The following is a 60,825-nucleotide window of genomic DNA, read 5'->3' as shown; positions in this document are numbered from 1 at the left end:
TCAGAGATGACGGGCGCATGGTGAGCCCGCCATCTCAGAGGCCATGGTCTTAAATACCATGAAGCCAAGCACTTACTATGGCGAGCCCCACAATCGTGCAGTGGTTATTATAGTGCGTAGAACTAAAAAAATGATTCAGCTTCGGAAACAGCACTTCTTCATTTACTGCTGGCTGTTTAGCCTATACTGAACATTTGTCACCTAGTTGGGACATTTTCGGTTAACATGAAATTATTACGCTTAAGCATTGTTCATCACTTTGACAGTGCCTACGGGATTAGGCTTCCGTGGCTCTTTCTGGGCTGGTCCGAGTAGTATGGAATGGAGGGTGTCGTTGTAGCCTCGAATCTCTTCAGAGGGCGGCATCGGAAAAGGAAGACAGGCCCTTTGGTCCGGGTCACAGTACAGGGACTCCTTGCACTCTGAAGGACCTGGACAAAGCCCAGAAGGAACACAGGGATTTCCAATACCTGAAAGGCAATTGTCGCGTTCAGGTCAGACGTCCGAATACTGTTGTAGTTTTTCAGGGGCTATCGTATACTGCACATAATAGAAACAGTGATGTAGTGTGTAAAGATGTGTTAGTAGGTATGATTTCTCATCTGAGGAAGAGAGAGCACAAGAAGAAAATGTTGAGGAGCTCTAGTCTTATCGAAAAACTAAGAGCACGGAAAGCTTCGCGCCGGCATGGCTCATACACAACTATTTTAGGTGCAACATTATAAGGTGCAACGCTTCTTAAGACCCGACCACACGCATCTGATGCAGCGTGCCAGCGCATGTCAACGCGTTCTCTCCCTATGAAGAGAGGACCCACAGCATGCCACGCGCATTGTTTGCTTTCTCTCCATGGAGAAAGTGCGTGGCGCCGCGTCACTAAGCGGCCGCCTTGATGCTTTCTTGCTGTTTCTTGTGGTTGTATGCATGGTTGCCAGATGGTGTCCGGCTGTGGTTGCGTGCTTGGCCAAGCCTGCTAGCCTGAGGGCTTGGTGGAGGCTGCAGGTTGGTGATATCTGCGCCGGCAGTTCCGAGAGCAGGTAGCGTGCGACCACCCACAGAGCTGACAATTAGATGGCACTCGCATGGTAGCGACACGTCCGGCCCCGTTTTGCCGCAGAGCGCATATCGTTCGGTTCTCGGCACGGGCTCGGGGCACACGTCCATTTGGTTTCCAGGCTTTTCGCAGATGGCACAAACTGCATTGCTTTTCCTATACTTTTGCAATAAGGCGGCTTCGTTGAGGAAGAAGAGACTTGGGAGAGCGTCACTACATTGGGGAAGCCACGCCTCCAGTCCCCGATGATTGGGTTGCTAGCCGAGGTGGTGTTCTCCAGAATGTAATCTATGGTGAATGTGTTGGCCAGCTAGATTGCGCCCTTGCCCATGTTGCCTGTTGCATTGAGGTTGACTTGCACGTTGATAGTTTGTCGGTCAATCACAGCTGTTCCAAGCTAAGGAAAATGCGCAGCACACACTCATTTCTGGAGCCCATGACGGTCAGATTCTGTTTCCAAAGAAAAGTTCTACACTTGGTGTAGGCTGCATTGATGTGTCAGGTTCGGGTCTGCTTCTGCGTTGACTCTACATTGAGAGATGGCTGCCCGTATGGCGTTGCCAATGCTGCCTTTGCCTCTATACTTATTGCCTCAAGTTGCAAGTTCGCCTGAGTTTCATTACGTGCTTATCGGAAGTCTTGTGACGCGTGTAGCGGGGTGCGCCTATATTTTTGCAGGGTCCACCCCCGCAAAGATTGCAAATAGCTCCTGTAGCACAGCTTGTGGTTGTCAACGTCTCCGCATTCGTAGGTGGTGTGAGTGCCTACAGTCATAAAGAAAGTTAGTAAAAAGGTAGTAACTGAAAGCAAATAGGTATTTACCTTTATTAAACCGTTACTAACCTTTCGCAACTTGTTGACTACCTACATTAGTAAACAGTTACTACCTGAGACAGTTTCTACGGTTTTGCTACCTGTTTACCAAAGTTAGTAAACAGTAACTAGAATGAAACAGGTAGTAACTGAAGCCGTTACTTTCTTGCACGGTTACTACCTTTTTGCTACCCGGCCATGAACTATCTAACCTAAATTAAAAACTGATATTCTAATGATTCATGAAAGATGTCCTTTTTACGTACCATCTTTAAACGAAAAAGAGACGTATTAGATATCTAGGGATAAAGAAAAACATTTATTTTAAGTTACGAAACTAGTTATGTAAGCAGTATTATACTATTATCACAACGTAAAAGTAAGGTTACGGACCATAATAAAGTGATTCACGCGTTGTAATAGGCAATTACACCAAACTTAGTAAATTACAACCCACTGACATTACAAGCTGACCAAAATTAACAAGATAGTCAAAATTAATCAGGAGTTCTCATTACCTCGTGTTTCATATTATTGTGATTTTGGCACATTCAACCCCAGAACATATTATTACCTTCTAACCAACGATATATTAGTGAAGCGAAATATTCAACTGCATTGAGACTATACTCAGATTTGGGTGTACGTTAAAAAACCCCAGGTGGTCGAAATATCCGGAGACCTCCACTACGGCGTCTCTTATAATTATATGTTGGTTTTGGGACGTTAAATCCCACAAATCAATGCATTGAGACTATGGTAATGAGTTCGGTACCTTCTTTCGACCGTTGTAGTTAATGCATTATTGTTGCACTTTCATAATGAATAGATATGGTACATCATTTTTATAAGTATGATTGATTAAATGTCATGTGCTGCGTCTTCAAAGACGCATAGTCAGGTAGTATGCTATAGTGTTCTAGGCTCGCATTTATTATGATTCATTTTGAAAAATGAGTGCTCACCTGTGCCAGAAATGCATCTTAAAGTACAGGCTATATGAACTGCGCGAGTCGATCACTCAATGTAGCAGTACAGTGTACGATATTACGGCTATGTACTGCTCCGATAGCATTAGACCCTGAGTGTTGCCTCGCCCGAAGAGGGACGGCTTTAAGCTCTCCCATAGTAGAGTACCTAGTACTCTAAATCGTTACCCACTCTTTCTAAACACATGTACTGCTCGCGTTCACATGTCATGCAAGATTACCAAAAGTTGTGTAGTAACGAGACATAATTTAACTATTGTTAACAATGGGGAAATAATGTGGCTAAATGAGTACGGTAGTATCGCGTCCAACTTTTATTTTTTGAAGACCTCTAAAGTTACTGCCCATGGGTGGTAACGGCTAGTAAAGTAACAGTTATTAAAGCTGTTAGTAACGCCAAAAGTAATGACTGTTACCACCCTCGCCGTTACTAACTGCACTTACTACCAGGGTTGCGACATATGTGACAAACCACTACTATGCCAAGGTTTGCAAGCAATACTATTTTTTAAGGAGTGTACGTGGTTGCAACGCATTTATAGAACTACACCCTTGTAATGAGGGGGAAAATTGGCCGATGATGGAGCGGCCAGCTGGATTTCTTGAACTTGCATACTTTCCAGGCCGTAGCCATGAATAATGGGCTGCAGATGTTGCGTCGACATGGCTTGAGGGGCAATCGTGCGTTCGTATACTTGCTGCTAGGCCCAAGGCCCAGCAGTGTCTCTCGCACTCATCGATATTTTTCGTAGATAAGACTCCAAAATAATTGGCCCACCTGGATGTTTTGGTAACCGTCGACTCCTGGTTATTAGTGAAATCAAAGGATCTTGGGTTTGGCGTCGCAGCCCAAAGTGGCGCACACAGCAATTCTCAAAACACTGAGTTTACGAAACACGCGTTTGCTACTACCAGCACTGCACCTACGTCTCCATGGTAACATAGAGTTTACTATGTTACTCTGTGGCGGTAATAGGAAGAAATAAAGTTTTTTAGAACAAAGAGCTTGTGGAGAAACGGGTCGGCGCCGCTTCTTCTCCTGTGCGTCGCGGCGATGCCTCCAAACACGGGCGAGGGCGATAAGAACACTCTCGCCCGAAAGAAGAAAGAAAACTGTGTGTGTGCCCCGATTCAGGGGCAGTTGTAGAACCTTCAGTGCGTAAACATTAAAGTTATGTTATCCCACATCTGGTGACCCGGAAAACGAACGTACCACACCGCCATGGCCGACGAGGAAACCCTTGCTGCCCTTCAACAACAATTACAACAACTGCAGCAGCAACTGCAGGCCCAGCAACAAGTGATCCAGAACCAAGAGCAGCAGCTTCGGCAACCGCAGCAGCGCAATGAATATTAAGCACTCTCGTCTGACGACCGTGCACCACCCCACTTGGGCCACGGCCCCCAAAACTTCGCTGCAGCAGTCGCTGCCATCTCGGGCGCCTCCATTGCTGCGGCGGCCACCGACACGGACGTCTGTCGCGTCACCGTCAAACTTCCACCGTTTTGGGCAGAGGCGCCTGACGTGTGGTTCGTTAAAGTAGAGGCGCAGTTTTCCACGGCATGCATCACCCAGTACAGGACGCGCTACGACTACGTCGTCACCCATCTTGACTCTGACTTGCGAATCCCCCGGCGATAGACTTGCGAATCCCCCGGCTGATGACCGTTACCTACACCTGAAGAGAGAACTGATCCACCGGCTTTCACCTTCACAAGACGAGAAGGTGCGTCATCTACTCCAGCACGAAGAACTCGGTGATCGCAAGCCATCGTAGCTCCTGCGTTACATGCGTGACCTCTTGGGCAGCACCCCAGTCGACGACTCCCGCCTCCGTATCATCTGGCTTCAGCGTCTACCCTCACATGCGCAGGCCATCCTCCAGGTGCAACCGAATCTGCCGCTGGACCAGCTCTCTCACATCGCCGATTAAGTCGTCGAGATTTTGTTGCCAGCATCGCCTCTCACCGTCAACGCCGTTGACACTCGACAGTTCAGCAGCGAGCTCGCGCCTCGTGTCGACGAAATCACCCGTCAGCTGGACTCAATTCAAAGGCGCCTAGATCAAAGCCCGAAGCTGCGTCCACAAAAATGCTCCCAAAGCCAAGACAACAACGCCGCTTCATTGCACGGTAATAACGGCCCCTGTTACAACCATCGCCGCTTCGGGGACAAAGCTCGGAAATGTCAACCACCTTGCGCAGCTGGACGTCAGGGAAACTTCAACGGCAGCCCGTAGAGACGGCCGCGAGCTGCGAACTTAGAGGTCGTCGCATATTTGTCACCGACCAAGTCGCAAAGCGGTGGTTCCTCGTCGACTGTGGCTCCGACATCTGTTGCTTTGCCCGAACCTTCCTGCGTGACAAGCGTCCTTGCACGTCCTTTGAGCTCAGCATGGTGAACCATTCGACCATCAAGACTTACGGCTCGCTCCGCCTCAACATCAACTTCAAAAGCCTGTGTCGAGATTATCCATGTAATTTCGTCATCGCCGACGTCGCAGAGCCGATCATCGGGTCCGACTTCTTGGCGTACTACAATCTTCTGACGGCCGATATGACCAACTTATCGACGCTACAACAGGCCTCTCCATGCCGGGCCAACGTGCGACCACCCAACAGCCTAACGTCAAGGCACTCACCATTGGGAACCAGTCGCCATACCATGACATCCTCGCAGAATTTCCCGACCTGATTTGAGCTAGCGGGTGTCCGTGAGAGGTGCGCCACTCAACCATGCACAACATTCGTACTACTCCCGGCCCCCCGGTTTCATGCCGCGCCCGTCGGCTAGCCCCAGACCACCTACGAACTGCACAGGCCGAATTCGAAGCCATGCTCCGCGAAGGTACTGCCCGCCGCTCTAAGGGACCTTACGCCTCACCGCTTCATCTGGTACCAAAGAAGACCAATGGCTGGCACCCCTGCGGAGATTATCGCGCCCTCAACGCCCGCACCGTTCCCGACAGGTACCCCATCCGTCATATACAGAAATTTGCACACCGCTTAGACGGCAGCACTATCTTATCAGTGGTGGACCTCGTAAAGGCCTACACACAAATTCCTCTGAACCCGGATGACGTCCCTAAGACCGCAATATCACGCCTTTCGGCCTATTCGAATTCCCTTTCATGATTTTTGGTCTCCGCAACGTGAGGCAAACCTTTCAGCGCTTCATCGACGACGTCGTCCGCGGCCTGAACTTTTGTTTCGTCTACCTAGACATCTTAATCTTCTCCCGCAACGAAACGGAACATCGCCAACACCTTCGTCAACTGTAACAGCGTCTCGACGAACACGGCTTACTCATAAACGTTCAGAAGAGCATGCTCGGCGCCCCCGTCGTCATGTTTCTTGGCCATGAAATCTCTTCAGAGGGAACTAGACCCTTGCCTGACCACATCCTGCCCCTGAAAAATTACGCGCCGCCTGCCACAGCGAAAACCTTAGCCGTTTTCTGGGCATGTTCAACTTTTACAGGCGCTTCGTGCCTAAAGCGGCCACATATCAGGCCCCTCTCCATGAAGCGTTGGCCGGCTAACGTGGCAACCATCCTGTCACTTGTACCCCAGCCCTGACGCAAGCGTTCGAAGACTTCAAAACTGCCCTCTGCAACGCTACGCTGCTCTCCCAGCCCAAGCCAGAGGCGCCCCTGGGTCTTTTCACAGATGCCTCTAGCACCACCGTCGGAGCCTCTTTCATGCAGCGTGTGAGAAACAACTAGCGCCCCTTGGCGTTCTTCTCGAAGAAACCCTCTTCCCCGAAGCCGCCTCCACCTTCCGGCAGCATCGGCGATGCAACTTCGCTCCCTGAGGAGACGACCTGGGCAGCCTACTACAGAGAGCTTCTTGCCATCTATGAAGCAGTCCAACACTTTCACCACATCCTCGAGGCACAGCACTGCACCATATACACTGACCATAAACATATCACTTACGCCTTCTCGCAACGCCGCGAAAAACTTCCACCGGTCCAACAGAACCAGCTGTCTTTCATCGATCAATTCACCACAAATATCCACCAGATCAGCGGAAAGAAAAACATGGTCGCCGACGCACTCTCTCGTGTCTCGGCTGTCGAGCTACCAACCGTTACAACCGACGCCCTCGCCGAAGTTCAGAAAACGGACACCGAACTCCAGCAGCTCATCGAGAATGGCCCTTTCCTTCAACTTCAAAAAGTTACCATCCCTGGGTTAATGGACGCTCTCTACTGTGACATATCAACAGGACGAGTGAGACCATACGTCCCTTGTTTGCATCGCCAAAGCCCCTTAAACCAGTTACACAACCTCAGTCATCCCGGCATCCGAGCTTCTACACGCCTCGTACGTGTGGCCCTCAATGCAATGGGACTGCCGCACCTGGGCATGCACATGCATTCAATGCCAGCGCCTCAAAATCACCCGGCACGTCACGTCGCCACTCGGAGAATTCCCCCTCCCGACGGAACGGTTCAAGCACGTCCATATCGACATCATTGGCCCCCTCTCACCAGCCGGCCCTTACCGCTATTGCATCACCACCATCGATCGTTACACTCGTTGGCCCGAGGTGTGGCTGCTCGAAAGGATCACCGCAGGAGACGTCGCATCAGCGTTCTTCTCCGGCTGGGTATCACGCTTCGGCTCTCCTCGTCGAGTCACAACCGATCAAGGAAGGCAATTCAAATCTCAACTCTTCAGGCTCCTCGGGCTCTCCACCGGGTTCGAGCGTTCATGGGCAACTAGCTACCCCCCTTGCGCCAACGGGATGATTTACGGTTTCACCGGCAGTTCAAGGCAGCCATCATGTGCCACCATCACTCAACCTGGCTCGAAGCTCTCTGCGCCGTCGCTCTTGGTCTGCGTGCAACTTTCAGGCCAGAAATTCAAGCCACGCCCGCGGAACTCGTCTACTGGAAGCCGCTTCGCCTATCTGGAGAACTCCTATCCGCTACAACCTCTCATGTAATCAGCTGGGACCCTGCAGACTTTGTCGCTAGACTCCGTCGCACAATGGGAGCGGCACGCCCTTCACCAGCGGCTCGCCACACCAAGCCGACCCCGTTCGTGTTTAAGGACCTGGCAACATGCTTGCATGCCTTCCTGCGTGACGACACCGTACGCGCACCTTTCCAACCGCCTTACTCCGGACCATACAAAGTCATTTGTCGCGACGACAAAACATTCACCCTGCAAATCAGTGGGAAGAATGTACGCGTTTCCATCGACCACCTAAAGCCATCATACATTCTTTTCCAGGAGCCTACCAACCCCCGCACGCCTCCCGTCATTCGCCGACAACAGCCCGCAACGCCTAGGCTCGCGCCCTACACCACTCGCCTTGGACGCCAGGTGCGGGTCCCCTAACGTCTTCAACCTTGACGACTCCAATTTGCGTAGGGGGGGGGGGGGGTGAAACGGGTCGGCGCCGCGTCTGCGCCTGCACGTCGCGGCGATGCCCCCAAACACGGACGCCGGCGATAAGAACACTCTCGCCCGAAAGAAGCAAGAAAACCGAGTGTGTGCCCCGATTCAGGGGCAGTTGTTGTAGAACCTTCAGTGCGGAAACATTAAAGCTATGTTATCTCACAAGCTACTGGTAGGAGGCTGCACCGTGTCGTTTTATCGAGGAAACACACGTTTTTTTGGTTCATTGATTCACATTGTCAGCGTATACGAGAAATAAACTCTTCCGCCTTTAGAATTGTGCATCTGTGCATTTTATAAACGACAAAACACAATACCTGATACTTACGTAGTGATGACGCGTTTCAAATATCGTTATGTTTGCTTTTTGATTGACAATGTTCACAAGTATGAACACCACAACTAGATCAAGATGACTGCTCGTTGAGCACCGGATTAAACTTTTGACGAGTGGCTGAATTGTAGGACAGACAGACAGACAGACAGACAGACAGACGGACGGACGGACGGACGGACGGATGGACGGACGGACAGACAGACAGACAGACAGACGGACGGACGGACGGACGGACGGATGGACGGACGGACGGACAGACAGACAGACAGACAGACAGGCGGACGGACGCACAGGCAGCCAGACAGGCGGACGGACAAATGGACGGACGCACAGGCAGCCAGACAGGCGGACGGACAAATGGACGGACGCACAGGCAGCCAGACAGGCGGACGGACAAATGGACGGACGCACAGGCAGCCAGGCAGACGGACGGACGGATGGACGGACGCACAGGCAGCCAGGCAGACGGACGGACGGATGGACGGACGCACAGGCAGCCAGGCAGACGGACGGACGGATGGACGGACGCACAGGCAGCCAGGCAGACGGACGGACGGATGGACGGACGCACAGGCAGCCAGGCAGACGGACGGACGGATGGATGGATGGACGCACAGGCAGCCAGGCAGACGGATGGACGGATGGACGGACAGATGGATGGACGTACAGACAGACAGACAGACAGACGGACGGACGGATGGATGGACAGATGGATGGACGTGCGGACAGACAGACAGACAGACAGGCCACATTTCTGCGTTCTGAGTATACCATGAAAGGCTATCATCTTTAATAAAGCGAAGACGGCTATGAACAAGCAGACACAAATACATACTCAATGCACTACCTTACAGTGTTTATTTAGAGAAAAAAACGAAAAAAACGGGTGATACACACACAGTGCTGTCTCATTTTGTCGGCGAACCGTCGTATTCGAGAAAAGAATGATATGAAAGCTCCATTGAATTGTGACAGTGCTGTCTGTACAAATAGTGCACACTTTTTTTTTTCTCTGGAATAAACATTATTTGAAGTCGATGGCACCTTGTCTGTGTCCCTCTTCATTCTTGTCCATAAACATCTTGGTACCTTTAACCTCAAATCATGCCGAACACACACACTCTGTTGTCCACCCTAGATTGAAGAAGCTGTCATGTCTTAGCCACACCCGTAAGACACACTAAACGTGGTTACAATTTGGAATAAATATAAATTCCACCTGCAGAACCTCCGCGCACTTGTCGATCTTGAGGTAAAAGAATTGTGGATGTGGTTTTCCTTTTCTATTCAGTAATGCGTATTTTTTCTGGGTTTCTTTAATGGTGACAACTTTTCTAGGCACCGAAGGGATAGCTATGGAGCGGAGCTTCTGCGCATGCAGCACTACGAAGTATACAGTTCGTCTTGCGCGTCTCGTAACGCTGTGGAAAGTGACGGGGACGCACCATCAGCGTTTTATTTAGACGCAGACGCCTCTTAGCGTTTGAGGCGCACGTAAAAAGGGGAGAATTTTCACGCGTTCAAAAACGCGAAGTGACAACGAATAAATTACAAGAATTACGAATTCCTTAATGGTGTGAGCTGCGTCCAGTCTCGAATAGCTTCACGTAGAAAATTAAAGAGAAATGTTTGTGTTTCACGTTGAAATTACGAGCGTTATTGTGAGACTACATTCACTGGCGGTAGGATTCATGCATTGCGACTTTGTAACCTTCGCTCCGATGCCAAGGATAGCTGTCGCCAAGTATATAAGTACTATTCATATAAAAAAATAAAGTTTCATTGATTCTGTACACAAAACCTTATCATTTGCTAAGCAACGATGTAAGCTTCTTTCAGGAACTTCATCAGAACGTTTAAGGACCTAAATTCAGACCAGTGAGACAAACATGCCTGCATGAGTACATCTAACACATGAATAACACGATTAGTGAATGACGTCATGAAAATTATCAGATGTGGTTGGATGAGACAGGGCTGTGTGTGGAACTTGTATTCAATCTTACGCTCTAACCAGTTACTATTTGCATCGTTCTCATGGTATGGCACTGGTCGCAAGGAGATCTTTCCGGCTACGATTACTATTATTGGATACTATGTAAATAAAGATCGTTTCAACTTTCATTTTTCCGATGAACTCACTGATCTGCTTGATGCACTGCAAGCAGCAGCCGCAGAAGCCGGCTCCGTGTGCGACGCGGCCGTTGCACCACGAAGGCAGTGGCCGACAGTTGTAGCGGAACATTTTGCACACGTAGTCCGGACAAGGACATCCCACTGCAAATGGTGCCGTGGCAAATACGATGGCTAGACACCAGGGCAACGCAGCCGCCATGGCACTTCCTCTTCTTCGTAGATTGTTCTTGTTCATGTTCGCCAAGGAGGATTCGAGGAAAATTTCAAGAGCGGAAGCTCACGGAATGCCTTGCCAGTAGAGGTGAAACCAGCTTTTGCCACTGCCAAGATGTCAGAAACATGTTCTTTTCTGGTAGTGCGCACTTACGCATCAAGTGGCTTTGATATGTTAGTGTGAATGCTACGTTAGGTCTATATTATAAGATGTTCCCGACGAAACACATGGAAACATTTATAGGTGACTAAATCTCCAAAGAACTTTGCCTCTAATCAGAGGCTTACTAGGGGAAACTAGTAACAATAGGGGATGCACTTGGAGCACTATGTGACCCGAAAAAGATTGCACATTAAACTCGTTGCGCGTGCGAGGGAAACGCTTCGTTCTTATGCGCTGCGCGGTGATACTTTATCATGCCCCTAGTAAGATGGCCACCGCAGCTGCCATTTTACCATAGGTACGGCTTCACTCCTGGGTGATGATTTTCTTTCCAGCAATTTTTTAAAACCTCCCTGTTGTGAAGTTATCACTCGTGGCGCATACCTACTGAGGGAGATTGGCCAAGAACGTAGTGGTTTTATAAAAATAGTAGGCAGTATTAGAATAATAAAGATTGTATAATAGAAAGAATAGGGAAAGACTTCATTTACGCGTAGCTTCCTTTTTTTCATCTTTTTGTGAACTCTTGCCCACTCTCCTACATCGTGGACATACCCTCTACTCTATTTTCTTCTTGCTTCGCTAGCGTTACATTTATGGTGGATAATGATCGTGATTTTTGTGTCCTGCATGTAAGCTCACCTGGTCCTGTTGTCTTGTGGTGGGTGATAGCGTCCATGACGCTTCACCTCCTTTATGATTACGAACTTCAGGAAAACGCGGAAGCATTTTTTGATGGCCAACTAGCTGGACAGACAGACAGACAGACAGACAGACAGACAGACAGACAGACAGACAGACAGACAGACAGACAGACAGACAGACAGACAGACAGACAGACAGACAGACAGGCAGACAGACAGACAGACGTGTGTGACAGGCGCCGCGTTTGAACGCCAAAGCACTTTGGTGGCGGGTTTTCGGCCACCGCCAAAATCGGTTAACTGAAATCAAGCTTCGTTTAAAAGTAAAAATACACGCCCCCAACGCCTCTCATCAGGACCACGTGTCCTTGTCAGGAATAAAAACAGACGCACTCTTCACGAATACAGCCCTAGCTTCACATCAAGTTTGGAGAGGCCGCACTCAGCTGTTGCGCGCGGAGAAAACTTGTTTCGCATCTGCAATATCTATTCATCTGTTGTATAGCTCCCAAAAGTCTTCAGTCGTGACCGCAACATCAAGCCGCCCCAACGCCGCCATATACCCAAAGAAGCGAGTAGGTGTGCATCTTGGGTGTTTGGCGCTTTGACGTTTTTTGTACTTTTCTTTTGCAAACTGTTCATGTGTATATAGCTAAACTCAAGTTCAAATTTCTCGCCCTTCATGTAACAACATCTCCAACAATGTTTCGGTTAGAAAACTTTTTCCTGGAATTTTCATGGGTTGGCCTATTTCATTTTATTCAAGTTTCGTTCAGTATGTAGTCAGGATTATCTAAAGCGACCTAAAATGTAAGCAAGCACTACAATAGGCGTCATCAGTTTCAGTACGCGGTATCGTTATAATAGTTATATATGGTTGAATCACCGATCGCTAATACTTTGGAAGAACACATCAAAATGAGCCAGATGACGATAAAGAGTATTAGCGAAGCTAACGATCGTGTTACATTGTTCATAGTCTCTTTAATCAACGTCGGCTTTGTCAGTAACGCGTTCGGTGAAGTGATTACAGCTGCAGCTTGCGTCCAGGTTTGTTGTTCTTGCAAACTACTCCATCCGTTTTTGGTGCGCTGTGGAAGAAGTATACCGAGCAATCCGACGTGAGTTTGTGGAAGAGCGACGTCAAGGGCGCTCCCGTCTGCTGATGGAGGCTATGATGCGTATAAATGGTCTTACAGTTTGGCTAGAATTCAGTCATCCAGGTGTAGCGAAAAACGGGTAAATTTACGCAATTACATACTTTTGACGATAGACACTTGTTATTCCTAATAGACATGCACAAAATGCATAATGTTTCAGATACACGTGATCAAAAGCTTAAATTTGTTCCCAACGTTTTTCCCAGGTGTTGGTGACAAATAAATAACTCGCAGTGATCATGGTTGTGTGATTTATACAGTTTCATCTCGATGACTTTATCCATCAACGTAATATCTGAACTGAATGTACCAGTGAGTGCACCTATGGTGGGCTATCAGTAAAAAGTCGGCATCATTCACGGTGATATCCGACTATTTTGAGTGTGGACCACTTTAGGGCCCTGTCCTGTCGTGAATCAATGCATATAGTGAGACGTGATCGCTTTTACAGTAAAACGCTCAATAATTGACTTTCAATGTGTTGAAATGTTGAAAGCAGGGTTAAAATGAACGAACAAAGTGTAAACACTACCTTGGATTAGGTGAGTTGGTCCATACTGCAAGAAAATTATACGACGCAAACCAGCAGTAGAATAAGCGAGAGGAAGGAGCGTCAATTTGCAGCTGACGCTTATTTGAAAGGAGAAACATGATATACATTCGCATTCATCTCGTGCATACGCACGCATCATCCAACAAGAGATTACACTGGTCAATCTTACAGCGCGTAAAAAAGAAATCAAATCGTCAACTTCCCGCCGTAAGATTGACACATGTAACCCTTTATAGGATGATGTGTGGATATGCACGAGATTGACGCGAGGGTATATTATGTCTTTCGTTTCAGATAAGCATCACTTGCAAGTTGACGTTCTCTCATGTCGTTCGATTCTTTTCCTCCGGTTTTTTTGCGTCGTCTAACTTTCTTGGAGGTGTAAAGGAACGTAATCACCAAAATATGGCAAAGAAGTAGTCGTACTAATTCACGGATTTCCACTTTAGCGGGGTGCAACTGAGGGCGCCCACGCTAGTAACAAACTCTGAGAGCAAACATCTCGAGCCAGACAAAGCGATAAGCAACAAAAGTGGGTCTCTACAAGGAACACAGAACCAGTGACGAACGAGAGTCAGACTCGGCAAGAAGTGCGAACGCAGACAGGAGAGAGTGTACTGCCATCTCCCCAAAAAATAAATTGGTTGGGTAGTGCAGTCTGAGCATTGCTCTTGAGCCTGGAAGCCTGGAAGCCATTGATCTTGAGCCTGTTCTTTTGTACGGGTACGTACAAGGTAATAAGTGCTGCAGCACGAGCACGAAGGTGCTAGAAGAAACAGACGAAAGGCGAGGCAAGAAAAGCAAAGAGGACAACACGAGCGCTGCTTGAGAATACGGGTCCAAAAAGGTAGCACTGCCCTGTGTACTAGAAATGCATTGAAAAAGAATGGATATTTGGGCTAGTTGGTTTGAATTCATGGTAATAAAGGCTGCAGCGCGAGCACGAAGGTGCTAGAAGAAACAGACGAAAGGCGAGGCAAGAAAAGCAAAGAGGACAAAAATTGTCCACGTGGTTACACATGGTGGGGAAACAGCTTGACGGAACTCGTTTTAACGACGCGTATCTATACAGCCATCACAAGCAGAAAGTCTATAATTATAGTGCCTAGACAGTCTATTCTAGGCACTATACTATAACGCACAGGAAAAATGTTTCCCACATGTCGCACACCGACTTTGAGAATCAGTTTAACAAGATTTTACCTAACGCGCCGTGCACACCGCACATGCTCCCCTCTAACATTGGCGTCATTGCCGCTTTGGTAAATGGAGCAGCGGGAAACTCTACGAAGGAAATGGGTGTTGCCCCTGTGACGCGTTTCCTCAGGTTTCATCGTAGTGGAGCTGCCACACGTTCCTTTATTAGCCTTCCTAATGGTGTGGTTATTTTCGTTTATGTTGTGTAACATTGCCGCGAATCACAACATTTAATGCACAAATGCGGGTGGTGCTGCTTGAAGAACGGTATACGATGCTGCGAAGAAAGTGTATTAGCTTTGTACTTTTGGAAGATCAGACCACGAGTACAGGTCCATAGCTAAATACGAGTGCAGGGTTGGCTTCAAGATCTCCTTACTGTTAGGGAAAAGGGGGGCACCGAATATACAATGAGGTCTGTCAGGAGGGTACAGAAGCGGAGAAGTCATTTTATTTTCATTTGCATGGTTCTTGCAACGCCTCTCTGGCATTAGGGTAGAGGACGCTTATAGGAAGTCTGTGTGCACTGATGACATTTCTGTAATAATACACAAAAACAATAGAAAATATAATTATAACAACATGTAACAATCGCAGTATGGAAACATAATTTTGGCATGATATGGCACGTAGCGAACAAACACTCTCACACACACAGCGCCTGTGTGTGCGTGTGCGTGTGTGTGCGTGTGCGTGTGTGTGTGTGTGTGTGTGTGTACAACAGTTAACCCTTTTGTGTCAGGCGCAGAACGTGTAATGCACATGTCACAACTTCACAACCGCGTTATGTTTGAATTAGGTTTTTTCCTGGGGGGGGGGGGGGCGCAGGCGAAAATCTTGTGGGGCTTTCCACGCCCCTGTGTCTCCCGCTGGCCCCGCCTTTGTACGAGCGGCATGAAAAAAAAATGTCCCCGTATTCGAAAAAGTATAGTGCTTGATGTTGTGGCTTAGCTGCACTAATAAACACGACGGTGCCCGTACTAAGAAGAGAAGTGTGCCTATTGAAGATTTCCTCAGAAACTCACCGTTCCTCTACGTTGCGAGAGCTTCACCGCGTGTACCGAATGCCGTGCATGCTTTAACTGCCTCTTTTTAACTTCTCCCAACTCTCTCGCTATATTTTCAGAGCATGAACTGGATCAAATCGATCGTCGTCATTGCATTTGCCGCTTCGCTGCAAAGGACGTTCCCATCGCCGGCGGTGAAGCGATGCTCTGCGAACTTCTGCTCAACGGTGACGTGTAAGAAAATTAGCGCCAGCGATTGTAACGGAAAGGTGGAGGCCAATTCCAGTGACTGTGGATGCTGTGAGGCGTGCGTCATGCAGCTCGGTGAGCACGTGCGAGACAGCGCAAAAAATTTTACCGAGTATTGTAGTGGTGATGTGTGGTGCATAACCATGTAACACTGGGCCGTAGTATGCGGGTATGCGCTACTGGTGATTGACAGTTAATTTTTCCCCAGGAACAGTGAAAACAGAGACTGGTGACTTAAATGAGCGAGCCCTATAGAGGAAGTTCACATCGGCAGCGTCGTCTCGGTATATGCAAAAAATAAGTACATGTGTCCCAGCAGGAATCAAACCCAAACATTCTGCGCGGCAACCAATTATTCTACCACACAGCTACGATGGGCCTCGAAAAGGCTTTGGAAGAGAGATATGAGGCAGTACTAGTGTACGTGAAACGTTAGTTGGGGTTGCATTACTGACTATCTAATTTTATGAACATGACATAGTTACTCGTAAGGCTCATTCGCACCGAAAGGCGGCGTGGCAAAGCGACCAAGCGGGCTTTTCAAAGCGTTGAGGTAGCAAGTGCATGCGTGAACCTGTTCAGACTGCACGCCTCCCTCGGCTGGCCACGCGGCAGAAGAGGCGGGCATCTCGCGTTTTTGCGCACGTGTCACTATCAAGTGGCAATGCTTCTTCAGAGCGTGGTGTTCTGACTGGCTGTGGCGAAGCGGCGAGCTTCGAGGGGTGGTAAAAAATTGGTCGGGGAGCGATCTATCTTCCCGCCTGGAGAGAGGTTTTGCCCGCTTTCCGCGTTGCCACCTCGCCGCTTTGGCCGCCCCGCGTTCGATGTGAATGAGCCTTCAGGGCGCGTTCACACTTGAGAAGTGAAGAGAAAACGAAAATGCCTGAGCGACAGGAAAACCACGACCGCACACGTCGAAGACGTTCACATTCGTTGGGCGCCATCCCGCCACCACTGTCGACGATATCTTGACAACTGATTCTATTTTGCCTGCTTTCTAAGAAGTAAGGTTTGCATCGAATTGTAGTTATTCGCGCAAAGTAATGATAAGAAACAGCTCGTACCTTTTCAAAGGTTTTTTTCTGGAGATAAGCCAGCCGAAACGACACGAGTGAACGCACCGGCAGTGGTGGTGGCGGATTCAGCTGGCTGTATACATAAACGCGAGGCACGTTGGGGCCTGCCAACTCTCTGATGCAGCACCGTCTAATTCCAGAGTTCTCGGCAATCATAATCCAAATAAGGCTCTCGATGAACGCGTCCTCGTTGAGGTTGTCAAGCTCCGTCGTGCTGCACGAGTAATTTGCGATTTGGGCCGATGGGAGCCACCGCCGACGCCTTTGCGTAATGTTGAATCTGTGGCTGGCTGGTTAGATAACGTGTTCTGATCTAGCGCCGCCAAGGCTGTGAAGCGGAAACCAGATCCAGTTTCGCGTGGCAGGAAAATCGGTCTCGGATCGATTTTCACGCGCCTGCCGCGCGGCGTGGTTTTCCGGCCGCTTGGGCGGCGAAACGAGCTAGTTTCCAGATAGTTTCTCTGCTTTCTCTCTCTTCGAGGCCAAGTGTGAATGCGCCCTTATGATACATGCATCGAGTTGGGTTAACGTCAATTGTATACTGGAGTGCCATCCAGTGAGGTTGCCTCTCCGCGGTGGTCTAGTGGCTAAGGTACTCGGCTGCTAACCTGCAGGTCGTGAAATCATGTGGCATAATCATATGGTGGTTTTGGGACGTTAAAACCCCACATATCAATCAATCAAATCAATCATCATCAGTGAGGTTGGCCAACGAAGCACTCTCCAGTGCTGCCACCCTATACACCATGCAATGAGACATATCGTAGTACTCATGCTGCTGTTGCCATCGTTGTGCAAGTGTAACAACTCATTATATAAAACATACGCGACTGTTCAACATGTCTGTGCGTCCGACATTCGTACATACCTTCATCGTGATTTCACAACGTTTGGTTGAACAGAACTTTTACACAACACTCACCTTCTCTCCGCGTGCTGAGCATAACATCGATTCCCATGGTACGTGGGATCTTCGATTTTTTTTTTACAGTGAAAGCTATTACGAGATCGCAACAAGGGTGATGAGCACTGTAGTTGTCTGCCGCCACCACCGGTGTCCCTAACCACCATCGCACGAAATAAATAAAGTTAATATAGAGAACACCAAAGACATGATGAGATTCGAACCCGGGGGCCCGGCGTGCCAGCCCAATGCTCTGCCACTGAGTCGTGCTGGTGCTTTTTTTACTGCGAAAGCTGTTACGAGATCACAACTTGGGTCATGGGCACGCCGTAGTTGTCCGCCACCGTCGCTGCCGCCGCCGGTGTCTGTAGCTACTTTCGCACAAAATAAGTAAAATAAAAGGCCAGTAAACGAAAAAGAAAGCACCAAGGGCAAAATGGGATTTCAACCCGGGTGCCTTGTGTGCCAGCCCAGTATTTTACCACTCAGCTACGCCGGTGCTTGGGACGCCCTTGCAAATTGGACCTAGGCAGGCAAAATATCAGGAAAGAAATCGAGTCAATATGAGTAATAAAGCATTGTGGAACAGCAGAGGAACAACTAGCTGTCAGATAATGCGAACAGCGCAACTATAGTGGGTCGTCGAATGGTCCAACCTTTTACAAAAGCTTGATCGTTTTCACCTATGAATGGTGGCGCACGCCCAGTGTGGGGGACTGTGGGGATTACAAAAGCTTCTGGCATAACTCTTCATCGTCGTGAATCACAGCACATGAAAATTGCACAAAGTTCCTTGCAAGTGTGCAGTAGGTACCACGTTTCTCTGAAGAATGACGAAGAATGGCATAGTGAATGGCTGCCTAATACACAATGACTAAAGGCGTACACTCTTAAAAAAGAGTTCGTAAAAAGCTTGTAACCACGAGAAAAATGTTAGTAACAGCAGCTGTTACAAATCTTGTTGGGCCATTACTAACTTTTGCGACCATTTTACTACCCACGTTAGCAAACGCTTGAAGGTTGCAACGGTTACTAAATTTTGCGCACTGTTAGTAACTTTTTGTCATGCACGTATTTAATGAGCCTGTTAAACATACCTTAGAGGTAATTGCTACGAGCGTCTAACAACCTATTTAGTAGCACGGGGATGCATTCAAATTCATTGAGGCAATGTATGTAAACTTACTACCCAATCTTATGTCTTGTATATTAGGCCGTGTTGAGGTGGTAATATGCAAAATAGACATAACTAATTGTTTTTCCTAATATGCTTGATTAAAAGTCCTACACTACTTTACCTCACTCATCTAAAAAAATTGTACGTTTTACAAATAAAGGCGCCTAACTTAAATTATACAACATACAGCATAGCCGCCCACCGGCACCAACTGCATTACATGAAGCTAGCGCTATAAATAGTTGTGGAACCGCTTAGCAGGCGTACTTCTCGCGTGGACCTGTGTATGTATGGGGTTCACCTTTGTGACATAATGTGCGCAATTACTCAGTGATATATGAAAATGTTTTACTTACTAACCAGTTAGTAGCATATGTGACAAGTATATAGCTCGTAAACCGAACTTTGTAAGTACTACAACCTTTTTTTTAAGAGTGTAGTGGGTACCCTGCAAGAATGCTTGCAGCAGTTACCAAAACAGTGTTAAAAAAGCTCTTAAGGACCAATTTTACAGCTTTCGGTCTGACAGTGCAGCGCGTTCAGCGCAGGCCTGGGGCGAAGCTCCTTTTTAGGGGCGAAGCTCCTTATAGTGGCACCCGTTCGTCTTTTGTAGTCGTAGTCATAGTCGCAGTGTGTAACCAGTCTTACATTTTGAACTCCGAGGTGGTGCCGGTGAGAGGTTTCTTCTGTGCGTCGTTGAACAATAAAAAATTCGCAGCGTGCGCGTTAACCAAAAGCCGAATTATCCTGTCTCTTATTCCCCCTTAGCAGCCATTGGCATGTACATTGAGCACTATCCGACAAGAAAGGGTTGCTAGGTTATAATTGCTGGGCATAACCTCCTTGGTTTTAGAAAGATTGAGCGAGCTTTGGGCCGCAGTGCCATTAATACAGTGAACTAGTATATACCATGAACTCGAGGTGGTTAAAGGTGGGAAGTAGACACGAGCGCAAGCCGTAAGAAAGTGTGCGTGTGCCACCTCTCGTTTAGTCTTTGGAATGTCCGCTAGATGGCGGTGCATATGCGGAATATGGTAGTGGATTTAAACAGGGAAGTGCACAGGTGGGGTGGATTCCAAAGAGACAAGATTCATTTCGATAAGAGGCTTGGACACGAGGTGGGCTGGCGACTGGCAGGACGCGCAGTAGCTTTTTTGGGGGGCTCACGGGCCCTTCGGAGTCCGGGGTAGCTCGTAACAGGGAAAACAAACAGGAGGACGCTTTGACAGGTAGAATTGCGAAAAACCAGAAAAAAGGTAAAAGAAAAAGGAAAAAGGCGCGTGTTGCAATTAGTTACATAAACATGCAGGGTGGCAGAAAGAAGGCAAAATGGTTAGAGATTGAGGAGCAGTTAAACAAAGAACAGATAGGCGTGTATGCGGTTACAGAAACACACCTTAGAGACTTGGAAGAGCCACCACATATTAAAAATTATGTTTGGGAAGGGTGTAACAGGACCATATCGGAAAGGAAAGGTGGGGGTGTAGGAATGCTAATTCACCGCGGAGCCAAATGGGTTAGAGTGAAACAGACGTGTTCAGAGCACCTCTGGGTTCTGGGCACAGTAGGTGGAAAGGAAACGTGGCTAGGGGTAGCCTACTTGTGGACGGGGAATAACTGCAGAGAAAAGAATCAGGAGATAGTGGATTGCATGAGTGCGGATATTAAGGAATTTGGTAATGGGGCCGAAATCATCCTTCTAGGGGACATGAATGCCCACATACATGACCTTGACGGATATTCAGACACCAATGGGAAGTTATTACTAGATCTTTGCGAGCAACATAGTCTGGAGATAGTTAACACAGGGCCTAAATGTGACGGCCAGATCACATGGGAAGTCGGAAACAAGCAATCAAGTATTGATTATTGTCTCATGACTGAAGGAATTTACCACAAACTGACAGAAATGAGGATAGACGAGGAAGGCATTAACAGCTTGGGTAGTGATCATAAACGAATAACATTACAAATGGGATACGAAATCAAAAATATGAGCATGGAATCAAAGTCTGGCAGCTCGTATTTAAATGACAAACAAATAATAAATATAGCCGCAAGAGTCGAGAAAGAAGTAGGCGAAATACCAGGCAAGGACTGGGAGTATAGGGAGCTGTTACATCTAATGACGAAGGAGATAGGGAAAGAGAAGAAAACCGTTTGCTGGAAAGGAAAAAGGAAGCCAAAAAGTTGGTGGAACAAGGAAATCCGGGAGGCGATCGAGAAGCGACGCGAAGCATCACGGGAGCATAGAAAGGCAAAAAAGGAGAAGCGGCCGCAGGACGAAGTCAAAAAAATATGGGAAATATATTTGGAGAAAAAATCCCTTGTACAGAAATTGGTAGAGGCAAAAATCAAAGGTGAAAGTGAACGCTGGATGACAGAGATACACGAAAAAAAAGGAGGCCGCGCCTAGGATTTTTTGGAGCCACATAAAGGCGCTAGGTAGGAAGTCTGTCACAACGCAACAACATATTCTAGATGAAGGAGGAAATCAATTGGAAGGGTACGAAGCGCTAGGTTACATCCAAAAGGTAACAGCCGATTCGTTTCAAAAGAGCGTCCAGGGGATCTCCCCAGTGAGTAAAAGTGTGGCGGAGAAAGCAACAGAGGAAGAGCTAGTACTAGATAATTTCAACTGGAAAAAGGCCGAAGGAAAAATTCCAAAGCGCACTGCCGCGGGTTTAGATGGGATTCCCGTTAGCCTCATTAACGAACTAGGACATAACACTAAAGAAGCATTGTTAAAAGCAGTAGAAAAAAGCTTAAAGGACGGACAAATACCGGACAGTTGGCGACAAAGTAGAATGAACTTAATCTATAAAGGCAAGGGAGAAAAGGACAAGATTCGCTCGTATAGACCACTAACCATTACATCGGTACTATACAGGTTGGCGATGCAAGCAGTAAAAATGAAAATAGAAACATGGGCCGAACATAACGATATTTTGGGAGAACTTCAGAACGGATTTCGAGTCGACAGGCGGTTAGACGATAACCTGTTTGTTCTCACTCAGTGTATAGAAATATCTAAAATAGAGAATAGGCCCTTGTACGTGGCTTTTCTGGACATCACTGGGGCATACGACAACGTTAATCAGGAAATTTTGTGGGATATATTGAAAGGAATGGGCATGGGCGACGACTGTATACAGCTTTTGAGGGAGATATACCGAGAAAATACAGTTTGCATAGAGTGGGAAGGAATGCGTAGCAAAGAGAACGTTGAGGTTAGCAGGGGTCTGAGACAGGGATGTCCTTTGTCCCCACTGTTATTCATGCTGTACATGGTGAGTATGGAAAAAGCGCTAGAAGGTAGCAACATTGGTTTTAATCTGTCACACAAACAGGGCGGCATGATGATTGAGCAGAAGCTTCCAGGTTTATTTTATGCGGACGATATCGTCTTATTTGCGGACAGTCGAGATGATATACAGCAGCTGGCGAATATATGCGGAAGGGAAGGTGAAGCTCTTGGACTAGGATTCAGTGTAACGAAGTGTGGTTTGATGGTATTCAATGATCCCTGTGATCAGACGGTGTCCATACAAGGCCAAGAAATACCGAGGGTAAGTGAATACAAGTACCTTGGAGTATGGGTAAATGAGAGTGATAGATACATGGAGGTACAGGAAAAAGCCTCGGCAGCAAAAGGAAAGAGGAATGCGGCAATAATGAAGCACAGAGCGTTGTGGGGATACAATAGGTATGAGGTGCTTCGAGGTCTGTGGAAGGGTGTAATGGTTCCAGGGCTTACTTTTGGGAACTCAGTGGTGTGCATGAGGGCAGAGGTGCAATCGGGAATGGATGTAAATCAAAGGACTGTGGGACGCCTCGCGTTGGGTGCTCACGGGAAGACGACAAACGAGGCTGTAAAGGGCGATATGGGGTGGGCAGGTTTTGAGGCGAGGGAAGCGCAGAGCAAAATAAGGTTCGAAGAAAGGCTAAGAAATATGAAGGAGAGTAGATGGGCAGAGAAGGTGTTCCGTTATTTGTATAGGAAGAGCGTGGACACACAGTGGAGAAAAAGAACTAGAAGACTCACTAGTAAATATACGGCTGGTATTGTGAGCCATATGTCAACAAAGAGCGTTAAGGGAAAAGTCAGGGAGGCGGAGAGGATTTACTGGATGGCAGCTATGGAGAAAAAACCGGCTTTGAGTAACTACCGAAAGGGCAAAAATGAAATAAGGAGGGAGGCATTTTACGATAATTCAAGGGGAAGCGCTTTACTGTTTGAAGCGAGATCGGGTTGCCTTAGAACGCGTAGTTATAAAGCAAGATTCAGTAAAGAAGAAGAACAATGCACATGCTGCGGGAAAGATAAGGAAACGGCGGAACATGTTCTGATTGAATGTGGAGATATCCACCCAGGTGTACGTTTGGGCACGAACCTACAGGAAGCCCTGGGTTTTAGGGACAACAATGGAAAGCTGAACACACCCGCGATTGAAATAAGTAAGAGACGGTTAGAGTATTGGTGGCAGAAAATTAGAGAGAAAGGACAAAAATAAATATTGGAAAAATAAAATATGGACAGTGTGCCGTAAATGGCAGAGAACTTAAGCTGAAAATTTACCTTTTTCCATTAAGATAGAATTTATCGAAGTAGAGGCATTAGGCCAACATAGAAAAAAAGGAAAAAAGGTTTTTTTTTCTTTTTTTTTTTTGAGCCTGGTGGCATACTTGTCACCACCCCGTTATAAAGGGGACGCTCATAGCATCCATCCATCCATCCATCCATATGATGAAAAGATGCGAGATGGTGGAGATACTTGGAGTGTTGAATAGGTGGACGAACGGACACACAGACAGATGCATGGACGGACGCGCGAATGGCTGCACGGACGGATGGACGGACGCAGGAGCGGATGCAGGGACGGACGCACAGATGGACGTGTGGATGCACGAACAGACGCACGCACGGACGGACGTATGGATGCACGGACGGTCACACAGATGGACGCATGGATGGACGGAAGCAAGAACGAATGGACCGACAGATGCTTCGCTCCACTCTCCATCATGCACTCCGTGGATATGCTGCCATTTTACTTTATTGGTGGTCCTTGAAACTCCGCCGCAAACTGACCCTAGGCAGGCTTGATTTATTTATTTATTTATTGAAAATACCTTACAGGCCAGAAGGCATTGAGTAAGGGGGGTTACAGTGAAAAATCGCATGTAAATTTCAAAATAAAAACGGTACAATGTCGGTTAGTAATAACAAAAAAAAAATTAACAAAGCAATAAGTCAGCAATACGTAAACATGGCGATGAAGTATATAAGAACACTCCGTAACATAAAAACCCTCGGAAAAGAAGTAAAAGAACGTCAAGATGAAATATTAAGGAAATGCGTCTGAACTTTTTGCCGAAACGTGTTGGGGTTGCTATCAGAGGCGATATTGTCGGGAAGATCATTCCACATGCGGATGGCTTGTGGTAGTGCGGATGTGTTGAACGCGTTCGTGTTTCCAAAAATGCGAGTGAAGCTGAGATGGTTATGTAATCTGCGTGACGTGTAGAGCGGGCGTTGAAGGTGCAACGACGATGTTTTGTTACTGTAGACGTACTTATGAAATAGGCATAACAAGGACACGTGACGACGAACATTTAATGCTTGGAGGGAATGATGGAGTTTAAGCTGAGTCACAGCTGTATCTTGCCGGTACTTAGCTACGGAGCAGAAACCTGGAGACTTACAAAGAGGGTTCAGCTTAAATTGAGGACGACGCAGCGAGCAATGGAAAGAAAAATGGTAGGTGTAACCTTAAGAGACAAGAAGAGAGCAGAGTGGATTAGGGAACAAACGGGGGTTAAGGATATCATAGCTGAAATCAAGAAGAAGAAATGGACATGGGCAGGGCATGTAGCGCGTAGACAGGATAACCGCTGGTCATTAAGGGTAACTGACTGGATTCCCAGAGAAGGGAAGCGGGTTAGGGGGAGACAGAAGGTTAGGTGGGCAGATGAGATTAAGAAGTTTGCGGGTATAAATTGGCAGCAGCAAGCACAGGACCGGGTTAACTGGCGGAACATGGGAGAGGCCTTTGTCCTGCAGTGGACGTAGTCAGGCTGATGATGACACTGGAATTGATGTCATAGTTTCTAGAAATGTAACGGGTGGCTCTGTTCTGGATTGTTTCCAGCATGTTAATTTGATACTGAGCGGAAGGGGACCAAACAGATGAGGCATATTCAAGTTGCGGGCGGACGAAAGTTAGGTAAGACATTTTGCGAATGTTAGTGGGACAACGACGAAGGTTTCGGCGTAAATACCCCAATGTTTTGGAGGCTTTTGCACAAACGTTAGTGATGTGATCAAACCAGGAAAGCCCTGGTGTAAGGTGGATGCCAAGATACTTGTAAGAAGTCGCCGTGGAGAGCCTGTCACATTGCATATGGTAAGTGAAGTTAGATATGACCTGTTTACGTCCAAAAGAAACAACTTTACACTTATTAGTATTCAACCTCATAAGCCAAGTGCTCCACCAGTTAGAAATAGTGTTCAGATCATCTTGAAGGATGGAGTGATCGTTAAGACAGTTTATAGGTCTGTAGAGCATGCAGTCATCAGCGAAGATTCTGATATGCGATGATATGTTAGTTGGGAGGTCGTTGATGTAGATAAGAAAAAGTAATGGGCCAAGAACGCTCCCCTGTGGGACGCCAGAAGAGACATACGAAGAGGGAGAGGAAGAATTATTAACGATTGTGAACTGCTTGCGAAGTGACAGAAAATTGCGTAGCCAAGATAAAGTGAGGGAGTCTAATCGGAGGGCAGATAATTTTGAAATAAGGCGACAATGGGCGACACGATCGAATGCTTTGGCGAAGTCAAGAAATATGCAATCAGTCTGTAGGCCATTATTTATGTTGTAATGAATGTCTGTAGTGAATTCTAGTAACTGTGTTTCGCATGACATGCCCTTTCTGAATCCGTGCTGGTTTGAAAAGAAGAATTTGTTAGTCTCGAGGTGACTGTATACGTGGGAGGCGATTATGTGTTCGAGGAGTTTGCAACATATGCATGTGAGCGAGATTGGGCGATAATTTTTAGGTGAGTTCTTATCTCCGGATTTAAAAATGGGTACAACTTTGGCTATTTTCCAGTCGTCTGGAAGTTTTCCAGACGATAGCGACTGTCGAAAAATGTGGTATAATGTAATGCTAGATATGGAAACAGTATTTTTAATTACCTTAGAGTTGATATCATCTATACCAGCTGATGAGGATGCCTTAATCTGTTTAATTCGACACGCGATACCCTCCACCGTAATTTCAATAGGCTGCATGTATTGGAAGTTGTAATCAGGGATATGTGGTACGTCAGAAGAATCTTCTTGGCTAAATACAGATGAAAAAAAGGTATTAAAAGTAGTGGAGCACTCGTAGTCTGAAAGCGGAATGTTGTTTTCATTAAGTAATGACAACTGGTTGGAACCGTGGTTAGGGGATATGAGGCGCCAGAATTTTTTTGGATTATTTTGCAGAAGAGAAGGTAGGTCGTTGTGAAAATATTTTTCTTTGGCGTTGCATATTGCTTTACAGTAGTCAGTCAAGTACTGCTTGTATTTTTCCCAAGCGGAGGGCGTAGCACTGCGTTTGGCATTGCAGTACAGGCGTTTTTTCTTGTTTCTTTGCTTACGGAGGGATTTAGTGAACCAGGGATTAGATAGATCATTAGAAACAGTGATAACAGGGATATATTGGTTTATCAATGAAGACATCTTGTCTCTAAAAAGCACCCAGTTTTCATTTACAGACCTGTTGTAGAATGACGGAAAGAGGACATTGCTAAAAAATTCTTCGAGCTGTGCACTTATTTTGTCAAACTCTGCTTTGCTGTAGTCCCGAATTTTCTTTTTGGATATTCCTGCAAATGGTACAGGTAAGTCCAACGTTACCTCGATTAAATTGTGATCACTGAAGCCCCTTAGGCAAGAGACTGTCCTCACTGAATCAGGAGCATTAGTTAGTAATAGGTCTAACGTATTAAAACCACGGGTTGGTTGATCAATGACTTGCGAGAGGTTAAAGTCCAAGACTAAGTTAATGAATTCTGTGGAAAGGCAGCATGGTGATGAGAAGTTTGTCCAATCAATCAGCGGAAGGTTGAAGTCACCGAATAGGTAAACTACACCAGTAGGGCAAAGATCTTTGGCATTTTTGATGCTATGACGAAGATCACGTACAAATGTGTTATTATAATCAGGCGGACGGTAACAATTGCCAACCAGAATTTTAGCGTGTTTAGTCACACACATTATCCAAATTATTTCAATGGGTGAGTCAAGATTCAGTACATACGAAGAGATTGTATTTTTTACACCAAGAAGTACACCACCACCTCTCCTGTCGACGCGATCTTTGCGGTATATGTTATATCTTTCAATGCCAGCAAGAACTTCGTTATTTGTGATTGCAGGGTATAGCCAAGTTTCCGTGAGCACGAGTATATCTGAATTGTTGTCTTCCAGAAAAGAGCAGATTGTATCGCGCTTGGGTATTATGCTTCTAATGTTAGTAAATGATATCAGAAAAGAAGGGGTCGCCAAATGTGATTTAGGTTTCTGGTGGTGTTTAGGTGGACATGTTTTGGTTGCGAGCTATCTTTCTGATAGAATAACGGTTTTGCTGGCATGATCAAGTCTGATGACGGGAAAGGAACCACGTTAGTTTTCGTCATAATGCGTTTTAGAACACCCAAGGAACATCAAGACGTCAAACAATGTGAATTACGTAACGAGTTGTCGTCAAGTTCGCCAACCCATTACTAAATCTTCAGACATAATTCTTCATTGTCGTCTGCCACAGCATAGAAATGCACAAAATTTCTCTCAAGTAGGTAGCGGGTACCACGCTTCTACAAAGATTGACGAAGAACGACACAGTGAATGCCTCTAGACTACACAAATGTTATGAGATGACTCATGGTGGTGAGGGTACCCGGCAAGTGCGCTTGTAGCAGTTACCCAAAAAGTGCTAACAAGAGGCTGTGAAAGACCGCTTTTCCAGCTTTAGCTGTGTCTGCGCTGCGCGTTGCGCCCAAGCCCACAAACCTGCCATCTTTTTTTTTAAATCGCATTCTAAATTTATAATAATATTTGGACAACCTCAAATATTTCTCTTGTGTGAAGAGAACTTCATGATTTTTTTAGGAGACCGTCTCCCCTGCACTGGCAATAAGTTTTGCGGAAAGAATTAATAAGTAACAAGTAGGTACGTTGACGATTACTTAATAATTTATATGTAAGGGCATACTAACGCATTTATGGCTGAAACGAAACTTTGTTTTGTTTCAGAGGAAGGAGAAGTGTGCTTTTCTTTCGCGCAGTACGGCGTACGAAAGTGGGGCGAATGCAAAGAAGGCCTTCGCTGCAACGAAGCTGCGTCCAGATGCGAAAAGAAGCCCCGCATTCCGACGATGCTCTACAACGACTAGAGGTGTTCGGGCCGAGCTGGTGTCATGGTCATCAGTGGAATGTTTCCAATTGACAACAGCCTCCCTTACTTATTTCTTTAAAAAAACAAGAAACTAAGAAAAATTACATCATATCCCACTAAAGGGAATCATGGGGGTATGTGAAGCAGCGCTGGTGTTCACTAGTGTTTCCATTTGTATGTTTCGGTGTATATTTCATTGGCGTGTGGAGTTTTGTATATTTTTTGTACCGCTTATGTTAACCCCCTTTCAATTTGTGCGTATTACCTTGTGCGTGCCGCAATGTGAAGACCCAGTGCTTCTAGGATAGTATAACGCAGCGAGCGAGCACAGCAACATTAATGAGCGCACAGTGTGGTAGAGAGATAAACTAGAGCACCAAGAGTGCTCACGCCCCACAAAACCGGATTGGACTCTGCCATATCATACAAACAAACAAGTGGCACAGTACTGTCGAATTTAAGGTTGCTCAGTTATATAAGTGCCATTTGCGAGCCTGCGTGACTTTCCGCGTAAGACGTTATGGATTTCGCGCACTAAAAAAGCACTGAAGAATGCTATATGCAAGCAAAGCAATGCGAGTTTGAACTCAAAAGGTCCACGTCAACATTTAACTGACTTACGTTGCTACAGAAAACCTCGCGAAGCTGATATGCGTACTCTGTGGGCAATCATCGAAGGCACGAGTTGTCGCTCAATTTCATGAAAACTGCACGTCTCGCAAGAACAAAGCATAATTATCGTGCCATGGCGGGTCCGGTTTGTTCCACTATGCAGGAAACATGCAGAGTGGTAGTGTTAGTTTCTTGCTAACGCGTTAACGCTGAGACTGAGATAGAGCCCCACCGCGGTGGTCTAGTGGCTAACGTACTCGGCTGCTGACGCACATGTCGCGGGATCAAATCCCGGCTGCGGCGGCTGCATTTTCGACGGAGGCGAAACTGCTGTAGGCCCGTGTGCTCAGATTTGGGTCCACGTTAAGGAAGCCCAGGTGGTCGAAATTTCCAGAGTCCTCTACTACGGCGTATCTCATAATAATATGGTGGGTTTGGGACGCCAAACCCCACATATCAATCAATGAGACTTGCAGAGCGGCACGAGGCAGCGTATGCTATACTGACCATTATCATGCTCCTGAATTCAGCTTGGCAGTTTGCAAACAAGAACTAGTTTGCAAATAAAAACTATTTAGGAGACATGCATTTATTTTATTGCGTGAAAGGGTCAAAGGGTGTGCAAACGAACTACTGGCGCGCTGGAGTAGACGCCTGCGTAAGTAGGCCGCACCATATTGCCGGCAGAGGGCTTTTTCGTGCGTGGTGTTCCGTTTTTAGTGCAGCCTAAGAAACAGTAGGGTTTTTGAATTACGAGTCTATGAATTTTGTAGTGAAGTTTTCACCGGAACCATGGAGGAAAGAATCAGTGAATGAGTGATTGTTGAGGGAGGAAAAATGCACCTAATTTTTTGTCTGCCTCTTTGGTGACACGACGCAGTGCCTTGTAGAGGAAAGGGGAAAGGAAAAGAGGGGTAAAAATAACAGTTGAAAGATAAAGAAATAGGATAGGCAAGCAGCTGAAAAAGGAGGAGATAAAAAATTGACCCCGTATTTACATGTTTCACTGTAAATGTCGTCGAAAGATGACAGTCTTGCGTGTGGAGAGAGTGAACAAAACGTTTACTTGATGTCCTGCGCGAAAAAATGGGGGAATTGTATTCTAAAGGCGCCGCGTTAGAGTGCCTCGAGCGTGCAGCGAAGGTGAACGAGCGCATCGAGGCACGTAAGACACGAGCGCTATCTGGCAGTTATCTTCGAAAACAAAGGAAGGCATGCACGCCTATGTTGGAGGTGATAAGGTGCAGAACGGAAAGTGTTTGGCAGGTGCCGCCACAGTGTCGTTTTAGCAAAGTGTTGGAAACACTTGTCTTTTTGAGCATCGTGTTGCATCGTCAGCGCAGAGTGATAAACGCTATGGTCCTTAAAATTACTAAAATATGCTTTCTCTAGTATAAAGCCTTTCATACAAAATATTGACGTGTTGTTATGGTGCTTCAGACATATGCAACAATTGCTTTTTATTTGACAATCACAGAAGTATTAACGCTGAAACTTAAGCAATATTGGTGGGCGCTGCAGATAGGGTTGGCCGTTTGGGGTATCGTTAGACAGACAGACAGACAGACAGACAGACAGACAGACAGACAGACAGACAGACCAAAATTTTTGCGTTGAACTACTCTAAAAAAAGCATTGTATAGTCTTTAAAGTTCCAGTCAACAGGCTCCAAAACCCGCAGGAAAAGCTCGCGCGTCTTTCAAACGCCTGATCAACCTTCTTTCACACGCAGTGACGTCAACTCGGCGATAGGCGACGTTGACTCAATTACTCTTTATTGATACCTGTTTTAGACAAATCCACGAGCTGCGTGCTACATCACGTCGCCGATCGCCGAGTTGACGTCACTGCGCGTTGAAGGAGGTTGGTCACGCGCAGGAAAAAAAATGCGCGAGCTTATCCTGCGCGTTTCGGAGCCTGTTGACTGACCCTTTGAAAAGTTGGGAGCCGGTTGAAAAAGTCCGAGGAAGGGCACACATGGCGGGAGCTGCATGGCGTCAGGAGGTCGCGTAGGGCAAACCAGTTGGACAGAGCTACGCCGGTGTCGGAGATCGTGGGCGGCACAACCGTTCTGCTTGAAATCCTCCGAGCAACAGAATGAGAGGAGAAGACATGTCCAGCAGGCATGCTACGGGAAACGTGTAGAGGTAATGACGTCATGGGACCCATATCTACAGGGCACAATTGCGGCGTTGCTATATGGTTACGTGTTGTGCCATGGCCGCTGGATGAAAAAGGTTGCGCTTCTTCATCCAGCAGCCATGGTTGTGCAGGGCAGCTGGTCTAGCAATGAGTGGTGGCGGCATCAGGGTGGAATGGTGGCAGAATGTGTGCCTCCGTATAGGAGTGCTGCCACCTTTTGTACTGCTTCCTACGCCATTGTGGGCCCTGCAGCGTCTTTGACAAGCTGTTGAGCTTACGTGCCGGTTTTCTTCGGCATGTTTTACCTGAATTTTGAGTTATGCAGGGCTACAACCACTCGTGTTTAGCGATTGGGCCACTACGCGCCAGAACACAACCTGTATGCAGTGGGAGTGATAATGGGGGCCGCCGCAGATGTATTCACGCTCAGCGAAGGAGCGGGCATCGAGGCACTCTAGTGCGTAGGTCTCGTACTGACCCATAGCGGAGAATATCCATGCTTTGTACCACGCTGCTAGCTACGCAGTGTTCTTCTGCGGCTGTTTACTCCTAGCAACGTTTACAAAGCCACGGAGCCTCAGCAGTGCGTAGACTCGTGTGCAGTGCAGCGGTTGAAGTATTTCAAGTGCTCATCAAAACTGTGTTCGAGCCCCAAGACAGAACCACCAGAACGCCTTGCAGGTCAGTGACCGTTGTGTGGCATTCCTGATTGTGACAACGAAGGGGACGTTTGTGCTGAGGACTTCATGTAGCTTCATGTTCGATATATGTACACTAACAACTTGCATGGGCATATTAAAAACTACTATTTTCTGCTTCGCTTGCTATGCTCGCTTCTAAGCAGTGTACTCTCGGCGTTAGAGTAACCACATTGTCACTTGCTCAGTGCACAATGTCACTGCGGTTGCACAATGCTCACGCCGGTGACCTTTTACGTAGAACACGGGCGCGGTGATCGGGCACCACATTGGCCACGTAAGCGACAGAATGCAAACGAGCCGTTTTGTACTCGGACGAAATGATTTCGCCAGTGGTATCGCGTTGTCCCAACATGTTGAGCCCCTTTCCGTTGGTTTTGAATCGACACGACACGCGCGCCATGCAGCCACCTGCTTTCGAGCCAGAGAAAGAGTCGCGTCTTTTGCTTCACATTCGGATGTAAACAAGAGAGGAGAACTAAAACTAACCAGCGGAACGTACTAGCACGAGCCGTTTACGAAGCCAAGCAGTTCTTTTCAGAAGAGGAGGTTTTGAAGCAGCTGATGCAAAAGTACCTCCCTGTCCACTCGAGCCCCGCAACAACGTACCCCCAGTACTCGGGACCGGACAATTGACACCGAACTGGACACCGAGATCTGCCACGATGAGGTTCGGCGGGCGCTCCACGGGCTCAATAGAAGGTCTGCCGCGGGCCACGATGGCATAACTAAAAAGACTCTGCACAACCTGGACGACCCGTAAATCGACTACCTAACCGAAGTCATCAACAAGGCATGGAAGAGCGGCGAGGTACCCGACCTGTGAAAGGTCGCACCCACCGTGCTCACTCCCAATCCGGAGAGGCCACCCAACTTGGACAACATGCGCCCCATTTCGCTCAAGCCCTGCGTGGGCGAGGTAGCCGAGCATGTAATACTCAATAGATTGACTCGCAACTTGGGAGACAATGGGCTCTACCCACACATCATGATTTGTTTTTGGCCAAGCTTTCGACGCAAGATGCTATGAAGCTGCTCAAGCACCAAGCCATCGAGTCTAACACTCGAGACATGTGGACGATTCTTAGCCTCGGCTTAGAAAAAGCCTTCGACAATATTGCTCACTCTTTCGTGTTGCGGTCGATTGCCGAGCTTGCATGGTCTCGGAGCCGAACTCTATAAATATGTCAAATCGTTCTTGACCCGCAGGAGAGCTACCCTCAGAGTGGGAGACCTCGTATCCGAGGAGATCGAGCTGGAATCGCACGGCATGTCACAAGGGTCAGTGTATTGCCCACCTTGTTCAAACTTCTTATGGTCGGGTTGTCCAAGCAGCGCTCGTGTATTGAGGGCATTAACCACACAGTTTACGTGGACGATATCACCATTTGGTGCTCAGGTGGCAGCGACGGGCAAGTCGAGAGCTCCCTGCAGAATGGCATAGACACCACAAAAGATTACTTCCATTCCGCTGGCCTGAGGTGTTCCCAAAACAAATCCGAGTTCCTCCTCTACCAACCACCAGGTGAGGCACCAAACCTAAAACCGGCAGCCGATCTCGGAGAGTGATATCAAGCTCTATACCGTATACGGTTGCTCAATACCTGGAGTCGACTCCATTTGGGACCTTGGTATGGTCATCAAATCCAATGGTTCAGACAGCAACACTACACTCAAGCTTTTCGCCAAGACAGATGACATGGTTTGGCTGGTTCGGTGGGTGGCCAACCGCCACTGAGGCCTCAAGGAAGACAACCTAATCCACCTGGTCAATGCCTTTGGGCTCTGCCACTTTTCATATGTCACGGCCATGAACAATTGGCATCGTGCCGAGCACGACGAGATCAACGTCCTGCTCAGAAAGATTACCAAGCCTGCCCTCTGTATTCCAATCAGGACGTACACTGAGCGCCTGCTCTAGCTAGGAGTACACAACACGCTGGAGGAGATTGCCGATGCGCAAGAGCGGGCCCAGTTTGCGTGACTTTTGACCTCCCAGACCAGCAGACATATACTCCGAGAGGTCGGTCACTCTCCAGCTAGAGTGGACGAGAAGATGAGACAGGTGCCCCGTGAGATTCACGACCTCATTACCATGGAACCGATACTGAGGAATGTCCATCCCAAATACAATCGTGGCAGGTGACGGGCTAGAGCTGCCACTCTTCTCAAGCAGACCCGCACTGAAGAGCGCGGCGTCAGCTTTGCCAACGCGGCAGCGTACCGCGTGAGCCGCGCCTTCTCTGCAATCGTCGTCAACTCCAAACAGCAAATCACCAACTGCGCATCGGTTCACACTGACGATACGATGATGGCCAAGCAAGTGGCCATCGCCCTAGACATCCTGAACAGTGAAAGGGAGGTCATCTATAGTGACTAGGTCAACTATCCATGGTTCTGAGTACGTTGTTGTCTCCAAGAAAGCTCTGCGCGTGCTCCAGAGTGGCGGTCGCGGCAGTATGAAGCATCACGTACTTCTCTGGTTTCCGGCACATGTTGCACAAGTCCAAAGCGCTCCCGACAACCTCAACGAGTCTGCCCACGACACAGCGCACGCGCTAACCGACCGAACCGGTTCCGGGCAATGCTTCGGGCTAACCGGGTTGCGGAAAACACAGACGTGCCTGCCACATGCAGCGAAATAACAAAACATTTTTACCTCGCGGAAAGAATATATTCACTCCCTCATCCAAAACTTAACAAGCCACAGGCCCTTACGCTCAGACTACTGTAGAATGGCATGTACTACCCTAACCTGAGATCCCTTCACACTATTTATCCTGATTTGTTCCCCCATGACGCCTGCCCCGCACGTGGGGATGTATCCACGCTGACGCAGATGCTCTGGGAGTCCAAGGCAATGTACACCAACACCGACAGTACTTCAGCCAGGAGGGAGGCGGCTTTAAACAAATCCCTCCTGACCGACCAACTTTGGGCCGCCCAGCAGGCTCGCGGAGCGGCCGGCAGGCTTGGAATAATGGTCACGACGTGGGAGTCGGCCACTACGCGCTAACGCGCGCCTTGCAGGACCACAATAAAGTGGCGCAACCAACCAACCAACCAAGGAGCATTCGCCCAGTCACTATGGCTGACTTCCGGGTTCCCCACGGCTCCTCGACGAGTGACGTCAGGGCCTCTCTTTAGTTGTTTCCTTCCTCCATGACCAGAATGATTTCATTGTAGTTACAAGGCACACGAAGGTCACTCCGCCCGCTGCAGAGTTCCCGTAGCACGCTTTTCAAACACACATCGAATAACATTAGTTGGTTCGCGCCCATCCGGTGCACACATTCGCGTATTCATTTCCTGCGTCCTTTGTGTTTGACCAGCGCGTTGAGCTGTGAGCGTTGTTACTTCGCGCTCGTCGAGTGGGTTCTTTTCCTGCGTTCTTCCTCGAGCTGCGCGCTGCACATTTCGATATGGTTCCCGTTCTTCGTATGACACTCCAACTTGTTGTTACGCATTCACTGCTTCGCCCTTGCGGCGAAACTGTAATTTCTTGCCTTCGCAAAAATCAAGTTAATACGAAGATGTTATGACTGAATAATTCTCAAGAGTATTACATTATTTGGACATAAAAATATATACCAAAATTTTTGATATTATGGGTTGCGTTGGGTAGGTTTGTAACTACGCTTCTTCAACCACTTTGTAACTAAACATAGTTTTGTAACTACACGTATTTCAGTTTTGTAATATTACAGTTTGTAAGTACACATATTTCAGTTTTGTAACTACACATATTTCAACCACTTTGGCCTTCCCGCGTGTGAGTGCACATGTTAGTGTGCGCATGTGTGTCAGTGAGTGGGTGTGTTGAACGAAGGTGGTAAATGACAGGGAACCTTCTCTGAATATTCATCCTTCACTCTTCGTTACTAAACATTCGTATTTATTTAGCCACCCGGCCTGAAACCCTCTTCCACGTAAAAATAGTATTCTATGTTCAAAAATCGTTGCAACGTCTTTTCATAGCACTCCCGGACAAGTCTTATCTGCATTCAAACGACTCGGAAAAGTCGGTGATTTCAGATTGCATGGAAGCGACCTCTTTCTTCAAGAAGTGTGCGTTCTCTCTATCCGTGCAGTAGTGAAACACAAGAAGTAGGCGATAAAAGATTTGGCTCAGCGATGTGCGCCACTGTCCAAAATATATGTCTTTCTTGTGCCAGTCTGCTGTCCTCGAAGCACGTACAGTCGAGCGGATAGCCCGCAGGGGGTGCCTGATGAAAAGATTGCGCGGAGAGGTTCGACTGGTGCCACCTTGGTCACTGCACAACGAATTACGGACGGTGCTGTTCTGCCCAACGGAAGAGTTTGAATCGAGCAGGAGAGTCCATAAGCTGTCTGCTAGTACGAAACCCAGCACCGCCATCGGAAGCACGGTCATCGAATGGCGCAGTGGTATGACACTGTACTCCACTAGTGGCGGGACCACAAAACACCCGGACTGTACACCATATTCCGGGCGCAAGAACTTCACAAGCCCCTGGGGTATTCCAGAGGGTGCCTTGTAGCTCCAAAAATCGAGTCTATGCTCTCGTACCTTTAGGGTATTACTGAAAAAATTGCCGTCAAGTTTTGGTATTAGTGTATCCAGTGGGTAAAGGTGGTTTGGAAGAACCAGTTGAATTCTCTTCAAAAGGTGAACGGTCGAAACGGGAAACCTCATCGGAAACGCTTCCCCTATTTCGGTGCCGATTGCGTCCACCAAGGTGTTGAAAACACGCATAACAACACCGTTGTGTTCGGTTTGAAGGTCGAATGACATGATATTGTTGAGCATCCAAAGTGGATACAACTCATACGAAGACGACGCACAGAATCCATATCGATCACTCGTTCCTAATGTTTCTTCCTGATTGTGTAGACTGAGTTTAAAGGCTGCGTGGACAACTACCAATGCTGTTGCCACCGGTTTCTTGCTACGGCTTGTCAGAAGATTGAAACGATGCTTGAGAACGTCTACAGGACTCAAAATCACTCGGCCCACTTCAGTGTGTGTGAATTCCTCGACGATATCCTTCCACAGCCTTGATGATACTCCCTTTACAATGCTACCCAAAATGGTGCCGTTCGCTTCATTGAGCCCATCGTAGGTGGCGACGCTGCAGAATTGCGTCGCGAACTCCACGATCTCTTTAAAGGTGATGTTTACATTCATTGCTGATGACAGTTCCGTGAGACCCGCAGTGTATATTTTCTCAAAGTCTGTATTGTCAAAATTATCGGCACAGATGTAGTATTCATCAGAGAGAATGAAGAGGTATTGTGGCCCATCTGCACTCAGTGAGTTAAACATTTCTTCAGAATCGATTACATAATTTACGAGGGCGGGTCGTCTTCCCTGAAAATTTTGGTAAACTAGGGGATCCGTGTGAATTCCGTATACGAGGTTGAGCTTCATAATGAAAATGAGCATTCGAAGTGACGTAGAGTCTAAGGACACGTACAGCATTTGCAGCAAAGCTCTGACGGCGTTCCTTACGGCGTCTATGGGACTCCCCTGACTGAAAATGCAGCTTCTATAGTACGCAAACAGAGCTCGTCCAGCTTCGTTATTGGACATGCCTTGCAAGACTAGGTGAGGCGACTGTATGGTATTGAAGAAACCTTTTTCTTTGTGCACGGCGATGTAATTGTAGCAGACATACCGATAAAAGTCCTTGCAGGGATCGAGCGTGCTGTTGCCCGTTAGCCAGAGCATTTGGAGCATCACGTCCATGCTTCTACTGTAGGATTCAGTTACTGAGTCTTTGGGTAGCTTGTCTGTTGACGTTTTGAAGAACTGGAGGAAGATTGCGGCGCCAGTGACGGCAGCTGCGATGACGGGGCATATGAAAAGGGTTGGAGGGCAGCCGGACGATGCGTCGCGCAAAACGAGGTGCCTGGCGACAGATGAACGGTCTTGCGAGGTACTCTGCCTTAAGTCGACGGAACGTCGACAATCTTCACGATGGTTTGATGCAGATGACCGCTCGCTGTTGCTCTTGGACGTCGCCATTGATGTGGCCAAAACAGAGGAAAACTGAGACGTATTTTGCCCTATTATTAGTCGAACATCGTCTTCTTCTTCTTCATCTTCTTCTCAATGCAGGGCTTGCAACGCTGTTATACCATCGGACTGTTCTGAAGGCTAATCACATTGCGAAAGGACAAGAACAAGAAAATTTGCGATCAGAATTACAAATACACAAAAGTTGTCTGTATTGAAATGTTCTGAGCGTAAAAACTATGATTCGAGTGAAAAACTCCCCGTGGTCTTCTCGGCGGTAATACAGATTGTTTGATGAAGGAAATTTAGATGGGCGTGCCTAGAACGGAAGAATTTGACGCGACAAGGGGGTGGTACGTGTAGGAGTGACAATGTTATGCTAATTGCAAAAAAGTTTAGAACGACTTCAATCGAAAGCTGAATTTCAGGACTTTATGTCATGTACTCACCATTAATATACCTTGGTAGTTTAACCACAATTAACGCCTTTGTCGAGAAAAATAAACCAATTATTTAGGGGGGAAGCTCCTAAAGGTTGTGTATTTTCATCCCTTATATATATATATATATATATATATATATATATATATATATATATATATATATATATATATATATATATATGTATATATGTGTGTGTGTGTGTGTGTGTGTGTGTGTGTGTGTGTGTGTACGTGTGTGTGTACTTGACCAGCTGCCTATAGTTCAACCTTTGCCAACAGCCCACTGCTTCGTCCTTGCAAAGATTCCACTACGCCCCATATAAACAATCCACCACTTCACCGACCATAAAGAAAATTCTGTTGAGAAGTAGTCAATATAAAATGCAACATGGTCATGTACTTCCATTCAGGTGCACATTAAAGAATCATAGATTGTCCCTTTGTGCGCATTCTTTGTTTGTACGGGACCGTCTATTGTTCCACCTTACAAACTGCCCACTACTTCGTCCTTGCAAACATTCCACTACAACCCATCATCGATCCACTACTCCGTCGACCACAAAGCCGTTTTAATGAAGGAGGAACGGAAGTGACGTATAGCTACGACTTACGAATAATAAACTTTCTTGTATTAGGATATACAGTGTTTGTCACGTCTTTGATGATGCAGTGGGTGACATTCGTGGATGTTTCAAGATTTAGCGATGAAACCCTCCAGCGTTTCGCGCCAATCATCATCATTCACTTCATGGAGGTGAAATAATCTTTATTACAAAAACCACCAGGTTTAGGTAGCCGGGTTCAGGCCTCCCATGAGGGGACGTCAAGGGCTTGCCTCGACCCATATTTGGTCGTAGAGCGGGGCTCCACAGTGTCTCTTCGCGGACATGCTGCGATTTTTCCGGCGTTTCCACACACTCCCATTGCTTGATATTTAACTGCTCTGGCAACAAAATTGAAGTTTACTGCAACATATTCTCTGCAGTCTTCTTGTTTGCTTAGGTTTTTTAGAAGTGCTATATGATCTGAGTTTTGAAAGATTTACCGTCTACGCTATATTATCCAAGGAAAACTTGCAAACTTGCAAATTGCAAACGCGCTTCTTCGCACCGCGACTGCTGGGGGCTCTCGTTATTTGCATCAATGCTAGAGTGCTTTGATACGTGCGCCCTCGCGTGAAGTGCGGCCATTCTTTGAAAGGGTCGCCACGGCCGGGCTAGACTGCACCTGCGCGTTCCCTTCTTACGGCCTTCGCCACGGGTGTAGTACATGCCTCTCGCCACTCCATTGAAGGGGGCGCTGCAACCTTGCCATCTTCTACCGCTCCGTACAGCGCGCGGACACATGAGTTCGGGCGCGCTTCTCCACTCACCGCGCGTTGTGAAACAAGTTGCTTAATAATTGAAGACGCACAAATGGTTTATGGCATTGCTCATACCTGATGATACTGGGCTTCGACCTATACACCTCTGAAGAGTGCACTTTGCTGACAGTGCCACAAGCCCCGCAGTGCGCTCATGATCATAGCGTTTCTGACAGAAAGTGGCACGCCACACACCCCTTTCAAAATTGTCCGGGTACGCCGAATGCTTTTAATGACGATAGTCTTTCTTGCGGACCTTCGACGCAAAAAACTTTAGTCTGTTTGCATGGCTGTCTGTCTGTTTGTACATTTGTCTGTTTGTCCACCGTTACCAAGAATCGGGTGCTCTAAACAGCACCAGCCGATACCCCGAACAGCCGACCCCATCCGCAGTGCCCACCAATGTTGCTCAAGAATCAGCGTTCATACGTGTGCGATTGTCAATTAAAAAGCAGTCATTGTGGATATCTGAGGCATCATAACAACACCTATATATTCTGCATGTTCGTCTTTTACTAGAAAAGGCGTACATTAGTAATTCTAAGGACCGTAGCGCCTGTCACGCTCCGCTAACCATGCGACGTTTGCACGGAAAGGCGAGTGTTTCTAATACTTTGCAAAGAAGACACAATGGTGGCCCCTACCCGTCGCCTTGCGTTCTACACCTTATCACTTCTGAGACAGGCGTGCACGCCCATATCAGGGCCTCATGTCTCACGTAGATGGCGCTCATGTCTCACGTGTGGCGTGACTTGATGCGCTCGTTCACCTCCGCTGCACGCTCGAGGCACACTAACGCAGCGCCTCCGGAATACCATTCGCCAATTTTCTTGCGCAGAACATCAAATAAATGTTTTGTTCACTCTCTCTACACGCAAGATTATCGTTTTTCGACGACATTTGAAGGTTACATGTAGGTTGCGGGTTCAAATCCCGGCTGCGGCGGCTGCATTTCCGATGGAGGCGGAAATGTTGTAGGCCCGTGTGCTCAGATTTGGGTGCACGTTAAAGAACCCCAGGTGGTCGAAATTTCCGGAGCCCTCCACTACGGCGTCTCTCATAATCATGTGGTGGTTTTGGGACGTTAAACCACACAAATAAATCAATCAATCAATCAATCAATCAATCAATCAATCAATCGAAGGTTACATGTAGATACGGGGCCAATTTTTTTTCGTCCCATTCTATTTTATGCAACATAAACACGGCCTTTTTCTCTCCTTTCTATGCATCTGCTGTGATTTTCTTAACGCATGCGTGGTGCTTGCTTTCGCGATAATATTGGGACGCATTTTTTTCTTCTTTCAGCAATCGCTGCACTTTCTCGCATTCGAATGATAATGCGACACTTGGGAGCGCAATCGGCCTATCATAGTCTGGTATCGAGCCGCCCGATGAGCGTTCCCGTTTATTGTTTGCGTGCAAACACTTGCTGCTTCTTGTTCAGTGAAAGCGTCTTGTGAAGTTGAAACAACCAGCATTGTTTCGTTGGTCTCCAGTTTTCGCTCCCTTGATGTTAGACATAGGGGCCAAACTTGTAAAGTAGGATCGTTGTGAGGCTTCTGTGCACTTGAAATTGTGTACGAAAAATAGTTCTCGAAAAGAGTAGGCGCGCGCGCAGTCAGGAATAAGTTTTCTGGTGTGGAACGCAGGCACATAGTCTTCTTTGTGCAAGTGTCTGCTGCATACGACTGTCGATGCAGACTTGTCGTTGATGATGAGATTGTCCCTCGCAATATTCTTTTGTCACTTGACGCGCAGCTCAGTATTGTTTGGGAATTAGTGAGAAAGAACACCAAGTATTTTCCCCGAACGGGACTTGCAATACGGAACCACGGCGATCCGTATTGGCCGTGACGGAACATCCGTATTGGCCGTGAGTGGCCGTGACGGAACACAGCAATACACCTTCGCGGAGCTATCATATATCCATGTGTGTGATGCGTGAACTGAAGGTTGTGCGACTGCCTACTCGACTAAAAAAATACTGTACATTGAACACTGACAAAGCACCGAATGAAATGCAACCGTGGTGGGTAAATACTGGAATAAAGCAAGCCACACTAGAGATAAAAGGCAATTCAAAACCACCTGGTTGTAGCAATAAGCCACAACAAAAATTATACAGATTTTTCGGAAAAACAGCTGCTTACTTGCCGAAAAGTTGTAATGTTGTCCATTTCCGTTTCTAAACATATTGTTCTACAAAGTAGCAAGGTAGCGCAGGACTCAATTGCACTACAGTTTTAGTTTTGGGGCAAGCGGCTTGCGAGCGTAAGCAGCTGCGTACTTCGTTTGCATTATTCACGGACGTGGCTTGCCGCACAAAGGAATGCAAGAGGGCTTGGGGTCTCCGGAATCAATATTTTCTGGTGGTGTTAACATCTTGAGAATGCATACCACCACTCTCTGTGCGTGCCGTGCGAAGACGTTATTCAGCAGCAAGAGCCCTCTCTTTTTTTTACTTTCTTTCTCCTTATACGCAGTTTTTTATCAATCAGATATTGCCGCCAACACGTAGTGGGTTGACAGCAAGAGCGGCTCTAAATCTGGAGGAAAAAAGAAGATCGCGTCCGGCCGTAAGCATGAAGACGCTGACACATTGTCACGCGCACCCCTTCATGTCGTCAGTTAGGAAGCAGAGGAAGACGAAGGCTTTCTGGGCGCCGTTAGTGCATCAGACTTGAGCAAACGACAGCAAAATGACGCAGAGATTCGTCCAATCATTGATCATTTAGAGGGCCAGGGCGCAATCATACCACGTCGTTTATCCCGCTCGTTGACGTTGTTCTGCCTACGAGACGGTGTGTTGTACAAGAAGAACGCTCGTTCGAACAATCGTGCTTACCTCGTGGTGGTTCCTCGAGACATGCGAGATGACGTCCTCTTCGCTTGCCATGACGAACCCACATCCGGTCATCTGGGCTACTCAAGGACACTTGCCAGAGTGAGCGAGAGGTACTATTGGCCAGGACTTTAAGCAAGCGTAAAGAAGTACGTAAAGAGCTGTCGGGAATGTCAGCGCCGAAAGCAACCATCTGTTAAGCCAGCTGGTTTGCTTCAGCCCATTGAAGCACCCTGCACGCCGTTCGACCAAGTCGGCATGGACATTCTTGGGCCATTTCCTATGTCTGCGGACAGCAACAAATGGGTGATTGTCGCGACCGACTATTTGACACGCTACGCTGAAACCCAGGCGATCCCACGAGCCACGGCTTCTGAGGTAGGACAATTTTTCATTCGCCACATCGTGTTACGACACGGTGCTCCTTCCAGTGTAATAACGGACAGAGGGACGGCATTCACGGCGCAGCTTACGGACGAAGTTTTCAAACTGAGCAACACCAGACACCGAAGGACAACTGCGTACCACCCGCAAACCAACGGACTTACTGAACGACTGAATAAGACCCTCGCAGACATGATCTCAATGTACATCGACGTACAGCAAAAAAACACGGGACCGGATCTTGCCTTACGTGACCTTCGCGTATAATACCGCCGTGCAAGAGACCACGCGATTCACGCCATTTCGGCTTCTCTACGGCCGCGAAGTGCAGACCATGCTAGACTCAATGCTACCGTGTCAGGACGAAGACGAGTTGGCAACAGACGCCGAAGAATTCGCAGAGCGTGCCGAGGAAGCCCGGCAGCTCGCGCGACTACACATTGGCCAGCAACAGCAGGCAGACGCACGACGCTATAATACCCGCCACAGAGAAGTGTTTTACAGCCCCGGAGATCAAGTTTGGGTGTGGACGCTCGTCCGCCGCCGTGGCTTTAGTGAAAAGTTGCTGAGCCGGTACTTTGGCCCATATAACGTGTTACGCCGCGTCAGTGACGTGAACTACGAAGTGGTTCCGGACTCAACACCCCATGCACGGAGCAGGACACGGCTGAGGCCGGACGTCGTTCATGTGTTGCGCATGAAGCCATTTATTGCGCGTTGTTCGTAACTTTTCCTTTACCGTACAGCGTTCTTTGTGTTTTTTGTTTATTTTGTGAACTTACTTTCTCGTTCATTGACGTTTCCTATGTTGGCACGCTCTCCAATTTTTACTTCACTTCATCCGAATTTCCATTTTTTTACACGTGCCTATGTAGTAGCATCGCGGTGCTGCTGTGTACTTTCCTTTCCTCTTTTTGGTACTTGTTTTTTTTTTCTTTTCGGAAGGGGGGATAATGCCGTCAGCACGTAGTGGGTTGACAGCAAGAGCGGCTCTGAATCTGGAGGAAAAAAGAAGATTGCGTTCTTCTTTGCTCGAGAGCCAGCCACGACTGACGCATCGTCTTAGTGCTAGCTACCTGGTGGTTTAATAAATCCCCCAGTACTTGTGACTCATCGTGACAATATACAATACGCGTACGTGTTTAAAAAAGTTTTCAGGCTGCAGAGAGCAGCTATTAGCCATGCAAACACTCTAAATACATGTGGAAAAAAAGAGGAAATAGAAAATAGCTAGAAAAGGAAAGGCGTGCTTGTTATTCTGTGAGCGACCTCTCTTAATTGCGACGTCGTTATCCGACGAGACCAAGGGCCAAAGGTGTTTAGTGCTCCCTGATTGCAGAACAAGTGTAGCATTGTTCTTCTCTGTGATCGTTGCCAGTGCTTTATGCGTTCTGAATTATGCCTCTCATTTGCCGATCCTTCCGCATCTTCACTGGAATTCAGATTGTATTATGGACGAGCCCATACATACCTACATTAAGCGGCAAGTGATCTGGTAAATTAGTTTTATTCTAGTAGACGATCCTGCCTCTGTCCTCGATTTACTTATTAACCCTCCTCCTCCTCTCTATTGAGAACCCTTATTCCACGGTTTCACATAGACAATCTCCCTTGTGCCGTGTGCGGGGCGCAGAAGATGCAAGGTCAGGGTCGCTGCGCCCCTACCGACGACGGGTCGCGAAACATATTCAGAAACTCTCGCGACGGGTGAGAACTTGGAAGGCCGTGAGGAAAGTAGCGCGCAGGTGCAGTCTAGCCCTGCCGTGGGGTCGCCCGCTTCGTGGCGCGCATCCGCCATGTTTCGGCCCACGCAGCGCCTTGTTTAAACGTGCGCGCGGCACCTGCCGCCTTGTCGCCCATTTGATTCATGATGAGTTCAGCGAGATGACTCATGCTGCGCGCCACATGGAACGAACCAATTTGGGAATAGATTAAGGGTGATTTCTTTTTCAAGCGATCCTAAAAGAAGACGTTTACTGACAGTGAGAATAAAGAGTGACAAGTGACAGCCAACGAATACATCTTGTGTATACAGCGTGAGTATCGCAAATTCGTTGCTGTGTTCTATGTCGTTCATTTGTTACGTCGGTACTTTGAGGACGATTTTCAAAAGAGCGTGTATATAACAAGTCACACAATCACAGCTTAGCCTATTACACGTTACGTGCACGGTTTCGACTTCTTGTTGGAGCGTGGACCATTGCACCTTAAGACGATCGAACGTTGAGTGATCGGCATACCATAAACTCTATTAGTTTACCGCGTTTGAACCATTCTCACAAATTTGGTGTTGTTTTCAGGGTGCGCTTGGAAATCGTACTTTCACTGTCTCGGGCATCTCCTTTCGTTTTCTCGTTCTTTTTATGCATAGAATGGAATGTAAAAACTTTATTTCACTCCTGCAGGACGCGCTTAGCGCGTAGCGGGCGTCTCCCACGTAGTGACCGACAGACAGTACCTGGCGCCCGCTTCGTGGGCCTGCTCGATGGCCCGTTGCTGGTTGGCGAGAAGTGAGCTCTTGAGGGACCTCTCCCACTTGCTTGAAGCAGAGTCGGGAGGAGTTGTTCTACACTCCCAGAGCATGTGTGCGAGTGTCGCTGTGTGTCCACATGATGGGCATGTGTCGCTTGGGTATGCATCGGGATAATAAACGTGAAGCGTGGCAAGGTTTGGGTACGTGTGTGTGTGTAATAGGCGTAGGGTTAATGCCTGCGGTCGGTTAAGTTTCGGATGTGGGGGTGGAAAATTGCGGCGTTCCAGGTAAACGTGCTTTGTAATTTCATTGTACGTCATTGGTGCATCCCGATTGGTATCTAACCCAGCCAGATGAGGTTGCCCTGTGGCAGTGCGGTCGGTAAGTGCGCGCGCTGCATCATGGGCGATCTCGTTGAGGTTGGATAGGGCACCCGGCACCTGGCCGAGATAGACGGGGAACCAGATGACAGTGTGGTGCTTCAGGGCACTCGGGTCCGCATTGCGCAGGATACGTAACGCCTGGTCGGAGATGACTCCGCGTTCAAAGGATTTGATGGCTGGCCTGGAGTCGCTGTAGATGAATTCCCGTTTGCTGTCAAGCATAGCTGTAGCTATAGCTACTTGCTCCGCTACTTCGGGGTTTCGGGTGAGGATTGTGGCTGTGTTGAGTCTGTTGCGCGGACCAAGCCTTCGCCGCGACCGCGGCGAAGGCTTGGTTGTTGCGATAGGCAGCGGCGTCCACGAACGAGACGTTGTCCGCTTCCATGTCTATGCGCTTGAGAATGGTGGTCGCCCGCGCAAGGCGTCTGCCTTTGTTGTATTCGAGGTGTACATTTCGTGGTATGGGAGCGATCGTGATAAGGTCGCGGATTTCACGGGGAATTAGAGTCAACTCTGGGGGGTCCGTGGCATGAAATCCCTGGCAAGAGAATGCATGAAGGTGTGATTATGAAAATGGTCGCGTCTACTGCAACTATTCAATCCGAGTTGTGTTTTCTCGGGGAACTACAACAAATAGGGTTTTTTGTTATTGGAAGAAATATTTTCCCGGAATGACTTGCCTAAACGAACGCTTTCGTGTGTACCGTACGCGGTCATTAATTTCAGCGTGAAATTAGCTGCTCTATAAAGTGTTTGCATATCTACAATGTGAGTGCTGCTGCTGATGAGAAGGTCCTTCGGTCCATGATATTGCAGCAAAGAGGCACTAGCGTACCGGGCGCGGAAGGAGAGGAAGAATAGTGGAGCGGCGCTTGGACTGTATGGTTGGGTGAACCGAACTAGGCCTGTCTCAGAAATGCGCTGCTCTTTTCCAACGTCATTTCACATAATCTGTGAATAAACACAATCACTCGTAAGAGTTTGGTGGAAGGTGCCAGGTACATCGATCTGGACGACCCAGCTCTAGCAATTTTGCGACGAAGCAAACGCTTGGTAGGCTTGCCACCGCAGCTACCAGACATGGAGGACGCGGGAGCAGGCCATAACAACCTCGCCGCTGAGGAGTAACACACCCACCAAGACATTCTGCCTGCGGCACGCCGGAACGTCAACCAAGGAACTTTTCGGGGCAGCCGGATGACGATGTTGAGGATAGGCTCAAGCACTACCGAAGAGCGAGTCACAGCAACCGCTGGAGCACTGCTAAGAATCTCGAGAACGTGGTGTTTTTTCTCGTCGGCACCATGTCTCTTTGGTTCGACAACCACAAGAGTACAAAGACCACATGGGACATTTTCGTGGACGAGCTGAAGAGGTGTTTTGGTGACTCGACTGATAAGGTCAAGCTGGAGGAGCAAACGCTTTCACGCAGAGCACAGTTACCTGGTGAAACATGCACCACCTACATTGTGGTCACCTTGAAGCTTTGTGGAATCGAGAGTGTGACCATGTATAACGAAGATAAGGTAGGTAATCTGCTCAAGGAAATCATGGAAGACGTGTACAGTTTTCTTATTACTAAGGAACACCTACACACACCTTCTGACCTAGGGAAACACTGCCGAGCGCTTGAAACTCTAAAGATGAGAAGGATCCTACCGAAATTTGGACGTCTTGACAATGTGCCCACGATTGCAAGTGTCAACATTCTAAGGCAGGACGTCATCTCTTCAATTATAAGGCGAGTGGTTAAGGAAGAACTTGCTCAACTTCAAGCTGTGGACACCGCCGGTGTCTGCCATCAGTGTGCATTCGACCAATGGTCCCGTGAACCACCGGTACCTCGGATGTGTCAGAGCCACTTTGAGCCTCACCCGAATTACACCGATCGGTTCGAACTAAGGAGTGAACGGCCACTCAAAAACCAGGAACGCAGGCAAGCTGCATCACGGCGGTTTACTCCTCAGCTGCCATCGCCCGACTTTTATCAACCAATGAGGTATATTTCGCCGGGGACGATTAGGTGCGACACCCGTACTTGCTACAACTGCGGGCTACCTGGACACATCGCTAGGTACTGCTACCATCGCCAGCAGCAAGCTCCACGATTCAACGTGTACACACCCTATGGGCCTGCTGGCGAGTCTCTACCATTTCAGGGCTCTCTCCAACGGACACAAGCACGTGCTGACTCGCGTTGCTCCGACCGCAGCGTTACTTCATCACCCGCACGCCAACAGCTATCCCCGTCCCCGTTTCGCTGCTCGGGGACGCCACAACCACTGGGAAACTAACTGGTGCGACCGATGGGGGCGAGGCCACAAAATGATCTTCTGCAATACCTCCTTGTGTTGTAGTGATTGAGAACAAAGTGAGTGTTTTTGTAGACAACTTGAGTACTGTTGCTTTTGTTGATACCAGTGATGCCCTTTCCGTAACGAGCATGTCGTTTAAAAATCGCGTTGGGACTAAAGTAATGTTTACTTGGAATCGGAGTGCTACGTTCAGTGGCGTGTGGGGAGACACGTTGAGCCTGGTTGGTGTTTGTTCTGTTTTACTTTCTGTTGGAAATCAAACGTTTAGAGATGAACTAACGGTGCTTGCACGTGCAACCCGCGACGTCATTCTAGGTATAGATATTTTGCGCGAATGTGGTGCCACTCTGTATTGTGTTAGTAGTGGGATTATTTTTTCATACCGCGTTGTCCTCTCCTTTCACGGAAAATACTGTTGATGACAGCTCGGACGTGTTTTCCGTGTCTCAAGACGTCTGGTTCTCCCGCATACCGCAATGTTTGGGCGCGTAAAGTCTTCACGTTCTTGTGCGGGTTCTTACTACGGTTTAGCAGAGGCGAACTTCAGTAACGCACTTAAGAAAAACGTTATTGTGCCTCTTGCCTCGTGCTCACCGTCGATGGTTGTGCCGATTTGTGGACTATGAACGTTTCCGCGCAGCCCATATCTCTACCTGCTGGACTTAAATTTGCAAGCTTTCAAGAGCAAAGTACTCTTACCATACGGTCACTTCAACTGTCGGTGGATGTAAAGAAACCCCACGCCGATACGTACCCCGACAATTCTGCCAGCATTGACCGTATGATCAAGTCACTTCCTTCAACTGAACGGTCTCTGCTGCAGGAGGTGATCGCAGGCTACACCTGAGTCTTTGACTTTGACTTTGCCCACGACGAGACGTCTACCGTTACGCCACCGTCTTCACGTACAAAACACCACACCTATGCAGGCCAAGCACCACTAATGCGCCCGAAGTTCTATCGCGTATCGCCTTCCGAAAGGAAAGTCATCGCTGAGCAAGCTGAAGACATGCTAAAGAAGGGCGTCATACAAGAATCGTTTAGTCCGTAGGCAGCTCCTGGCATTCTAGTCAGGAAAAAAGATAATTCATGGATATTCTGCGTAGACTATCGTCACATAATTCCATCACAAAAAAAGACGTCTACCTTTGCTACGTATAAATGACGCCGTGGACTGCCTGCATTCTGCTTCCTATTTTTCTCCTGGTGACTTGCGTTCTTGGTATTGGCAAATTCCTATGCATCCCTCAGATAAAAACACGGCCTTCGTAACACCAGACAGTCCTTTTGAGTTCAACGTTACGCCCTTTGGTTTGTGCAATGCTCCAGCGACATTCGAGAGATTTATGGATGCAGTACACCGTGGACTAAAAGGGGAAATTTGCATGTGCTATTTCGATGACGTGATTATCCACGAAAAGACTTTTCAAGAGCATAACCACCGCTTCTCACTTGTGTTTGAATGCTTACGCGAAGCTGGCCTTGTTTTAAACTCAAAGAAGTGCTATTTTGGAGAACGTCAAGCACTCGTATTAGGCTTTCTCGTGGATAAAAAAGGTGTACGACCAGACCCACAGAAGACCGCAGTGGTTCGCAACTTTGAACCACGAACATTCAAGGTCCTGCAATTTTTTCTGGGTCTGTGCTCACACTTCTGCCGATTTATTAATAACTTCACACAACTGGCCTCCCCACTGACGTCCCTTCTTCATAAAGACGCACTGCACTTGTGGTATGATAAGTGTAAGGCTGCATTTCAGCAACACAAGTTTTTATTGACTTCAGGACCCGTCCTGAAGCATTTTTATCCTGGCGCTTTTGCTGAACTTCATACTTATGCTAGTTGGCCAGGTGTTGGTGCTAGCTGTGCTGGTCCAACTCTGCAACAGCCGTCAGCACGTCGTAGCATATGCCAGTCAGACACTGACCAGAGCAGAGAAGAGCTACACCATCACCGAGCTCGAGTGCTTAGCAGTCGTCATCACCGCACTGAGGAGTGGGCCCAGTAAGGCAACCGCTGTAGCAGACGACGCACTTGTCTCCACTTTGAACAAAGCGGAGGCATACGAGCAAATTGAGGCACTCTGGAATAGGCCATAGGCGCGCACATCGAGGCACCCTAGCATAGGCGAGTGCACCAAGGGGACAGAAATGGCAGCAGATGATGTCCAACACAGATGGTGTAGAACCACTATGACCCAGAAAATATCAGGGAAACTAAATTATGCCGAAAAATGGTGGACCTAAATCACATTATTTGGCTCTGACTACCGATGCCTGTTAGGGCCAAAAAATTTAGCATGGCAGACAGTGGGAGAGCATGCTATACGCAGCAGGGCCCCATGGCACCAACTCACAGCCATGCAACACTCAAAGCAAAAAAAAAAAGCATGTGCAACTCCTTCCGAGTAGTCTGACTTGCCAAGTCACGTTAACTGTCTTTTCGGTCAGAAGGCTCTCAGGAGAGCGTATGATGACCCCCAAAGAGAGTTGGCGTGCCTATCAAAAAGAGCCATACCTGTGAAGAGCCAGAACTTCATGAAAAAGAGTGAAATTCTTTTTTGAAACTCTTTTTTGAATGAACAGGATGAAGTTTACGTTCAAGTGTCATGGCTCCTGGTCATCATTTAAGCAAGGTCCCCACAACCCGGGAAACTGCCGAATACAAAAATAAGAGTTCTGTCTTTCTCTCTCTCCGAGGAAAACGCTAGAAACGAGTGAAAAAAAGTAAAATACTCTGGTAGTTGTCGGGCATTTCTGAAAACGAGCGTTTATTCACTCAACCCGCGAGAAGTGGTCTTTATGTTACGGCCATCAAGGTTACGGGCGATGTACCACAGTGCTGGGATGCACACGCTCGCACGAGGATCGCAGATGAGACCCCTCGCGCACTGGGACGCCGAGGGCACACCGAGAAGGGGCGAATACGTGCATGGTTCTCCGAACGCTGAAGTGAAAAGCAAGCAGCAATTTCAATAACACAATAAACTTTTTCGTGGAAGATAGCTTTCGAAAATTTTTTTCTCTCAATAACGCACAGTAAATTTCATTTTTAAACGAATAACGCACTAAATATTACCTCTAGTGATGATGAATGTGTCCTAATGGTAAATGTCAGCAATAAATATTACACCTTCCTTATTATAGAGTTCTCGATCATCCATAAGACCAAGCTTCAGAGAGCTGAGAAGAAGTGACAGAACATTCACTGCGTGTAAGAAGCGACTTCAAGCATTTTTATTCGATATCACCAATTCCCGTGTTTCTTGCGGTGCCAAAGTTTAAATAATTTCCTACTAGGTCTACAAAAATATCCGGGAAATACTTTGCCTTTATCACGCCATGGGAGCGACGTAATTTGGAAGAATGTATACTATTTTGTATTGAGAGTGGACCATATGAGGGGACCTGAATTATTTATGCATATATTTACTTATTTACTTACACTGTTTCGAGACAATAGGAGAATAGAGATGTAACTTAACACAACAATATACGTAAAACCAAATCATTTGAAGTTCACACTTTGAAAACTAAATGAGCAAGGAAGAAAAATATAACATACGGCCTCTCATGTATAAGAAAGTACTACTGGGACGATGCTCTAGTTCTCGACATGGCAGCAAAAGCTTGTGCTGTTGCTTACTTGACTAAAGCAAGTAATTTTGTTTCGTCAACAGGCCGCAATATTTCTCGTTCAATAACTTGTCATTGTTTTGATATTTTTATGGTACATCAAATCTTCAATGTGCTCGGTCTGCTGTAACATCAACTAGGCCATGTGTAAGAAATGACCATTTTTTTATTCTTTCTGCTTCAGCTTTTGAAAAATCAAGCACCTAAATTACCATTACCAGTACAATAAAAACACAACCATTACAGTATAACGGAAACACTAGCCAGGAAAAAACGCATAAAAAGAAACGATTGTTATAATCACTTGCTGGTCTGAAAAAAAATTGTTCTCGTGCAAACGATAATTCTTCTCCAGATTAAAAATGAAGGTTCATGTTTCCACGAAAGGTGAATTAATACACGTTTCTTTTTTAGCGCAATGATGCTTTTTCATAACAGAGAAACTGTTTAGGCCGCTGCACCATGCAACTCGTGCGCAGAAACTCGGGTGGGTATGTGGCATAAAGAATAGGGCAAGTCTAACTAAAGTGCACAGCAGGTGCCAGAGAAACAGAATGCATTGGGAGAGGGGAGAGGAAGAGAGTGGCGGAGAATGTAGTTTGTCCCTGAGATGAGACAGAGTGAACCTTGTACAACGAGTGCTGAAGCAAAGAGCCGGGATGAAGGAAGGAAGTTAAACGAATGATCTGCTTGGTGAAGGAAAAAGGGGGGAAGAAAAGAGCAACAGGAGTGGCGAGAAGTAGATGGCTGGAAAAGAAATTGATGAAACAAAATAAAACTTATTCTAGAAGCGGGATTTGAATGGCACTTCAAATCACCCAGTCCGTATAACCACCCGATCATCAATGCATAGCAGGCGAACAAGCATTGATGGGAACCACGTGATTACATTGCTATGGACGAGAGAACGGGAGAAAGATATACAGAAAGATGGACAGCAAGAATGAGAGACACAAAAGAGAGTAAGTCACTGAAAAAGAAAAAAATATATAGTGCAGTGATATCTAGTATAGTACACGAAAAAGTTGGGAAAGGGAAGTGGTGTGTAGGAGGAAGAGAGAGGGCAGCGCATAGCAAAGCCTTTTACACTTTAGCTTAGCAAGGGGGTTTCGTAGAGAGGGTGAGGATGAGTTAAAGTAGCAGGGTAAGGCCACCAGCTTCGGTGTTTCATCAGGCCACCAGTGCGTAGCAGTGAAAATTTTTTTGTTAGGCGTGACATCACTTATCTTTCGTTAACACCACATTGTTATGTGTAGAGCTTACCAAAGACATTTATCGATCACCCTTATATTGTCACTCTCTAATTGGCTATATAGTATTTTCAAATAGAACAGTGTACTAGCTGCAAGTTAAATATAGAACGTGGATATTGCCTCACGGCAGCTTGTGTATTAACACGACTTGTTGCAGAAACTTTATTATCAGTGCACACCATGAGCATTTAACGAAGCATTCTGAAAATTACAAAATTTAAGCCTCCAAATTTGGTGTTTAGAGATTTAAAAGAGAAGTGACATTTCTCCTTTCCCGCTGAATGCGCCCCAAGCATAATTCTCTCTTTCCTATAGTGTCCTCTGATCCTGCCAGAAAAAAAAAAATGTTCACCTGATTCCTGTATGCAAACTTTGCAACACCCGCAGAAACTCCCTTGAGTGCTCAACCGTCCATGATAGGTCTTCACAGGCAGCCGCGGGCACTTGGTGCTTTCGCAGACGTGTGGTGGACACACAATGGCCACAGCCGCCTGCGCGAGCAGAAGCATCACCCACACCATTACCGTCATGGCAGCAGTCCTGAAGAACGTCTGCACATTTGAGAGACATCGATCGTACAAGCACTCATGCAACGAAACAAGTTTAGCATCCACATTCACGCATAGATGAAAAAAAGTTAGAGAACCTTAAAGCTTAACGCGATAGCGATGTCCTGTTCCCAGTGCGTACTTCAAACACTTAGTGCATGAAACATTTCTGAACTTGCTATGCGCCCACTAAGCGGCCTTAAAAGAATAGGCGCATTAGCGTGTGTGCCATTTGTAGTGGGTGACCGGCTTTAAGCCACGAAGTCATTGTTATAATCACATGTTCGGACACCCGCTGGTAAATGGGCGCTTGTAACACGCATTATTGCTGCAATTCTCCTGGTTGTATATTGAAGGATGTATACAGGACGCATATGGCAATAAAGCATGAAAGTTACATTCAATGAATTTTTAAGCAGAGGAAGTTAGTTTCACCATGTTCCCAAGCAGTCGCGCGAACATGTGGTAGAATATCTGCTTGCCACGCCAACGACCCAGGTTCTATTCCAACTCGGACCCAATGAACCCGCGTGCGATTCCAACTGTGGCCCAAGATTTTATTGCATTTATATTATTTGCATCCTTTTCAATTTTCTGGTCACACATAAAAGGATGATTTCTCGCTCACAGCCAACGACGCCGCCGCTGGAATATCTGCGAAACGAGCTCTTTAACGTAATCACGTTAAAAGTGATCTCATAGCCCGTCTTCTGGAACTCATTGTGAAGGTGAGTGGCTCAAACTGCCAAAGAGCAGGAATGTGGCGAGAACTGAGCAAACAAACAAACAAACAAAAAATTATCAGCACGCGCACTGGCTGTCAAGTAGATTCATTGGTCACAAAACAGATAAGCGTGAATATATGAGATAACCCGAATGTTAAACATTGCGCATTACATGACGGTTTTAGTCTCGGTTTCCACCTGCAGCAAATAAACTTTTCAGCCATTCAAAGTATTAAAATGTTTGATCATGATTACTGTACAATACAGTTTAAACGTGTAAGTAATGTCCCCTAAACTTCATTTTTTGTCTTTTCATGTTCTGGCAAACGTGGCATCAGAAATATGGTCACAAATATTTACATATGTTTACCCGACGCAATGTCAGGTAAATTTAGGTATTTAAGATACCTCATTTATATATACGTATGTTTTTTTTCTTTTTCGGCCGAAAAACCCAATTGGTTACCATCGCTCGGGTTCTTCATTTATTTGCTTCCCCCGTTCTTTCTTGCCTGTATTTTTTCGACTTCCCTTTTTCTTCGCCCATATTCACCACGAGCTTAACCCAATTCACCCACATAGCTGATCTCATTAAGTCTTCTAGAGTTATTACAGGGCAGAGAAACACATTTAGGCCAGAAACGCACAATCCTTGTGCACCAGAACGACGCACGAAGGTGTGCAGTGTTGTCCCGTGTGCGTTTTCCTAGTTTTGTCCTACCTCTTTAACGCTGAGGTGATATACAGGGTGTCCCAATTATTATGCAGCATGATTAAAGAAAAGAAGGAATGTCATTATGCGAAGCAAACATAGCGCATATTTTCCTCTTAGACTGGAGTAACCACAATTCTTTCATGAGGCTTAGGTAACGAGTCATAATTATATTTGGGACTCGTTAACCACTCACCTAGGCATAAAAATGAAAAATGTCAGAATGGCGCATGCCATCATCATCATCATCATCATCATCATTATCGTCATCAGTCTGGCTACGCTCACCTCAGGAGAAAGAACTCTCCCATGTGTCGCTAGTCAACTCAGTTCTGTGCCCGTTGCTGCCACTTTATACCGCAAGCTTTCTAATCTGATCTGCCACCTAACTTTCTGTCTCAGCTTCACCTCCTTGCCTTCTCTTGCAATTCAGCCTTTGACGCTTAATGACCAGCGGTTATCTTTCCTTCACACCACGTGCCCTTCCCATGACCATTTCTTTTTCTTGATTTCGGCTGTGATGTCCCTCACTTCCGTTTGTTCCCTTATACACTCTGCTCTCTTCTTGTCCCTTAGGGTTACACCTATCGTTTTCCTTTCCGTTGCGCGCTGCATCGTCCTCAACTAAAGTTGAGGCCACTTTGTTATCCTCCAGGTTTATGCTTCATAGGTAGCAGTTGTTATATGCCTTGATCTTGAGGGTAAGTAATTCTGTTCAGATTGTATCTAAGTGTGCTGTTTTCTTCAACAAATTGCGCACTTATTTTTTGCGTATTCACGCCGAATGTAGACATGCAAATGAAGCAACAAAGGACTCCTCACAAGTGCCTGCTTTAGGTATCTTGTTCTCGTGGGAAGTACTTAGTCGTTTTTAAAATGCATCAAGAGTCCACGCCAATCACACTAATTGAAAACCTGCATGTTCATGATCTCGTATATTAATCGACGGACTGAATATGTTTGGCGGCCTTGGTGTCCTTTTTTGATAATTTGTAAAACAGGGCTGCTCTCCTTTTCCTTGAGTGCACAGCTACTATTGACTGGTTGCAGCTGTGCTCACTTGCGGATATGAGAGTGACAAAAAATATTAACGTGTGATTGTTCAACACAGCAGCATGAATCATGGCAGGAATGGATAAAACTGTCTTATAATTTCAGGACTGGAGGACATTGACTGAGCGGAGCTTCATCCTGACGGATTTAATTTCTAAAGCTCTATGCTGTCTGAGAAACGCTCTGACTTACCTGTTGAAGCTGGAGTTACGCAAATTAAATACCCGCAGTACGAACAACACCATCTCGCAACAAGGACAACTTGCTTCCGACAAAAATGCAGCTGACAACGACTTATTGCGGAGTGCACTCTGTGGTCTCCGGCGTGCGGCGTGCACTTGCGCGCACAGCTGCGGCGATGGCGCAGCTGTCGTTCTGACGGCCAGCAGCTGCGGCTATTCGAAACAAACTGTACACTGCCCCGAGATTTCTCGTGCATGAGAAGGTGAGGACGTGGTTCACTCATGATATTCTCCCGGGTGTGTCACAAAGCGCATTCATACACCAAGCGACCTTATTCTGTTCATCACAGCACGAATTCGGGGACCATAATGTCCGCAAAGGTGTGAAAGGAGGAGTAGGAGGAATAAACGTTTATTGTGCGCAACGGTATAGCGGTGCATATTGAGCTTCTGCCCTAGGTGGAGGTCTTTTCATTCCAGGAACCTTCTGGCCCTGGCGACGACACATCGTCTATTGTACAGGTTCTTCGAGGCGAGCTTGGCCTCCCAGGTTTGGAGACAGTGTTCGTTTTTGTTTTTTTTGTTTTTGACCAGCGTCACAGGTATCCGGCGTAGACGATAGTCCTGTATGTGTATTGCATGGCCACTCGAGTATCTCGTGGGCCGACCTCTCAGGTACGCTGCAAAACGGACCAAGATATTCGTGTAATGTTGCGTGTGAAAAGCGAAAAATTTAGACTGAAAGCTCAAGGCATCTCACAAGACGCTGAGCAAGCGTCACGCCTATACGTCCGTTCGGTCACACGGGGCGCGGTAGGGGGAAGGCTCCGACCGCCAAGAGTTCACTCTCTTGAGGCCGTCGAGCGCGCGCTCCACCTCCACTCGCCGCTGCCGCATGGCGGCGCTGCGCGAGTAGACTACGCAAAATTTCTGGAACAGGGGAAGTAGGCAACCTTCTGTGCCACCACCATAGATGATACAGCGCGGCTAAAGCTGCGGCGGAACTGCGATGATTTTACGCGGTGTAAGGCTTCTTTTACACACAGTGTTCGCTTCTGTTGCATGAAATGAATCATACCGTTGCTCTTTAGCTGACTAAGAAAGAAACAATTGCCTACACACGCACGCAGTGTAACGTGATAAAGAAATGAGAACAGCATGACATTTAGAGACTCGACTGGCAGCACCTTTAGACAGATAGACAGACAGACAGATAGATAGATAGATAGATAGATAGATAGATAGACAGACAAACAGACAGACAGACAGATGAACAGATAGATAGATAGATAGATAGATAGATAGATAGATAGATAGATAGATAGATAGATAGATAGATAGATAGATAGATAGATAGATAGATAGATGTCCCAAGTGCCTGCAGTACGTAAACAGTGCTCGTATTGAAGGACCTTTGTGAAGTGACATAGCGGGTATCTGCGTTCATTGCGCCATCTGCGCCTCTTTGTGGGCTGTACGCAGGTTCGTGCGTGTCCTGGTCTCCATTTTTTACCGCAGTAAACTTTCAGTTGATATATAGCACATGTCCTATTTACGCGTCTCTTCTTTGTTTGCTCAGTTGCGCTTGCTGAGATCCACACGTTTAACACCCACCAACTAGCCCAAACGTCGGCCTTCAATAGAAGTATAATAACGATATCTGAAGTTTGACGTGCCAAACTACGATGTGATTATGAGGGATGTCAAATAGTGGAGAGCTCATAAGAGATCGACCATCTGGTCGAACTTTTTCTTCTCGTTGTTTCGACCGGGGTTTGCGGCACCGGAGATCCGGGATCAAGATGTCGAGGCAGGAAGAGGTTGAACTTCGTAGAGAGCGTTTACTTACATTATTTACATTGCACGGGCTTTCTGGCACGAAGCTCTACATTGATAGCTCTACATTGAAAAAGGCTGTCTATTGAACAAGCTCCGTGAACGACCTTAAACAGCCCGCGAGGGCTGAAAATTAGTCTCATCTCCCCAGATCCCTAGATCGGGAAAGAGGTCCACACGACACTGCCAATAGCATGTCCCGCAGAACACAAGAGTGTAATCATGCAGGCACCACCCCAGAAAACACACATACAAAAACTAAACACGTGTATGGTCCCGGCAATGCTGCCCCCTCCGGTGAATCTTGATTTCAGCGAGTGGGGTGAAACGTGCTTGTCATCTCGCCACTCGCGCCGGCCACACAAGGTTTGTGGAACGGCGATCGTGGTCTTCTAGGTTCCCCAGAGGGTCCATACCTGGACATCTGTTACTGATTTGAGCGTTGGCGGCTCGTCAGTCAGAGACGCACTGCTAGGTGGTCGGACGTCCGTAATCGGCGGAAGCTCGGCATTGTGGCTTTTACCGGGGCACGAAGACGCCACGTGTCACATCTCTGCGCGGACCCGAAGGAAAGCGGTGCTCCGTAGAGTAATTTCAGCCACGCAGCGCCCAGTACATGGTAACATCAGGGCGTCTTGGCACTGCTGTTTATATCCACAAAACGAGGTGGCTGCCTTTCTTCCATTCTGGCGGCCGCGGCAAAAGTGTGGCCCGTCAAACGCAACAACGTGCACTCGCATCACGTGCAACGCGGGCCTCTTGCTTTGAATAGAAATAAGAGTTTCTTCCTGTCTCTTGTTCGAACGTAAACTTGCCATGTGGTCACTTGACACTATTTCTTTGAAAGAAAATAACTCCATAATTTTTCATAAAGCAGGCTTGCATCTCGTCTTATTAGATGCAAAGCAGCTCATTGACTAGCCTTTGTACGCTGGCCCTCCGTCTGCACCATTCCCTCGATGCAGTTGTTGGAGCAGTGCCAAGTAGCTCACTCCCTCGTAGCAGTGCGCGGTGACGTCTCTCTCCCTCGCGTGCCGCATGCTCACCGCGTGCCAGCTCTCTCTCACTTTTTCACCTCTCTCTTTAGTCTCACGCATTTACGCTCACATAGGCAATTTGATCTTCCTGAAAAGTAGAATGGTGGTTTCACGCGTGAGAACTATATGATTACGAGTTATGCTGTAATGGGGGCACTGGATTGATGCGAAACATTATCGCTAGTCCTGAGGTGCATGACTCGACGCGCAGCGGCATTCTCCCACGTTGGGACAGTTAGGCCAACCCCCACCGCCACATCGTGGACTCTCTCGACAGCCCAAGTTGATCCCCAACATCGGGTGTCTTGATAGCGGATAGCCACTTGTCTTTGTTGGATTGGTCTATGCCCCGTAACGAAGGTCTAGACTATAGCGAATTCAATGAGGGGCCTTCTGAAGTTATTAGGATGAATGTCGGGATAAATTTTATGCAAGAAATTTCGGCTGGGATATGAAGCCATCTGCAGTAGTCTGAGAGTCAAAGCTGGAGTTCGTTTATTTGTAGTTTTTAAACGTACACGCTGGATTGGTACATTGGTTTTTTGTATTGGTTTTTTCCGCCCAATGGTTTCTTCCGCATTTAGATGCTATTTAAAGTGGTCTTTAGTAAAACTTGATGGGATAGCTGGTGCATGTTACAAGAAAATTAGACGACGGAAACCAATAGGGAAGAATAACCGAAAGGAAAAAGCTTTAACTCGCAACTAAATTTATTCCTGCAAAACAATGTACCGCGAACAACGCCACACATAATTGCGCAGAAAAGAGATACTACGGGTCAAACTTGTCAAATTAACTTCTCGCACACGAGTAATTGTGCATGCGAGAGTCATTGTGCAAAGCGAGGGAGCAGAGTATTTTGATCGAGGCCAATCTTCTGGCACATTTGCCTATGCACTGAGCACGTGTGGTTGTGCGAAAAGATTTACTACTTCACCATTCTACGTAAGCAAGGTGGTGATTTAGCGAGAAATGCTAGAAGAATACTTTGTGAGGAAGAAAAAAAAAGTATTTGTATCAACGATACGTCGGTGGGTACTACGTTCACCTGAATTAGATTTTTTTACAGGTTTCTGAACTAGCACGTGCATTGGGAGTGTATGTTTGTGCGATGTTACGTATACTGGTGTGTTATCGCGCATGTGGGGCATGGTGCATCTGTTACGGTGGGGTTGAAAAAATATTTTACGGTAGGGTTGAAAAAATAAAGTTAGTTGCGAGTTGAGGTTCTTTTTTTCTCATATATTCTTGCCCGGTGATTTGTGTTCTTTCTTGCCTGATGTGGTTGCCGCAGCTTGTATAGCTCGCGTCCTCTGGTCTAGTGAGAAAAGACTAGGTGTCGTGTGTCATCCCAGGTGTCACGTTAAAAAAGAACTTAGCACGAATATTTAATCAAGAGTGTCGAGCTGCAAAACGTTGAAGATTGTCGTAACAACAAATTGAGTAACTAACTGTCGTCGTGGTTTATTAGTTGTGGTTCTCAACTGCTGGCGCGAAGGTCGCGGGATCGATTCCCGTTTGTGTCGGCCACGCTGCAGTGGGGGTATTTGAATTTAGGTGCACGTTAAAGAAGCCCAGGTGATGCATATTTCCGCAGCTCTACAATGCAGCATCCATCCTGACCGCATTGTATGGCACATTGACAAGTTGGCGAA

General features: G+C 47.2%; 2 protein-coding genes across 2 annotated transcripts; one reads left to right on the top strand and one right to left on the bottom strand.

Moving 5' to 3' along the window:
* Window positions 1-213: 213 nt before the first annotated feature.
* Window positions 214-56,508, bottom strand: LOC119183243 (uncharacterized). Its single transcript, XM_075875851.1, has 3 exons — window positions 56,308-56,508; window positions 53,430-53,628; window positions 214-470 (listed from the first exon to the last, which is right to left on the bottom strand). The coding sequence occupies exons 2-3, from the start codon at window positions 53,605-53,607 to the stop codon at window positions 241-243; spliced, it is 408 nt and encodes a 135-aa protein (XP_075731966.1). The 5' UTR covers window positions 53,608-53,628; window positions 56,308-56,508; the 3' UTR covers window positions 214-240.
* On the top strand, window positions 15,793-28,638 carry LOC142774791 (uncharacterized). Its single transcript, XM_075875852.1, has 2 exons — window positions 15,793-16,000; window positions 28,391-28,638. Exons 1-2 carry the CDS (start codon window positions 15,799-15,801, stop codon window positions 28,528-28,530), a joined length of 342 nt encoding a protein of 113 aa, XP_075731967.1. The 5' UTR covers window positions 15,793-15,798; the 3' UTR covers window positions 28,531-28,638.
* Window positions 56,509-60,825: the final 4,317 nt, after the last annotated feature.

The sequence above is a fragment of the Rhipicephalus microplus genome, chromosome 10 (genome assembly GCF_043290135.1).
Source record: "Rhipicephalus microplus isolate Deutch F79 chromosome 10, USDA_Rmic, whole genome shotgun sequence".
Classification (NCBI taxonomy): Eukaryota; Metazoa; Arthropoda; class Arachnida; order Ixodida; family Ixodidae; genus Rhipicephalus; species Rhipicephalus microplus.
This window is presented reverse-complemented; position numbering and strand designations above follow the sequence as displayed.

Coding starts and splice junctions, on each gene's coding strand:
- LOC119183243 (XM_075875851.1), bottom strand. CDS start 53,607: ATGACGGTAATGGTGTGGGTGATGCTTCTGCTCGCGCAGGCGGCTGTG. Junction 471..53,429: donor AGTTTGCATACAGGAATCAG/GTGAACATTTTT, acceptor ATTGCCTTTCAG/GTATTGGAAATCCCTGTGTT.
- LOC142774791 (XM_075875852.1), top strand. CDS start 15,799: ATGAACTGGATCAAATCGATCGTCGTCATTGCATTTGCCGCTTCGCTG. Junction 16,001..28,390: donor GGCGTGCGTCATGCAGCTCG/GTGAGCACGTGC, acceptor GTTTTGTTTCAG/AGGAAGGAGAAGTGTGCTTT.